Source organism: Tribolium madens, unplaced genomic scaffold (genome assembly GCF_015345945.1).
Source record: "Tribolium madens isolate multiple individuals breed KSU strain unplaced genomic scaffold, Tmad_KSU_1.1 Scaffold_96;HRSCAF=242;Tcas5.2_LG5, whole genome shotgun sequence".
In the NCBI taxonomy this organism is placed as follows: domain Eukaryota; kingdom Metazoa; phylum Arthropoda; class Insecta; order Coleoptera; family Tenebrionidae; genus Tribolium; species Tribolium madens.
In genome coordinates, this window is record NW_025401068.1 from 7,611,718 (window position 1) to 7,674,995 (window position 63,278).

The window sequence follows — 63,278 nt, forward strand, 5'->3', positions numbered from 1 at the left end:
TATGATGTGTTTACTTGAGACTCTGGGGGCTCGCGAAACGGACAAAGAGTCCATGTTCATTAAAAGATAAGCATCATTAGAAGATTGTCCCTGTTTTTTATAATTGATGATTTTTTTGAGTTTTGATAAATAATTATGAGGAAAATGTTTGTCATAATATTTACGAAGGCGCCTCATTTCCGGCTTGGACATTCCTATTTCTATCAAATCACTTTCTGTCGTGAATTTCAACTGGGAAGGATGAGCAATTTTCAAAGTATTTCTAAAAATAACAAACAAATGTTCACTTTGTTCGGGTTTTTATCAAATTAATTGGATAAGTGAATGAGTTTCATTGATGGAACTTACTTGAAACTATTAAAATAATGTTGTAGTTCCGCCTCAACAAGGAACTCATAGAGGCCAGGCCCCTTTTTTATAGAGGCATTGACACCCTCTAAAAGTACAAGTATTAGTTGAAACTAACACACAGGAATTTAATAAGTGAAAAATAAGAATTTATTTAAACAAACATGCGAGAACAAGAAATATTTATAGACAAGATTTGTGCAAAATATAGGAAATAAAAACAATATCATACCCATGTCCACTAAACTAGGGAAAACTGCTTAAAATACACACACACTACAACAATTAACTAGTACACAGTTGAAGAAACCATTTAAAGTGTACCTGGAAGTATTTCCATCTTGAATGCACTATAAATATTTATACAATTAAAATAAATAAATACATTCCAAAGATTTCTATTGCTCAATATTTATCATTCCTCCATTGTGACAGGAGATTGACAACTGACATTGACGGCTTGTAATTTGACACCGGATATTCAGCGTACATAATCTGCAACTCCAATTTATAATTGTGAGTGCATACACTATTATTGGAAATTATTGCAGCAACATGTTTTGTGTTAGTTCAACACGTCAATTTTTACTTATACTTATTTTATTTTTTTATTACTAGATTGTGTTTGAGCATGTCCTCCTATTAGCCGCMATGATTTAACCTTAACCTCACTTTTTTGTTTTAAGATTTTCTCTAAAAACAAGAATATTAAAAATGGTATTCACAACTGCAGTGAATTTTATAAGAAGTCGAGGTCCCGACGAATTTTGGCGTAAACGTAAAATCTTCAAACTAGCTGCTGTAATTATACAATTTCGTTTAAATGTTCTTTGCCTCATTTTTTCTATTTCAGGCTTATATCGGAAGAAGACGTAATTGTTACAGTCTTGCTATTCGTGGCGTTCATCGAGCTTTAGTATACGCAACCAAAGGTAGAAAACTAAAAAAACAGGACTTTTCTAGCGTAATTATTGTTATGGTTGTATAATATCACTGCTCATTTTTCTACAATTTCAGTTGTGGGACACTAGAATTACTGCAGGCTGCGAGCAACATGATATTAATTACGGCGTATTTAAAGAGAGTCTGACGAGGTCTAATATACTTTTGAATAGAAACACTTTGGCAACTTTAGCTTGTTGGGAGCCCTTTACTTTCAAAGCTTTAACAGACATTGCACATAAAAGGGCCTCAGATGATGGCATTACGCCCCCTAATGAAAATAAGGTTCTTTTTGTTCCAAAACGGGGCTCACAGAAGAAAAATTAATTGTGTTTTACAACATTAGAATTGTGTAGCATAGAGAAAATAATAAACTTAAGAAACTCAAACTTATTTTTTATTTTCTAGTAGTTTTATAATTGAAATATTGTTGTATAGGCAACCAATTATAACTGACTAATAATTCTTAAATATTTATTTTAATAAAAATAGGAAACTGTAATAAATACTTTGATCAAGATTCTTGCGGCCTCTGGCAGCTAGTAGTTAAAATATCGTCAGCATATTCTYTTCTTTACCTACTTTTATTGCATTTTGTAAAAAAGGCAATTAGCAGTAGTATTTTCCAATTTTTTGTTTTGTTGAAAACTAGTTTTTGCGCAAACTTTTATGTCTAAAAGGRTTTGTGCCTTTTGGCACATCTTCGTTTTATTTTGCAAACTTAATTAGACTTTATTCTGAAAGTTTTTACGTATTCGGGCGTAACCATATAATGTCTAATGGAAGGACGGAAGACAGAAGCCATAGGGGTGTCATAAAGATTAAGTACAGTGTAGAACAATCATGAAGACATGAAAACAGCGACCGACTATAAACTGTGCGGAAGTTATTCAGGGAGTCTCCTGTAAAATACTGCAGGCAGAAGCTATATTATTTTTGGTTTATAATTTGTAACGTTTTCTTGTCACGAATATACGCTTCGCTAAACATAACTTTTTATTAGACGTTTTTATCTCTCTTTTTGCACTTAGTTGGAACCCAAAATGCAGACTGTATCAATACATTTCCGACATATCAAGCTTCGCCGAAATAGTTTATCWAAATTGTGTTTTCAGATCCAGATTTTAAATATTTTATTTCGCAAAGTGCAACGACCGTCATTATTATTCACGCCGATTCGCGACCTACACGGACTTTCTTGATTCACTTCTGACTCAAATTTCAAGATCTATGACCGAAAAAAATCTCATAAACATATTTGTGTTCATTGTTGTTATAGGGATGAGATATTAGTCACAACTCAAAGGTGCCGATCAAGTAGCGATAAGGAGCTTTTAATGACTATTTTTCCATCGATCACGTTTAATAAAACGTTATCTATTTACACCCATGAACATTCATGACTTTTTTATTAAATTGGAATCGATTTAMAAAAAGCCATTTAATGAAATCGATTGCTTTCTCGTAACTAGAAATAGTAGCATGCTGCTATTGTTAACGGTACCAGTAGTCAAAATTGACCAAAGCTGTACGAAATGAAATACACATTATAATATCGGAATTGTAAAACACTGCTCGTTACACGATAATTATATGCCGATAACTGATGTATTATATTTAAAATAAAAATAAGTGGAATTAAGAATTAACTGTAACAAAAAATTACCTCTCTATAACCCATTAAAAAAATAAATAATTAATTTTTGTGATAAATCTACAATTTCTTTTTGTCACTTTTGAGTCTAAAGTTAAAGATAAGCAACAATCAATAGATCTGACTGACAAATTTAGGACCAAAAGATTGTTTCATAAAAAAATAAAAACTTCTTTACTTTGTATGTTTGGTCAGTTTGGTGAGAGGTACCTAAGTAWAAACTGAAATTTTCATAAACTTTAATTAACCACAATGTTAAGAAAAGACAAAATTTTAAAGTTTATTTTCTATTAATATAAAAATATCACCAGACAACTTTGCTTTTGTTTGTTTTTTTACCCTCGAAAGAGTTATTTGTCATCGATGACATCCGCATCAGCACAACTATAGGTAGAATCGTTTAGAAAGACAGAAACGTTAGAGGGCCGTTTAACAATGGTGCGAGTTGCGGGGGCGGTAAGGCCATGGGGTGGCTTCGTAATCAGCAGACTGTGGAGGCCGCAGGGAGAGGGTGAGGGGTGTTGAACCACGCCGCGACGCTCGGGTTGACCTGCCGCCACGCTTATCACGTTTACATGTGGGCGTCGAATGTTGTCTTCCTATTATGATATCCACCCACGGTAATTAATCTCCGGGGGAGGTATTCAGATGTGTTTGTTTGGTATTCAGGTGTTATTTTGAAGAATAATAATTAAATTGTAAATTAAATTGGATTTTCAGAAACAGATTAAATCTAGTACCTTATGTAATAAGTGACTTTTTCGGGACTGTAATTATAATTAACGTTGGATTTATAATGCGGATGTTATCCATCATTTTTTTATCATTTTTTACCCTGGATAAGGAGATAACAGTTTTACGGTTGGTGATTTGGTGTAATTGATGGAGGCGTACATTTGGATCCTAATTAATTCATTACGAAATTGTTATTTTCTCATTTTGGGTTTAATACTATACTAATATTCTTCTAATCACAAAAAATTGAGTCTAAATAATACTTCTAGTCGAAATAAAATTTAAAAAATCTTTAAGTCAATGTTAATTCCTGGTTAAAAATCAATACCTCCCACGTTGTTGGGCACTCGACTCATTGCACGTTCCAAGATTCGCATAGGTATTATTTTTATCGAGATCAAGGACTCAAAATCCTGTTAGCATGTTTCTCATGCATAGCCAATAGATGTTATTTATATTTATTTTTGTTTATTTATTATTTACAAGGTTATTACTGCCCACCGTGCTAAATACTTATTATTTGTCAATAATGCGTTATTAAAAAACTATTCTTGTATAAAAAATTTGTGTTTTTTTTCATATTAGTGGTAAACCAACGAACGGAAACAATTTTGTCGTTGGAAACCTCCATGTAAACGTGATGGCGGCGAGCTGGCGTCCGGGCGCGCGTGCCGCCAATATATGTGAACCACAGGAAAAGTTGAGCGAGCGGATTTTCAGGACGGTATCACTATTTGAAAAAAATAATTCAAACAGTTATAACAAAAAAACTAAGAAAAAAGTACCATGTAGCGGGTGTTTATTTAAATTTGGCGTCATAGTTGGCAGTCATATGAGTGTGTTGTGAACGGACCACAATTTTTAATACGTCTAGCGAGGTGTCAATTTTCAGATTAATAACTTTCAACACAATGGTTTGTTCACAATCAAACTTTCCTCGATAGGTTAGACGCCAAATTAAAAAAAAACACCCGTTAGATTCTTATTATTTAAGCTAATATTAATTAATTTTTATTAGTGTTTATTTAGTTGTAATTTTAAAGCAACAATAATTATTTATTATACTAGACGATAAAGAAATTGTTTATATACGAGTGGAAAAGTTAAGTTTACGAGTGACAAAGTCACGAGTGGACTTTTTTCACGAGTTAGTTGATAAAAGCACTCTTTAACATTGAGTACAAAATAAAATATTTTTAAGTTATAATTATGGACAATTAAAATTATTACATAAATGAAGGTATCTTTAATAGGCTAAAAATTTTAGAAGAACTTATACTTATTAATAATTTAAGTACACAGTTTACCAAATGAGGTATTACAAGTAAATAAAAAAGTACAAAGATTTTCTTTATTTCTCACCATTTTTCTTTCAAATTTACTCAAAATATTAAGAAGTATGTAATTTTACATTTTATTGAAAAATGTTTATTAATCAATACAATCTTATCTAAATCGGATAATATCTATAAGACCACCTCTGACTAGGTTCTGCTTTTGAACTCGAAGAAATTTAAATAATAATTCTTGTTAAAATACTGTTCTCAGCTAGTCTACACATTTTTTGATCGACTCGCAAGACAATTTTTTTTATTTTAATTAAGCGCCGATTTTATTAATACTTTCTTTCTACATTGACGTGCTTTTCTTTTTGAATCATTACTATAAAGAATGTCAGAAAAGACTTATTTTCAGCACTTCTGCAACCTAAACCATAAGCAGAGAACTAAAAGAATGTGTAAATTATGGTCTGCTTCTAAAATATTACGATTATTTTGCTTATTTACCATTTTTTACCAATCTGTACTCTCTGTATGGTATAGTGAAGCCCCAGAATTATAATTAACTTAAATATTGAAGGAATCACCTTTAGCAATTATTGTTTGTTAATTTCTACAAAAGTTGTAAAAACGTTTCTTAGAAAATCTCGCTGAAAGTCGAGCTTTAGTATTCAGTTCCTGAAAACCACTGAAAACTTTCCTGCTCGCTCGTCTCGCCGATCCAACGTGGTGTGGTACGGCGTTATATATCTCGGAAGCGAGATAGAAAGCGTGAAAGTATAAGAGCGCTAACGCTGGATTCGTAATCTTAAATCGTGTGTGCTTATGACACAAGCACGAAGTCCTGAATCTTGCAGGGTTTTTCCAGTTTTATGGATCGGGTTAATGACGGCACCAAATAAAAGAGGGAGGTGTAAATAAAGAAACGTCGCCGCATCGGTCGAAGATATCTAAATTCGAAACTCGGCGAATCCACCATTTGTCACATTTCCTAAAAGCCTCGACGCGCCTGAATGGCGCAACATTTTCAGACTTGCACTGCAATCGGCATTAACGAGACAAAGGAAAACCGAACGCCGTCCGCGCCTAGAATTGAAGCAATTTATTGCCGGCGTGTCGTGATTCGAACAGAAGGAAAAAAAGACATGATATCGGGGGATTTTTAGACGGGGATTATCAGAGATCTTAATCGGGATCGGATTTACAAAACAATCTTTGAGAATTTTAATTAACGACAACACAGAGACATTTTTAACTTTGGTTATTTACGCAAGCCACTTCAACACAAGGAAACTTTAAATACGTGTTTTGAGAACCAGATTTCGGCAAAATTTCAGTTAGCCGTCAAATGTGAGTGGTATGGGCTTTGATCTGAAGCTTTTCATCAGCTTAACTTAACTCAGAAGCGATTATAACGAATTTTACGCAGTGCTAATTTTAGGAGAATTTTTTCATTTATATTTTTTGGACAGTTTCTCAAAAATCATTGAAATTGAAGAATTTTTTTTTCTACTACAATAAATAATCTAAAAATATAATAAAACATAATTTTCAATATAAAGAACAATTTAAATAATTTAAATTTATTGTTTTACTGTAAAATTAATTAGAAAATACAAATATTCTCAAATAGTATCCACCTATTTTTTACGAATAAGTATAAAAAACTATCAAAAATTTCATAACTAATGGCGTTATTTTGTTTTTACATGTTCTTAATTAGACAATGAAGCCATTATGAATAACGAGCTTTACAGCGATGATTTGTCAGAAGTAACCGCAAAAAGTAATAGTTCATTTTACATTATAGCCTTTTTGTGTCGAATAATACGTACCTATACAAAGCAAAAAGTCGACATAAACAGTTCATTAGCTTTTATTTTTGAGTAAACCACAAACAAACAAACATTGCTCTCATATGCCGATTTATTTTACGTTACATCAAACACGTCCATTTTATTGACAAAAATRAGCACTAGGATACTTCAAAGTAGGATTTATTTACTTGTTTACACAAGTACAAAAGTGGTATGGTATATTTTATCAATTAATTATTAAAATTTGCACTTTTTTGTTTTTGTTTTATTTCGTAACATAAAATGAATAATACAAAATTTTGCTTTGAGCAWCAGAAGAAGAGAAGAGTGCTTCAAGATCTTTAACTTTTGCCATTCATGTGAGAACTTTGCAAACCCATCAGTCGTCTTCAGTATTATGTCTTTGACAAAAACGTTTCCATTCACCGCTTTTCTTCAGATCTCATAATCTCGCCCTCCTTATTTTTGTTTTACGACTGTGCCCACGTCAAACCCTGTTTTTACATTATACAGAGATTTATTCGTACACGTCCCTAATTAATAAATTTGTCAAAGTTTTATGCATACAATCGAAATTATGTCACGAATGGGAACATTTCAAACGTTTGTAATAAAATCCAGTAAATGAACGCAATCTCAAATCCCTTTTTCTACTGGCCTCTTTGATTTACCCTAAACAGTTTTCGGTCCGTTGACTTCTAAAGTCCACCTTTAAAATCAGGAATACTTGACTTTCGGAGTGACTCATGGGCGATGAAAGCCACGACCAAAAGGCGGTTTTAGTTACTGGTGGACTATTGTTATCACCGACTTGGAACACAATTTAAAATAAAGGCAGCCCAAATACGTACTGTATTTTTTGGCGCCCTCAACAATAATTCCAATAAAAAAATATGTTTAAAAAACTAATAACATTTATATTTGAGTTATTTTTCAAACATTAAAACACGGGTGGTCAATTTTATATCAGCCTCACTAAGCGTATTTTATTCATGTTTTAATTATTTAACTTGTTTTTTAGTGAGTGATTGCTTCAACTGTAATAAACACCATTTTCCTCTTCGTTTAATTACTCGTCTGATATCATGATAATTTCCTCCCAAGAATCAATTTCAGCTCGCAATTGCGCGAAAAATTCTCTTCCTTAAATCTCGCCGCTGATAAAAATAATGAAAATGAAGTTCACGTATGTGCCATCTGCCTTCTTTGCCGCTGATGAAATTTATGAATTTTCCGCTAATTTCCCACCCCGCTATTAGACGCCTTACTGATAAAGAATAATAAATAAGCTTCGACGGCAGCGATCACGTGCCAAATATCATTTTTGTATGTGTTAAATATTTGATATCGTAGGCGGTACAGGGGACTCCTAATTGAAATCGAATTTTCTGCTGCATATCTATAAATAGGTCTCGTGTCTCCAGACCGTGCTAAAATAGTAATTAAGGTGTCCCACGCGAATGCCTCCGTATACTGAGCGTTTGATAATTCACCTCCGCCCTTATCTACTAGCAAAAATTCGACTATAATTAAATCGGAGCGGTGTTAATTAGCATCGTCTTGAAGCCGAAGCGCTGACAGTRTAATTAAGAGCGACACTGAAAAATCCGCGCTGAAAGCTCCGGCGATAAACCGCTGAAAATGTGTGACTCCGGGCGTCAAGCTGATCGTCCAGGGTGAAGTCCAGGGAGGGCTCTGCTCTGTCTGACGGAATAGATTTATCAAAAGCTTCGAGTACAGTAGTCATGGTGGCACGAGAGGCGCTAACCGAGACATTTGCCACAGACAGGTGGCCTCCCACGCAATATCGCATCCGTCTTCGTCTACACACAGGGGCGTACTATACGACAGTTCATCGGCGCAAAGATGCATTATAAATTGCGCTACAGTCAGGGCGGAAAACTGACGACAGAGCTAGCCAGCTTTCTGATTATTTATAAAAAAWWTTAATTCAGAACTTTCGCGTCCTCAGTGATAAAATTGAAGCGTTAAAGTTTGCTGCGGGAGGTCGATCATTGCGGCATCAAAACATAACGGAGTTCTTCCCTTAGAATAACAAGTTTTTGCCCTGTTTTAATGATATTTTCATTGGTAAGCTCATATGCACATTGCGAGAAAGCGGCATTGTTACATAAAACGGCAATGTATTCACAAAATTTAAGCACACTTTTCTGGTTTATTCTCCTTTTAAAATGTTTGCCGAAAAAATATAGTTCTTTAAATATGTAAAACTTCTTAAGAAGCAAAAAAAGATTCTAGCAAAAATCTCAACTTAAATCAAATACTGTAAATAACGTTGCTATATGCATCTTTTAAAACAGACGTTTGTTTAAATAATTGTTTCACCTTGAAGTACAAAACTAAGGTTGACACAGATGCGTTTATGTTATTTTGTAAATTTTGAAGAAATTACCGACCAACATTAAAATATAAAGCTAATATACTACCAGTACCGGGTGCGGCATCGTTTACGCCCATTGATAAATCGCGATTTCTAATTTATTAAAACTGGCGATATTTCATATACCTAAGGGTAGGATATACCTAAGGATAGGGTATTATTTAAGAATTTTTCTATTTTTTTTTTGATAATAAATGAGTCCGTAACAGTTTTGTGTGTTTTATGAATACTTTCTGTTAATTTACCTACAAAGTTTTTACACTAAATGAATCTGTACCTGTTAGCGCTTCAAACTTTAATRTCACAATTTCAAATTTTGACTTAGTTCGCCAAATAGTCGCTTTTTTTATTTAAACACAAACCAGACCCGTGATTTATGACAAAATGGTATAATTTGCCATCAACAAAAAAATCATTTACTGGTAGCCGACCGCTTTAAAAGGCCTGTTTGTTGGAATCTTACCCCAATTGCAATTTCCCATTGTCACCTAAATTTATGATGGCACAAGTAGCAGGTCATAAATAAAAATGATTTTCAAAGTTGTGATGGAAAATTGCATTTAATTCAAAATCTAGTTGGTATTTTTTTTCTGATTTTRCAAACAATTGTAGGAAGTAAATCTGCGCAGGTCAGTATAAAAATTAGAATCAAACTTTTTGGGAGAAAATTACTTTTTATTTTTTTTGGGTTTGTTTGTATATGAAAAATTACCAAAAAATTAGAGAATGTACCTTACTAATGCCCAKGTAAGTGTGAAAAAATTCAACAATTTTATTTAATTAGAAGTGGGGATTTTCTTTCTGGGCTTAACGGATGCCGCACCCGATACAGCCTCTTTAATTCGACTGTGGACCTCGTGAAATTCGAATAGCAAGTGCAAATACGACAAAAAGTTATTAAAAAAAAGTTGTTTAGAATCAACATTTAGGCCCTTTTACTAGGTTTCAAAATTATCGGCAAACTATGATTTTTTATTAGTTTATCATTAATTAAAACTCATTCGGAAACATTCAATAAGAATTTGTTACWCAGATATGGCCATATTGCTATACCGATGATTCTCATTTTTTTTTGGATTTGGGAATACGGAAAAAAGCATAAAGTATTATTGGATAACGATTAAATAAATTGATTTCGAAAAATCGTAAATGAGCAACTTATACGAGTAGGTTGCAGATTCTTTGTCAATGTGATTGTCAAGGCGTAAAATTGCGCTTTTGAGTTATTGACATRTTTTGAACGTTTCYGACCACTATAAAGCTTTTTCCGTAAAAATTTTTCTTTGTTTATTTTAAAATATGTAACTAATTAACTAAAATTGCTTCTGTCTCCTGRGGGTTATATTGTTACCCCGATAAATYATTAATATGTATTATTATTAGTGTATCATGTATCGCATTAATGGATTGGATCCCGCTACTGGCCAGTCCAGCCCTGCAGGAGGTTCTGGCGATTGATCCGATTTGCCTATCGATTTGATTTATGCGAAGCTCCGGTCGTGTGTAAACCATCCGAAAATAAGCAAAAATGCGTATGGTGTATCGTCACGTCACGCGAATGGTTCTAACAACCCACGACGAYGACGAAACTTAACAAAAATGAATGTTGAACGCCTCGTGTGGTCGTTGAAATTGATTAGTCTTTTGCGCTGAGAGTCTATGCGGATCCCTCGGGTTAGATAAGGACAACACTCGACCAGAGAATTCCGCCAGCAAGGGCGTCGCTAGCGTGACGCCAGCACCACGTTCGTAACAGAGACGTATTTAGACCACCAGWTCGTTTTCATGCCCCATTTCAAAGCGAAAAATTCACGCTTCATGAGGCAATTAGAAGGARCGTGCGACGAACTTTTTACACAATGTTTACGTGTTGTGAAATTTGGACGGGGTTTAGATCGGGAGCCAAAGTTTTCCTATTTTCTACSAACATTAGTTGGATGAAATGTACGCATTTGRAGATTATTACTACAAAAGTTTAAACAATGCGATTTCGAGATGCTGCAGAAAGAGGAATGYTTGTGTGCGCTTTAGATGGAAATTTAGGGGAAAACTAAGCGAAATTCTTCATGAACACAATATATTGTAAAMCGAATGTRTTCGTCTTCTAACTTTTTTTCAAAAACTATAAAATAATAAAAACAATGACGCGCCCAGTAGAAATCAATATTCTCTATATTATCTCAAATTAGTGTCATAAATATTTTGTTTACAAAAACATTTACACCCATCCTACATGAATAATACTTTCAGTTTTCATTTTTTTTAATTTTAATTGGTATTTTAAAAAGAGAAAAAATATTAGTTTCTGCAATCAAAAATACTGAAAAATACGAAATTGTAACTGCAGTAAAACCTCTAATGTCGACTGTGTTTTTACGAGAAAATAATGCTAAGTAAACCGACGTCAATGCTCGAAGGCATTAGAATAATGCCGGATTTCCTAAAAAGCATGTWCTTCGAAAAAGACAATAKGTGAGCCATGCAATGAATAAAACACGTCTTCATTAATTTTTCCTCACATAATGTAAATATATAACGCGTATTTCGTCCGGTTCTGAGGTCACCTACATACGTGCACCAGGTGATCGTTAACAGTCATATCCTCTTTAAAACGACAATTCAGCAAATATCGSCGTCACGATCGAAACGAAATTTAATTAAATGTGGCACTCGGATAGATTAATTGATTTTTTAAGCTTTATTTAAGCGAAAGCAAAAGCTTTGTCGAATTTTTTGACTGAGATCGAAAGCTTCTTTGTAGAAAAAAAATAAAACAAACTGCAGAAAGGTTCTAAACCGAAATTTTGGCTATGGTCAAGAGGTTAATTTTTAWTTTTTTGACATTTACATCTAAGCTATTGTGCTGTAAAGGTCTTATTGACATTGGCATTGCAGTCCAAGTCCAGCAATTACGCAGTTGTACCATAATTAAGTCAAATTCTGAAACATCCTATGTCTCCAGTCTAAAAAATTATAGACTAACAAAATTAATTCCSCCGCTTTTCCTTGCKCATAGTTCATCCACCATCCATATTAAATAAGCTTCAAAACCAGCTCCGGCCCTGTCCGGTCCTAAAATATTGAATATTGACATGATGGAGTATTTATAGTGTAGGAAAACGTGCAAACTGGCCAGGGCATGTCGACAGTCAAAACAGGCTTTCCACATGGAGATCACGTCTCGATCCGGCCCGAAAAACTAGCCTCAAGACTGAATAAATGAATCTCGTGTGCATATCCGAATTTAAAATACGAGTCTGGGCCGCGGCATATTTAGCGTCAACGTCTACAACGACGACGACGACGATGCCCTCGCCGCCAGCACAGGGAACAGGTTGGCCGGTAAATGAGCAATAATAAAGCTGGGTAGCGTCGCGACGCTGCGGTGTGGACGAGGCGGCGCGTGTCTGACGCGTCTCGTGTCTAACAAGCGACCCACCCGGCGCCCCGCGTCAACCGCAGCACGGTGATTCTCAAACAGTGGCGCTTTTTCGATTTTTTAAAGAAAAAGTGCCCATATGGGCTTCAAACTAGGTGGCTTTGACGCCCCACATACGGCTCATGTGGAAGACTTGCGAAAATTGTGGTTAAAACCGCGGATTTTAGCCATTTCAASCCTGATTTCGAGAGAGAAAGATGGAGTTTTTTTTATAATAAAGAAGAAAATGTGGTRTAAATACCCAGGAGATTATTTTTATTTGTGTAGTTACAGTTTTGAATGGATCAYACGTTTTTATTTTAAATTAGGTGGGTATAATAATGAATGTTTGGACACTGACACGAAGGTGTTGGGAGATAGTAGAAAATCAATATCTAGTTCAGTAAAAAAGTAAAGGATGTGCTTGAAAAATTAATATTCGTAGCAAAGCTTGGATGGAAGGTCTAGTCAAATAAAGGAATTAAAATTACTTGAATTAGTTTTAGTTTAGTTTGAAATAGAAACTTCAAATATTGACCGATCATTTATTTACATTTAAAACGTTCGCAACTACCATAAAAATAAAAAAATGAACAGGATTTTGCAATTTAATAATATTATTTTTTTGTATTTTTAGATGTAAAATAAATATAAATTACTTCTTGTATAATCATATTGATTAATAATACAAGTATTAAACTTTGTTTGTATAACCAATTTTCTATATTATTTTTTTCTTCTTCCTGGATCTTTTTGGTATGGAAACGATGAACAAAAACACGATTAGCCCGTCAAACCAAGTTTTTTAAGTTAACTGCATAAAAATTATAATAGATATATTTGACCTTTTTCAGTTTTAAGTTCGAATGTATTACGTTAGAGGGTTTTCAATTTGGGTACACAGCTAGATGTTTTTTTCCTTAAATTTGAGCTTATCCGAGTTTTTTAGGTTTTCAATTTTAGGATCATATTTTTTACATTCTCAAGTGATTTAGGTTCTTCTTGTGGTAATTTTTACTTGATCTATAAGTACATTAGACACACTGGTTTAACAACAAGGATTTTCAGACTACAACGTCGGGCTGTAAGAGTGATGGCAGGAATTCCCTACCGTGAAGATTGTAAAAACTTTTTTCGGAAATTTAAAATACTAACTTTACCTTCATTGTTTATCTTGAAATGTTTAGAATATGTAATTAAAAATAAAGATCGTTACACCATCTTAAACTCCTTTCATAACTATAACACAAGAACTGAAGACCTTTGTTTTAATAATCTACGATTGACTAAAGCAAGACATGGTATCAATTACTTTTRTATTAAATTCTATAACATACTACCAGTTCACATCAAGCATCTACCACCTAATAATTTCTTTCATSCAGTCAAAAATTACTTAGCTCACAAAAGCTTTTATTCTACTGCGGAATATTTGGAATGTGACTTTACTGAYTTTGAATATTTTAATGTTAAGTAATTCTATTTTGTTTTCTCTTTTGTTCGTTTACATTCATTTATCTTCTGTGTTTTTTTTTGACCTGTGTAAAATACTTGTATTGTTAACACCAATAAACATTATTATTATTATTACTCGACCTGAATCAGGTTTTGACTTTATTTTTGTGAGTGGGTATATAAGGACAAACAAGGGAGTTTGCAAATGAAATAGGACACAAAACGAATAAGCGAAAGACTAATTACCATATTCTTATCACAAAATTATTTATTATACGTATTAACACTTTTCGTCTTCAGATATCTCATTTGTTTCAAGTTAAATCTAACTCAAATCAAAAACATATTCATCTCCACCTCCWYCTCGAATTTTCACCGCCCCTAAACTTAATTTTKCTTTCTTGAAAAGTAAGKTTTTGTTTCGAACATTTTGAGCGTCACTGATCGGATCCGTTGGTGTGATGTGGCGGTGTCGGCACGCGACTAAAGCAGCACCCTTCCCCCGCACTCGATCCTCGCTACCGCACGCGCCACCACCCCCCGATACTGCCACCGCCGCCTGCCAGCTCGCACTCGCCCACTCGTCGGCTCGTGCTGCAGCAGTTTGCCTCGTCCTCTCGCCGTCACACATCGCCTCCGATGCGCCTCTAGTATGACCGCCAAGAGTAAACGAGCCTCCGAACCGCGCCGAGCCAACAAGCCCCTCATGGAGAAGCGCCGTAGGGCGAGGATCAACCAGAGTCTCGCCGCCCTCAAGACCCTCATCCTCGACTCCGCCAAGGCGGACAACACCAAGCACTCCAAGCTGGARAAGGCCGACATCCTCGAGCTCACCGTGCGCCACTTCCAGCGGCACCGAAGCCTCGACGTCAAGGGGGTGAACCAGTACAAGGCCGGCTACGCCGACTGCGTCCGTGAGGTGCAACGCTATTTGGACACGCCGGACGCCCAGACGATGACCATCATCGACGCAGGGGTGCGCCAACGCCTGCTCCGCCAYCTGGACAACTGCGTCGCGGAGGTCGACGTGGATGTGAGGAATGCGGGCTTGCCACCCCCTGAAGAGCGGCTCCAACCCCCGGACTCGACCCTCGAAGAAGTGAACAATAATCAAAATCAGCTCGAGGAAGCTAAGGAAGAAACAGCGGCGAAGAAATATGATGGAAATTTTGTCCTTTTGCTCCCGGAGCATTATCTACAGTTAGCCAACGCTCTAGGAGTGAATTTGAGGCCGAATGAAGGTGGGGCCGATCCTGGGGCTTCCTCGGGGGATGGTTCCGAAAATTCGAAACAGTCGAGTGGAGAAAAACCGCTGGATTTTAGTAAAAGTAACGACAATTGTGATATGTGGAGGCCATGGTGATTTTTCGAGTGGAAATTTTACCGGTTTTTGTTATATTTTAACTGTTGGCGAATTTGACTTCTATCTAGTCATACTTTTCAAAGACTTGAGCTATGTTTGTATTTTATAAAATGCTTTACAATGTTAGAAAAATGTCTGTAAATAAATTGTAAAAAATCGTACTGAATGCGTTAAATTTGAAATTGTAAATTTGTAAATGATTATTTATTGTAGATATTATTTGTAATAAAATAAATGATTTAGAAACAAATGAATTTCTTTGTACATGTGTACACACCCACTTCATTCCCATTTACCTCAAACTCGAAATGATTTTTTTTCAAGATTTCAACCCACCTTGACTAGATACAACTACATAATAAAGCTAGAACTAAAAAATATCAAAGAAGCTCAGTTTATAATCCCCTAATATTTTTATTTTATTTTATGTAAGCATAATTTATCAAAATCTAATATTAAGTAAGAAAATTAAAGTTTGCGACATTTTTCTATTTGTTGCTTTACAAAAACAAGTTGCGAATATTAATCAGAGCTTTTTAAACTTCCTTCTTAAATTCAAGCGTATATAAACCTGACTCAAAATGTCACTTTARCTTTTGTGTAGGTATACACATACCAAGAACTAGACAAAACTTTCTTTTTGTTTCTTGCCGAACAATACTGWATGAATTTTTTTCTCTTTCCAGTTTTTGTAAGCATGTGTGCAATTACTCGTAACCTTTAAATTAAAAAATAATTTATTAGTTGTGGGTTGTTTCGAGTCCGGGTATGATTAAATTACAAATTTGTAGAATCCTCGTGCGGAGAGCCCTCACGACTTAATCAACCCCGAGGACATTCTCCGGTTCGGCATCGTGCCAAATGAAGCAGAAATTTCGTAGGGGCGTTTTACACCCTAAAATTATTTGAGTATTTTTAAAAACACCGATCCGTTAAAGAGATGCGTTTTTTATTTTTTGTTTTGTTTTTCCGTTTTGGCGGTCTAAATTTGACGCGGTTTAATTAAAATCGACCTTAAAAGATTCCGCGCGCGGTATTGCTGGTCGCATGCAATTAAAATAAATAATGGAGCGTCATCTTCTATAATAACTTAAAATTATAAATTGTGCGCGAAAAAAGTTAATATGTTTTGCTTACAGCCGTTTTATTAAAACCGTACTGATTAAAATGTGAGGCGAAATTAAAAAGAGAGAACGGGAAAGTATTATTGTGATATGGTGTGGTATCGACGCGGCGTTTAATGGCGATTTTGAATTATTAAGTGGGTGCATATCGAATATTATCAGCGCGAGTGTTACCCATTTATATTTTAGATATGTTTTATTGACGGTGGATAAAAGCCACGGCAAATAAAGAAACTGGAGGTAGCTAATAGTTACACCAACAAAACAATCACGAAATATCAGTTAATGTAGTTTTGTAATAATGGCCTTATCTAAATTTATCAATTCTTKTTTATATTATTAGGTACAGTTTTCCAAAGTTTTGAGTTTCTACTTGGTGGTAGTATTTTAAAATTGTCATCTACAAAATAAATAAGGAAAAAAATATTTCAGTACATACTTTAAATTACGTAGGTACTGCAGTGCAGAGTAAATAAAATCGTCCACAAAAGTGTTCTTAAATTAAAATCACTAATGATTAAAAAAATATACTGATCAAGAAAATGTTTGCTAGGACATATCCCGTATTAATCACATATTAAAACACATAACATGACCTTATAACATATTAAATTAAAACATATTAAATTAAAAACATATTAAGTTGTTAATAATAAATAAATAAAATAAAATCAACAATATTGGAAATCATTTTTATTACAAATTCAAATACGTCGTTTATTTTAATTAAATGCGAGGTGAATAAAAAACCAAACCAGTGGCAACCCACTATAAAACCATTTTGCTCATAAAGTTATGATCTAAGGATTACAACTATCTACTCCATATTTATTTTTTTAAGAAAAAAATTACATAAATTGCAGTTTCGACAAAAAATGAAATAACTCAAAAACAAAACAAAATTTCGTTCTCAAAATAAATACGATCACATTTTTTACATTACTTTAATTTATATTAATTRTTATTTTCTGGGGGCAAATGATTTAAAAAAAAACCGCTTGGTTCCATACTTTATATTTACCCCTTAAACATATTTATATTTACATATTATGTAAATTTTACTTTTTCATTAGGGACTTGAAAAAATTGTAATACCTAGGGATCATTTACTGAATTGTGTCAATAAAAAAAAACTTTATGCTATAGATTTTTAAAACCCAAAGACACAGATTGTTTTGGGACTTGGATTTATTTACAAACTTGTAAATAATAAGTCATTAATTAGATRGTTAGACATTGTAAACGTTTGATAATGTAGAGAATATCGTTCAGATATAATAAATATGTTAAGAGAGCAATCTATATCACCCTCCAAAGAGTACTAAAGACRGTTTTTATTCATAGTTTTTACTAACGAAAGACTTTCGACATTATTGATGAAAATAATGTATTTGTGAATTAATTTGGCGCCAAAGCTAGCCATTCTTGCCGTGAGCGCCAAATTAAAAAAAACACTCGTTATATTTTTACGCATATGTAATAATGTTCTCATTCACAAAATTTGAATTTTTTGATAAACAAGACCATCTGAATCAAAAAGGTAAGCTTTTGATTCAGATGGCCTTGATGATAAATAAAAGCTTGTGTCCTCTAGTAGGCAATAGCACAAACACGCAAAAAATTTTGATTTCTGTTTTACCGGCAATTATTCTAGAAAATGATCACGGACAAAGTAGAAAGAGACAATTGTATACAAATTGCATAATTAAAAAAAAGATAGATCATAGAGCTTTTCATATTTTTCAAGACTTGAAAACCTCGTGTGCTTTTGATAACCTGCATATCGGTTTCGAGCTGATTCTCGTGTTTGCCGGCAAGTTTCTGGAAGATTCGAAGACTTTACTTCCCTAATTAAACACAAATAATCTTAAAAAATGGTAAGTGTACGCTTAACAATTAAATGTATGTTTAAATTTATCAAAAATACAAGTCTGGAGCTGCCAAACGCTTGATTCCTCTTTTCGACCGTGTGCTCATCAAAAAAGCCGAAGTTGTCACAAAAACCAAAGGCGGAATTGTAATTCCAGAAAAAGCGCAATCCAAAGTTTTAAAAGGCACAGTTGTGGCTGTAGGACCTGGTGCTAGGAATAATGTAAGTTAAAAGATTTGATACTGGATTTTTTTTGATTTGGACCTTTTTTAATAGAATGGTGAAACTGTTCCTTTGACTGTTAAAGTAGGAGACGACGTACTACTTCCAGAATATGGTGGCACTAAAGTAGAACTTGAGGAAAATCAAGAATATCATCTCTTCCGAGAATCAGACATTCTAGCAAAGTTGACGCAGTAAAGTCCCTTTTTTCAATTTTTTTTGTAATTTCGTTACATTCTCTATGAGAAATCTGCCGTAAATTTAAGTTATCAACCTCGATTTTGCTATTTTATGATCTGTGATAACTTAAATTTTACGGACATGTTATTTTCAGCAGAGTTTAAAGGTTACTGTCTGAAAATGTGTTGTTTTTTTGTAGTCACCTAGTTTAGGTTATTTCGTGTATATTTCCAAATATATTTGTATAAAAAATTATTCTTTTTTCATTCAAGTCCAATTTTTGTCCCAATTTTTTATCAATAGCATATAAATGCGCAGTTACGAGAAGTCTATTGTGCGCAGTTATGCAACAAACGTCAATTTTCGAACATAACCTAATAAATTCATTCAAAACATCCAAAATTTCGAAATAAGTCTTCTTTCCAAGTCAAAATGAGTAGAAACATTCGGGATATATCACCCTTTTTGCAAAAAGTTCGTGACTTTTTACTGGGAAGGTCCCATACTTTGGCACTGCGATTCCAAGAGGACATTGCCACAAGATCACCACCATTGCCTAATCTTCCAGACGGGCCTTCACATTGTTTGAGTAATAATTATTATTATACCAGAGATGCACGACGTGAAGTGGCCCCACCTGAAATCGTTGCATCCGGGCAGAAACTAATAGCAAGTGAGGAAACTAGTCCAGCAAAGCCCGTGAAAAGTCGTACTCCAGGGTCAGTGTTTCAGTGGGATTAAAGGGGTAGGAAAATGTAAATAAAAAACGGAAACTTAGTGTAAATTATTTAGTGTTCATTTAAATTTGAAATAAAAATAAAATGTTGACGCAAAAAGTTTTTATTTGTTGAATATACTAAATAGAACTCTTCCCCCTGTCTTTTAACTTGTTTTGATTGTTAAAATTAAAACGCTTTCGTCAAAACCTTTTTTATATTATTATAAACATGGTACTATTTAATTTTGCCAAAAAAAATGAGAAGGTAATTTTATAGGATTTACCTCATATATCAGTTATCATTTTTATTAATATTAAAACTTTAACCCATTAACGCCCAAATAATATTTTTATGGAATTTTTTGATAAAATGTGTTATTTTGTTCACAAAGWGTGTAGTTTTAAAGAAAACAAAAATTTTTAGGAAACAGTTTTGTCACAAAGGGCTGTCCTCTAAATAGGACGTTGGGCAGATGAGTGAATAAAAGTAACACAAATTTGTTACCTAAATGAAAACGGTAAAATCGTGTTAATTAATTTTTTTAGTAAATATTCTAATTAAAAAATATGTTTTCATTGTTTTTTAAATTTTTAATGACTTTCTGATGTTTCGACCGCCTGTACCATCTAGTAAACTACTCTGGTTCCTAATGGTTTTTTTGTATTCTCTGCCGAGTCTTTGCCAGAATTCAAAAAAAAAAAATTGTATCAAAATCTTTGCCACACGCTGCTCAGAATTTGTAACTAAACCTTATCAGTATCGCTGTAATAAATTGTATTAGGACGTCGTCAGTTTTAGAAATGTCAAAAATTTTCTCAAATATTTGGATATAAAAAAATTCGACGTTTTTTTTATCGCATAAAAGTTTTCGTTCTATGTCATGTAATTCCTGATGGCCTACAACTGTAATATCCAAAAGGTCTTGATTTGTTTCGACTGCAAGCCGTTCTGCTAAATCGTTGGCGTCAGATCCTCCAAATTTTCTCCTTTTGTATCCTTTCCGTCAGGGAGACTATGGACCTCAGGAGGCAAAACTACAATTTTCGCTTTGAAATCTTTGGAATTTAGTTATTTTACARCTCCTTCAAATGCTATAAAAGATTTTTTTAACATTTTTGTAAAAAAGCACTAAAAATAAGTTTTTGAAGAAATATTGTGTTTTCGTACCTTTAACGCCCAGCGTCCTATTTAGAGGACACCGGAATTTAATGGCACTTTGCAAAAAACACCAATTATTTTCAGTCCAAGTGTTGAATGCAATCAACACATACACTTATATTTTTCACTAAAATGACAAAAAGAAGTATTTACCTTTTATGATATAATAATATTGGTACAAACTATGAAATATTGCATGCTAATAAAAAAATTACAATATTTACGAATTTGTAATGTGCATCAAATGCTTGTTTGCGACAAACTGAGCGAAAAAAACAAGGGTTTATTATGTCTATTTTTAGACGGGATAAGAGTAAGTTGTTTAATTTACCCTCAAATGGTTGAAAAAAATTCTTAGAAATCTGTCCTCTAAATAGGAAGCTGGGCGTTAATGGGTTAAATGAAAAAAATGTATGAGAATATATGAAATTCTTTCACAGTGATTTTAAAAAGCTTGCTACTGTCATTTATATTTTTAATTTAACGAGTTATATTTCAAATGAAAAAAAAGAAAATTGTGTTGAATAATTGAAAAAAAATATCAAATTACTAAGCCACAAAATCTTAATAAATTTGAATATAAAAATCTATGGTATAAAATGGAATACTTCTGTATTTTCCACAAATCTCCAAATTACGAGTATTAGGTACTACTTATTATTTTTGATAGACTTATTTACTCTTTCACTTCGTGAGGGTCAATAGTATCAGTTTCGTCATTGCAAATGAACGTAAAGACGATAAATTAATTACGAAATGTGAGATCACAAGACTAAAACGAAACAACAAATGCAATCGTGATTAAATTTCATCAACCATTTTTTTACAAAAAATATCCCTATCCTTGCCAAACCCAGATATTTCAGCTCCATTTCCTTTTACTAATAAGAGAAAAATGTTCTTCTTCTTCTCCTAATAGTCCTAGTGCCCTCTTCTGTTATAATATGCACTTGCGAGGTAATTCCATGGAATTCTCATTCTTTTTTATCACTATCAGCTGAATTTCGTATCGATAAACTGGTCTTATATTTCAACAACTTGTAGCAAACAAGAGTGGGGACCGGTTGAAGGTTGCTCATAAATGGATTGTTGAGCCTTGCCGGCCTTTAGTTCATGTTCATTATTTGAAATTCATCTATTGTCTTTTATCAAATCAGTATTTATCATGCAAATTAAAAAGGTTTTGGTTGCCGATGCCGTCGATACGGCTTGTGTTAAACTTCTTGAGAAGCATTCCATACAAGTTGATTGCAAATATAAGCTACCAGTCGACCAACTGATTGCAGAAATTAAGGTAAAGAAGGAATTTTTGTTAAATTTTATGTTTTAAGCTAAAAATACTACAGAAAGACATGATATTTAATTGCACCTTTTTTCACTAGTAATTATAATATTAATTAGTATGTATTGCATTTGATTTGGCTTGCAAATGAGTGTTTTATGCTGTTTTAATTTTTTAAATACTGAAATGAGTAGGTTTAATAGTGCGAAATACTGGAATGGTAACAAACCACTAAAAAAATTAATTTTTCTTTCTGATAGGTTTTTAATTATCATTCATCAAGGTTAGAGAAAAAGAGAAATATTTGCAACAGAAAGTTCAGTTGAAGACTAATAAATATTTAGGTTCATTCAAATTCATGGAAATAAGAGGCATTTACAGACATTTTTTCAACAAATGGATTAAACAAATGTTTTTAAAAATTATTTGAACATCATCAATTTTAATTAAAATTATTTTTTTTGGATTTTCGGAGCTAAATTGGCAGTTTTGTTTTGTGTTTATTTTTTTTAATAAATGAATTTGTTTTTAATTTTCATCGCATAACTCCTACATTTATTGGTAATAAGAAAAAAATTGTTAAACAGCTAACAATTCATTTTTATTTTATTACAATTAAAATACATAATACAAAATAGATTCCTAACTACTTGAAAGCATTTTTGTAAGCATCTCTCGGATGATTTTAGATCATTATCATTGAACACTCTTATATCTTGTTTTTAACTTTAAATCATATTGTACAAACAATGATAAGAGTTAATTGTCCACTTTTCAACTATGATAGAGTAAACATCCCGTAGAGATAAACATATTTTTCATGTATGTAAAAATTAAGCGCTTTTTAATTGAACATAGTAAAATAAAATTATTGATGCACTTTAAATAATCCGCCAACAATAGTTTTAAAAATGACTCGTGGAGCTCGTTCTAACAAAAGCAAATTTATTAAAGTAGTACAAAGTTCAGTTTTAATTATTTGTCGTGACTTTAATAGTTATAATACCATATGATCATTGAAATCAAGATAAATTTAGCCAATACATTTAAATAAAAATCTTCTATAACGTGAATTTACTTTTTCTAATTTTAATCAACAATTGATTAATCAGTGGGAAGTAACACTTGAATATGTTACTTAATTCGGTTTTATTTTTAGAATTACGACGGTCTTATCGTAAGGTCGGACACCAAAGTAACTGCTGATGTAATCGCCGCTGGAAAAAACCTCAAAGTTATTGGACGTGCGGGTGCTGGGGTAGATAACATCGACCTTAATGCCGCCACCGCCAAAAACATTTTAGTTCTCAAGTAATTTTCATATCCCTAATTTATTTAATTTTCTTACAATAAAAAAAATTGTAGCACCCCGGGGGGCAACGCCATAAGTGCTTGCGAATTAACATGTGCTTTAATTACAAACCTCGCTCGAAATGTTACCCCAGCCGCAGCTTCCCTCAAAGCGGGAAGATGGGACCGAAAATTATATGCCGGTCATGAACTTAGTGGCAAAGTTTTGGCCATCTTAGGATTAGGAAGGATTGGACGAGAGGTTGCTCTTAGAATGCAAGCTTGGGGCATGAAGGTAATCAAAAGAATTCTATTAATTTTTCCTAATTTGTTTGTTTAGACCATCGGTTATGATCCCATTGTATCCGTCGAAGATGCCAAAAAATTCAACGTGCAATCAATGACTCTCGAGGAAATTTGGCCACAAGCTGATTATATCACAGTGCACACGCCTCTAATCCCACAAACACGAAGTAATTAACGAGATATGATAATTAATAGAGCTACAGCAGATTTGTTGCAGATTTAATTTGCGAAAAAGTGTTCAAATCGTGCAAAAAAGGCGTCAGAATTGTCAATGTCGCTCGAGGTGGTATTATTCATGAGGCTGATTTGTTAAAAGCTTTAAAGGAGGGTCAGTGCGGTGGGGCCGCACTCGATGTTTTCGAACAGGAACCCCCAACCGATCCTGTCACTTTGGAACTTATCCAACATCCAAAAGTCGTAGCGACACCCCATCTTGGGGCCAGCACTGCCGAAGCCCAAGTCAGAGTGGCTGTTGAGATTGCCGAACAATTTGTTGCACTTACTGGGAAAAGCAAAGAGTATACTACCACACCGGGTGTTGTAAATCACAGCGTTTTAAAAAATATTAAGTAATTGTAATGACTGTTTAATAAAGACAATTTCTACAAAGTTTTTTGTACAAGAGATTATTTTTAACTAAGTCCGTGGGCTCGTTTGATCCCCTCTTCGAGTTCTTCCCTTTGTTTGGCGGCGTTTTTATATGCTTGGAGGGCCAACTCAAGGGCTGCTTTTTTCGTTGAAAATTTCGTAATATATTCCTCAACGGAATTACCCCTAAATTTCTCCCCATGTAGTTGTCCATAAAGTTCAACCAAAGCTTTGGCCTCATCAATATGCTCGCTTTCAATAAGATCAAGTAACAAATTATCAATCATTTTATGCCAAGTGATGAAGAAAGCAAAACTACCGAAATGTCTAGTAGATCTAATATCATCAAATTTGTTATTTTCATTAATGTGTTGGTACGTAACTGAGCAAACTTTTTGATAAAGCTCATCGTTTGGCTCAAACTGCAAGCATGCCCTGTCTAGAATAAAATTATATTCGCCCCTCTTTAACAAATCCTTTAATTTGTCATCCTCAAACATTTTTGGGGGTGTAACTTGTCGCCGCGCTATAGGAAAGTACATTTGATTAATTCTATCCCGCGTCTGCCAATCGGCTTCTTTTAACGTTCCTTCAGGGTCCCTTATAAGAATTATCCTCTCAGAATCGGGGACACCGTAAGATATGTCAGTAAAAATTAAATTTGAGGCTTCTAAACCTTGTAGAGCAGGATCTTGCGACAAGACTCTGTTACGAGGCTTACGTACTTTAACAACTGGTGGTATCTGAATCATTTCATCGACTTTTTGTTTAGCTTCTTCTAGAGCTTCTTGGAGTTGTTCATCAGTCATGAATTTATAAACTGGTTGTTGTAATTGTTTCCCACCCAATTTCCTTTTTCTGTAAACTCTTGCCAAATCCACTCGAGTTAGGGTCTTGAGAAGCGACTGTACTTCTTTCTTGATAAAAAGAGGGCCGGGATCAGGATTCCCATCTAAAATCGTGATAAAATAACCTCAAATTTTGCCTATTACTTTTATAAAAAAAATATAAAAAAATAATACCGTATTGCAAGGGTGTGTGACTTAAGAGGCGAACGCAGACTACATAATTGTTGGTTATTTGTGCCCTTATGTCGGTTTTTAGTGTATTTGAAAGCAATTTTTTTGAAAAATACCGAAATGCGGCCATTCCGGTTAGTTATTGCAGAAACTGATGCAACTGATTGTCACGGCAAACGAATGCTATTCAGATCGAAAATTCTCTTATTGGTCTTACCATATAGAATAAATAAATAAAGTATAATTTATTAAATTTTTATATTATGTTTTCTTTACAGACAGGATAGTACATTTGGAAAACAATTATTTTTTCAAGCACACCTACATCGTTCGAACTGAAAAATTTTCGACACTTTTGCTTTTGCACTTAGAGAGGTTTGTTTGACATCAATCCACAAACATAACCTCTGTTTGTGATCCACATAAAGCCTTGGTTTTTATTATTTTTAGTGTAATTGGATGGTTTCTTAATATAATTGAGCATGTCTTTATATGATGACCTTGATGTGAAGGCCCGCGCGACCGAAAAGGTCTCCGGTTGGTCTTCCGGAATCAAACTTCTTCAGTCCCAACTCCAGCTTAAGAAAGCAACAATAACACAACCAAAACGTGAGCAACAACGTAAAGTGAGTTTAGCTCCAGTGATAGACTTGAAAAGTAAACGAGATGATGACGACATTTACCCAACTTATCAAAAAGTAAAAAATGAGCCAAGTCTACCCACTCTTAGTTCATCAGTGACTTACGGCATTGAGTATGACTGGAACGTTGACGACGAGTATGATCCGTTATGGCCAAACGAATTCGATAAAGTTGTCAAAGAATTACGCGAAAATCGCGAACGTGAAAACGATAAAGAAGAAAAACGGCGAGAAAGAAAAAGAAAGTCGCGCTTTAGCGACCCTGAGGAGCCTCTAGTCATACCCACACCGCAGATAACTCAACCGCCACTCGCGAGTGGATTTGCAGGTTACTGTTTCTATTTTCCCTCACAATGTTATCACATTTGTGAATTTGATTATTGTAGGTAGGTGGGCCGAAGAAGACGAAGAAATGGAGCCTGTCCAAGCCAAACCTCGKGCTTCAGGAGTGGCAATCGCGCCCCCACCGAGTCTCCAGGAAACAGCAGAACCAACCCCCATTTTCCCTAACAAACCCCCGACACCGGCCGCCAACTTTGGGTCCTCTGTTGCCGCCAAAATCATGGCGAAATATGGATTCAAAGAGGGCCAAGGCTTAGGCAAACAGGAGCAAGGCATGGCGAGCGCCCTACAGGTCGAAAAGACTTCAAAACGGGGCGGAAGGATTATCCATGAGAAGGAAATATTAGCTGCGGCGACGGCCTCGCCTCCGGTCCTTGAGGCCCCCACCAATAACCCACAACAAAGCATTACTGAAATCATTAAGAATCCCAGTAAAGTCGTGTTGTTAAAAAACATGGTAGGGCCGGGAGAAGTTGACGACGATTTAGAACCTGAAGTCAAAGATGAATGTAACACAAAATATGGGGAAGTCACAAGTGTCATTATTCATGAAACTCAGGCGGATAACCCTGAGGAGGCTGTGAGGATCTTTGTGGAGTTCAGGAGGATAGAGAGCGCGATAAAGGCAGTGGTGGACTTGAACGGAAGGTTCTTTGGGGGAAGGCAAGTCAAGGCCAGTTTTTATGATACTGAGAAATTTGATAATCTTCAATTAATGGATTAAGTGTTATTGTTATTTTTTTTTATTTACATAATAAATTAATGTATGTAATAAATAATAATAAAATACTTTTCTTGCAAAAATGCACAAAGAGAATCTAAAAAGTAGTTCAATGTCTAGTGAAATATTTTAAAATATCAAAAGGTGAATAATTGCTCTAGTTCTAGCATACTTGCATAATATCTCCTGAAATTCTTTGATAGAAGGAACTTTTTTTGATAAAAAATTATGTTTTTCATCCTTAATTATTCTTATAGTTTGTTTACAATAGAACTGAGATAAAATGTTTTTTTTGAATGGGTCACCACTTTGAAACTGTTCTTACCATATTTTCCCAGTAGAAAAAGTAATGTATTCACCGTATTACACACTTTTGCAACCAAAATAAAAATTCAACCTGTAGTTGGCGCGTGCACTTTCATATGCGTATTAAGAGTATTGCTTTGCGTGAAACTCATCCCACAAATACTGCAAGTATAGGGCCTTTCCCCTGTATGTATCCTTACATGTATTTTTAAAGTTGAAGATTCCCTAAAGGCCTTGCCACAATACATGCAACAGTGATTTCTCTCCCCTGTATGTATCCTTCTGTGCGAGGTCATATGTGACGATGCTTTGAACTTCTTCCCACACAAATCGCACTGGTACGGCCTTTCATCAGTGTGAGTCCTCATATGTATTCTCAACTCTGCCGGAGTCCTAAAACTCTTCTCGCAAACATTACACGTGTGTTTCAACGGTCGTTTTTCGCCCGTGTGGTGTCTGAGATGATTTTTCAACTGGTCTTTGGTGGGATAAGCCTTTCCGCAATCATTACACATGAAGGGACATTCATGAGTGTGTCTCGTCCTTATATGGCTGTCAAGATTAACTTTTTGGGAGAATGACCGGCCACAATCGGGGCAAATAAACGACCTTTCACCCCTGTGGATCTTCTTGTGAGTTTCTAAGGAGCCACTGTAGGGAAAGGATTTCTGACAGACATCGCAAGTGTAAGGTTTGTCTCCAGTGTGAGTTTTCATGTGAATTTGTACTTGGGCGGGAGTGGCAAAAGCCCGAGAGCAAACCTCACAAGAGTAGGGCTTTTCGCCAGTATGAGTCCTAATGTGAATTGTAAGTTTGTTGCGTTCGTAAAATCGCAATCCGCATTCATTGCATTGGTGTTTCTTGTCTTTCGTGTGCCTACGAGAGTGTTTTGTCAAATTGCCGGGCTCTATGAAGCTTTTCCCGCAGATGTTACAAATATGGGGCTTGACTCCACTGTGGATCTTCATATGGCGGCGCAAGGAATGAATCGTTTTGACTTGTTTCTTGCAAATGTCACATTGGAATAGTTGAGGTTTGGATATTGCTTTCAGGTCACTTTGGTAGGTGTCTTCAGCTTCATGTATGTCATAATCTGAGCTTGGGTCATAATTTAAATCATGCAATTTTTTAGCGTGACGTAAAGAGTCGGCTTTGTTTTCATTATTTGTATTGTACTTGATACTTTCACGTTCTTTTTGGATACAACGTAACGTTGCATCGCTTTTAACCACTTGGAGTTTGAAGGAGTACCAACGGTTGACTTCATGGAGGCAGATCTTGCAAAGCAGGTTGGGTAAACCGTCATTTTCTTCAATCTGAAKCAAATTGAGCTAGAGTTTGTGTCACGAATTAGGTCACATACCTCAATTGCTGCTAACTCTTTTAATTTTTCTGACAAACACTCTTCAAATAGGTGTTGCATTTCTTCGTTTTCGTTTAAACAAATACGACAAATTCTATTCACTTGAAGGTTCGACCAATCGTTCATTGTAGTATTTAACAAATTGAGTAAAAATGTGTTGTTTACAAACAAATTATTTGTATTTACAATCTAAAAAACAGGTTAGGTTTATGGACAACCAAATTACAGTTTTCTGTATCGTTATTTTGTTTTTTTTTATTTAACTCAATAAGATTACAATTTATGAAAATATTATAATTATAATGAAATACCTACGATTCAATAAGTAAATGAGTAGGCTATACACTTTCTAAAAGTCGTTTTTTCGGCGTGAGAGGGGCGCAAAGGGACACGCGAGGAAAGGGTCGTTTTATGCTTTTTCGATTATATTCAAAAAACGGCGCATGTTACGAGAAAAATTGTTTTGGACAAAATTAAAGCTTATAAAAGACTTCTCTGAATTGTTGTATGTTAAAGATCTTTAGGGAGATGTTCCCTAACAAGTGTCACACTCTATTTTTTATTTAATTACTATTAATGAATTAACGTAAGGATTATCGTAAAAGCTGAAAGCATTGTGATTGGGCCGTTTAAGGTCGGCCATTATAACAATATAAAAATCATTTTAGATTTTTGGATTCATTCAAAATTTAATGCAAAATGAGATTGGTCCGATTGAAGGCGGCCATTATAAAAACGTGAAAAGCCAATCATTCTCGACTTTAAAAATTAATTGAATGAATAATGAAAATATGGAATATGTAGGTAGCAACTTGCTGGCAAGTTATGAGAAGTAACTTGAGGGGCCTTAGGTAAATTTTATTTATAATTTCTTTAATAAATTTTGTTTAATTTATTTATTCATGGCAATCATTAACCCTCATTAATCTTCTCAAGACTGTCTTGTGGATAACCTTCAAAACAAATTTTGGACATGGGTACGACTTTTTTTAGAATACTCACTGTTTTCGAAGAAAACATGAAACGGCATATTTTTGGTGCCCCCTAAACCCCACTTAGCTTGTATAATCGGAGACTTTTAAAATGTTTATCTTCTAACTAACTCAAATACAAACTTAAGGTTTAAAATTGTTGTTTTTTTGTTAATTTTATTATATAAATGTTGTAAGTAACTGTACATTCTTTGATTTTTTTGTATTTGGGGCATGTACCTACTGTTTAATTAATATAATGTCAGAGATTAGCACAAAGTCACCCACTGTGAGGTTTTTAGAACGTGATATGTAAAGTGTAGATTACAGTAAAGTATAAAAGATGACACTTGTGTAAAAATGTAATGTTTACCTACACKTATGTATTCAATATGAAACGTTTGTGTTTTTATTTTTCGGTGACTTTAATTTTAAATTCTGGACAGAATTTGTGTTTGGGTAAAAAATTGTATTATTTGCTCAGCTTTTAGCACCAGTTTGTCTGTTTATTGTAGCAGAAGAAGATGAAACTAGAATTGTGGGCGGCTTTGAGGCAAACAAATCTGACTACCCTTACGCCGTGTCTCTGCGCGACTCAAACAACCATCACTTTTGTGGAGGCACCCTAATCGACCACGAACACGTGGTAACAGCAGCTCATTGCGTCGCTGGGTTAGACCTTCTCAAAATTTTGTCTAAAATTCTCAAATCGTTTTTCCCCGTTTTTAGCGACCGCTCAAATGTCGTTGTCGTAGGTAGCGACTCTTTAGATAAGGGTGGAACCACCCATAAAGTAATTTCCGCCACGGTGCACCCTGAATATGATCCAAAATTAGTCATAAACGACATAGCGGTCTTAAAAATAGAGCCGGTCACATCGTACAAATTTTCATTTCCGGTCAGAATGCAATCAAATTTATCAGACTATGAAAATCCTTGCTACGTCATGGGTTGGGGCTTGACGGAAGCTGGTGGAAAACTCTCCAATAAATTTAAAGTGGCAGAAGTGCATCCTGTGAGTCCTACACAGTGTGAGAAGGAATGGAAGGAGGCGTACAATCCCAACGTGATTTGTACCACCAGCGATGGAAATTCCGCTTGTCAGGGGGATTCGGGTGGACCGTTAATTTGCGATGAGAAGTTTACCGGAATTGTGTCTTTTGGAAAACCGTGCGCCACCGGAAAGCCAGATGTGTTTACGTCGGTTTATGCCTATAACGAATGGATTGATCAAAACATGTAATGATTTTGTTGTAGTGTTGCTTTCTAGCTTTCTTTAAAGATAAATAAAAACGTAAAAAGCTTTTGATTTGTATTTTTGATACACGTTTTTTGTTTCTTTTAAACCTGGAATGGGATTATTAAAGTCAATGGTTGATATTTGTGTCAAAGTTTATATCGCTGAATAGCTTACCCTGAATGGCTAATAATCGATGTAATCGAGTTTTATTCACAATTTTAAGATTCGATAGCTATCACCGGAAGAATTTTCGAAGCTAGCTTACTAAACACTAATAATTGTGTCGTGGAATGTAGAAAAAAACAATTTGTTTTGAATGTCATATATTTTTTAGCCATTTTTTAATAATTGAGATAAATTGTTTGGTTATAAATACTCACATACGAGAAGTTACAAAGCGTTTCATACACAATTTTTTTTTGACTCAGCTCTTTCAAAACTGACTCACTGAAACTAGGTAAACATTTCTACTGTTTGCTTACTTATGTAACAGGATCTTTATTAAGTCATTAAATACATTGTCAACATCAATAATTCAAATTTCCAATTAAATGTAATCGGGCCATTTCAGCGGATAGATCAACCAGCACAGACTCAATTTTATAATGAAGAAAAAGAGTTGAGTTTTTATGTTAACAACTACAATTCAAAACATTAAGGGTCGGTGTATAGAAGCGTCATTAAGGTAATTCCAATAAAACGTAGTTATAGCAAAAATTTTGCTGAAAACAATAATTGTATGTTCAGAGTTAAAAAATGTCTCTAAATGTATGTTGCATGCTAAAAGTTTAGTTTAATTTGGTTTAATTAATTTCCAGAATTTGTTTTAGATTTTTTTTTAATATTTAGTATTCTGTTTCAGTTGCTTATTTTACATGTCTTGGTTATACATAAAACTAGTAATGAAATTACAAAGAAGAAATTCTTTTGAAATAATTTTTTTGTTTTGAGAGTTATAATGTGTTTTCTTCATTTATTAATTATTGATTACATACTTTCTCAATATTTTGGTTCTTGTTTAATGGAATAAAGTTCAGAAAGCACATACTTAATGCTCTTTTGAAACAAAAAGCTAATTTGAAGCAGAGCTTTGCATGTTGGCTCCCGTCGCTATCATTAATACCACCTGTGTTACTGAGCCTTTTGTGCACGGTCAGTCTATTGTGAATTATATGAAAACAGTTTTTTGATCTTGATCTTGTTTAATATTAATACGGTCTCCATGATTTGGCCGATTACTAATTAACAGTGTGTTACTCGTAATAAAATATTTTAATATAATATTTAATTATGGTTAGCTAGTGTTGATACATGACTTTCACTATTTTCCATTTTTAAAAAAGATTTATGTTGTTTGAAGCATTTGTAATTTAATAGACAGTCCCAATAGAAACATATTTACTACTTGCATATAAATCACGAGAATGTAAATTAAGCCCTCTCGTGCGGCTTATGACAAGTATATCATTATTACCACATATGATGGAAAGCTCACACAGGCCAAATAATATTAACTGATTTCACTGATCGTGAGCTTTGATCCTGGAGGATTAGTTAGTGTTTCAATAATTTATTGAAGATTATCTCCACTAATATCACAGTTTCAACATCTAATAAATAAAATGAATATGAAGGGAAAAAAAAACTGAATAAATTTCTTTATATTATTTAATTATTATAAAATACAGTTTACAGTCTTTTGAAACAAGTAGGAAAATACATACTGCTTAAATTCATTTTAAGTATTTACAAACACAGATAAGTAATATTTTATAACTGAGTCATTATTACTGCAATGCTCAGTTTTAGAATATTACATCACATCAAATTCACAAACTTGTAACATTTTAAAGCTCCTCAACATAAAACTGTTTTCATATACAAACACTTTTATTTCATTTCTGTCTCTTTAACTGTATTTTGAACAGTAGAGACAGGAAGCGCAACCTCATACATCATGTGAACATTCTGAACTGTGGTCATTATTCACAATCGTGACCGTTGTTGCGTTGGCTTTGACGGTGGATCTTGTGGACGCATGCCTCTGAATGCCCACATGCAAACTCAGATGGTTCCGATTTCCCTGCTGCCTCCTCCTGCGGCAAGAGCACAGCAGGATCTCCCTCATGCCCCTAGTCAATAATCCCTGCAGTTAAATATAACGAGAAATTGTCCGACTCACCTTCTGAAGTTTTTTGATAGAAAGGCGTAAAGCAAAGGGTTGACTCCCGAGTTGAAATATGTGGCGAGGAAAGTTAATGGGGTGAAGAGGGCGCTGAAGTTGGTATCCCCGTGATAATTGGATGACCGATATTGCCACATTTTTCTCGCGTGGAAGGGCAAGTTGCACACGGCAAAAGCACAAACGACGATTATGAGCATCTTGATTACGCCTCTGCGAGCCGCAAGGACGTTCTGGCTCGAATTCGCAGGCATATTCGATGAGGAGTTTTGCAAGAGTTTGGCGTCGCCGGCGCCGTTGGCCACCTGAAATGTGATGTATGCAATCTCGACAATGTGTGCGGCAATTTGATCGAGCAAATGGGATAACAGATGTGCGAAAGTGGATATATGTAAGCGATTGGTTAGTAAAAAATTGAAGTTTTTATGAGTTTGAATAAAGCTTTTGGTAAATTTGGTAATGAAGTCCCCTTCTAATAAACAGTTGAGCGAAGTTATTAGGATTTACATTGCGCCGATTAGATCTACATTTGATTGTGTTTTACCCTTTACGTTACTACATAAAGCCCTGTTAGAGCAGATACACATGAGCCAAAAGCGAAATCAATACAAAATCTCTGAACTGTTCATTTTAACTAATTTGAGAACATGTACATGTTCTGTGTCACAAAGGTCAATAAGTGTTATAGAAATAACAAACATTATTATTGTACTGACAAGGAATACATAAAGTGGAGGTCACCACCAAACTAGAAATAGATTTTTACTCAAGGAGAATTGATTTAAAGCAGAAACCGTCTGAAATTTCTTTTTATTATGTCAGGTTAAACACTGAAACTTTAAACCATAAGTAAGGTATGTACGCTTATCTTTTGGATGAAAGAATAAGAGCTTTGTTGTGGTGCAGCGCTTGCCAATTTTTTTAAATCTGAGCTCATGTATCCTTTATTATTTCAAGATAGTGAGTTGACAAACTCATATAATTAGAGTTGATCTGAAATTTTACTTCAATAATTGTTTTCTACATAAAAATAAATAAAAACGTTTGCGGTTTTATGGTTTTCGATTGATTAGGAACAATCTAGTATTATAAGCGGTGCGACTGCACTTCTATAATATTCCCGACGTATAACCCAAATAAATAAACACGAAAAATATTTATTGACCTACAATTTTATTTTATAATAAAATGTAAATGCAAGTTTTAATAATTTTGGATCTAAAATTAGCATTTGCTCCTAAATATACCATTTTCAAAAAAAAATTAGATTGTAAGATACTTCGCAAATATTCTTGGTGTGGAATTTTGAACATTATTTCGTTTAATAGGATAATATGGAATATAGTTCTTTCATTTTATATCAGTTGTAAGATTTTTTTTTCACGTTCTCTCCGGAGATTAGTCCTAAATCTTGGCAAATACGCAAATTGTTCTTTGACCAAAAACTTATTTAAAAAAAAAACAAAGACGTTTGTTTCGTATTTAGTTTGTTAGGTCTATTCCGACATCTGGATCTTAAATTTAGCAAATTAAAGATTTTGGTTTTTGGTTTTGGTCTTGCAGTTTTTAAAATATTGATAAGAAATCAGATATTGAAATTAGATATTCGAAAACAAATAAAACAATAACATCCGCATTCTGCATCCAAACATCTAAAATTCTACAATGGTTGCATATCTTAAATCTCTCAAAGCACATTTTGAGATAATGAAGTGTTTATAGAATTTACCTAGCAATTTTCTCTCCTGTTTTGCAAAGCTTCAAGCAATGCTATTTCAGTACCTATTAATTCAATATTATGAAACTTTGTAAGTTAGTTTTTATAAGTTCGTACTAAATGAAGCTTGTTATAAAATGATTTAGGGAATTCATCAATTTTTAGCGGCATATAAAACACAATTAAAACTAAAAAAACTGGTTTTAAAATTTGTGACTTTTTGATAACTCTAATAAAGCTTGTAATAGATAAGTTAGACTTTATAAATTCACAATGTCAAAGTCAAAGACAAATTTGCATTGCGGATAAAAACTGCACGAGAACTGCAAATATTGTTTTTTAATTGTTTCATATTTGTATAGTTTATTGAAAATCAGACGTACTAAATAAAGCATTTTTTCCGGTGTAAACACTAACGCAAAACCTACCTTTTTATCGCTTCGATATCGACTGGATTGTCGTTGACACAATCCCTGATACTGATTAGAGTTGGTGGAAGCGTTGAGTTGTTTTTTCAATTGTTGAGAGCTATTCCAGAGACAAATTGCAATCCTCGAATAGAGCAACTGCAAAAGATCGAAATATAATTTTTTAGAGTGAAACTAAACACGTTTGCTCATTTGCCACTGATAATAGAGAGGAGTTAAAATTACTTCTTCGACAAGCTACAGAGAACGTGACTTTTGATGTAATAACCCATTTTCGATGTGTTTGAGGAAATAAAAATCATGTTTAAACTGACATATAGATTTCTCTTTCACAAAATGAATTATTTTAATGGAAGAGGGCCAAGATGTAATTTTTTTTTTTAAGAATCATAAAATTAAAATTAAAGAAAGCGTTTTACTACAGGTTGTAAATTATTGTTAGAGAAGTTTTCTCTTTTGGATAGAGTAATAAAAACCCACTTACCGACATAATAATTAGAGGGATGTTGTAAAACAAAACGAAATGAGTCACGTCGAACAATTCCGAATTATACTTCGTCCTGTTCAAGACACACATAGTCTCTGTCATGTTTTTCGTGGGGACTGTTACAGTGTTACCCCAATAAAATTTTGGAGCGCTGTAGAGGATGCATGTAATCCAGACTCCTAAAATGATTAACTACAACAAAATGAAAATGTTAATAGAGTCATTTGAACGGAAACCTTCTTTGCAATACAACCGTTTTATTAATATTTCATAAATACAATTATCCATTGATTCCCTATTCATCGCTCTCAAGAAAAGATAAAATTTACTACAAAATAAATAGTTGAACGAAATTCTTGTAATTTAATTAAAGTTCTTGGTGGAATTAATTTTAATCAGTTGTAATTTCATTTCAAATGAGTGACTTCCATTTTAATTAAAAGAATTTTTTTGCAGTTGTTTCTGCAAAAATGGTGCAAAAAATTAATTAATCGTGTAGCAAACAAAAATATATTTTGACAAATATGATTGATAGATGGATTAATTTCATTGTTATCCTCTCGGATTAGGTTTTATCAAATCGTTCGAAAATAGCCCGTAAAGCATTTAGATTAACATTATTAAATTCTTAGTTGTTTTATTTACTTTTCGAGTGATTACGAATCTCTGATTTCGTAAAATGAGCTTTTAAGCTAAAGTTAGAGCGCCGGTGTTATTCTAAATGATAGTAGATAAAAAAGTTTCAGATATTTTGTAGGTATTTTATTGAATTCGTTACTTTAAATTTACGATGGAATTTGGGTATTTGAGTTAAATTAGAAAATTGCTTTTATTCGAATTTTTGTTGATTCTGCAAACTTAAAATTAGAGCCGGTGGTAAATATTTGCCACTTCAATTAAAACTGTTGATGGAAGATTAATCAATTCAATTAAAATGTTTCTTGCTCTCCACTAATTTTCCTTTCTGGTTTTTTAAAATCTTGCTATGCGAATTATACCTATATTTGAGCTGAAATATCGATCGCTACTTGGGAAACAGGACGTGTTAGGCATTTGCCTCAGATTGAAACTGGCATATTACATGCCATTCTCTCCATTTCAGAAGCAAAATTTAAGAAGAAAATGCTTTAAAACTAGACAACCGTTTATTAAAAAAATTGCAAAAGTCCATTGTTTGTTTTTAATTTTTAAAAGGTACTGAATCTGAAACAATACTGAATATCCTTAATAYATTAGACTGTTTATTCAAATCTGAGAGACCCTGTATTGTTAGTGATTGGAATAAGGAACAGTTCAACGATTTGTGTACATATTTACAGTAAATAATGTTCGGTACGGTACACCTGTAGAATACATCAGCAAAGTGTCTGTATACATAAACTAACGTTGCGAAWACTTTATTTATTTTAAACCTTCATTAAGCGTTGAAAGTTAATTTTATAACATGCAAGGTAATATTTGTTATGAACTCGAAAATTGTTTTGATGTCATATTTATATATTTAGTTTTCGAAGCAGAACTAGTGTTACAATTAAAAGTTTTGGACATTTGCACTATCATTATTTAAAACAATGTGAGCTTAATATCGTGTAATGTGTATTGCAGTGTTTAGAAATAATTAATTGGAAAAAAGTTTGAAATCTGTGGTTTGAACACTGGCTTTAATTCTGCAAAATTGCTACGTGCTCACATGCACCTCCAATATCGACCGAAAACTAATTAAAATCTGCAATAAAGAGTTACTTATTATTAACGAATATATTCGCGAGTAAAAATTTCAAAATAAAGCAAATTGAGAAGTTAGGATCGTACTTGATTTATCCAAGTGTAAATTCGGAGCGACGTTTAACAGCAAAACAGATTCTAAGCTTGTCTGAATTAGTGTTTTCATTTAGTTTGTAAATTGATGATCGAATACACTTTCCAAATTTTTTTTTTATGATGAATATCTTACCCTAAGTCGTCTCGGCGTGAGGATCTGTTTGCAAGTTATGGGGTAAATGATAGCAAAATATCTCTCGATGCAAATGATAACGAGGATAAAAATACTTGCAGTGTTACTAAGTGATTGGATAAACATGTACATCTTGCACAAAAACTCGCCAAGCATCCAGCTGGAACAAAAATATCAGTTACGATTTTGTCTTCGTGGAGGTGCGGAAACGACCAAAAATAAATTTAATTTAAGAGAGCTCAAACTGTAGCAATTTTTTTTTCAGTATGAAAAATTAGATGGTTTGAAGGGATAAATTATGAAATACGATTTAGCACGAGATTGCCCTTTGATTTTCCTTAATTTTGATATAATTGTGTAACACCACTCTTTGATGTTTCTGCGATAAATAAAAGAAAACAGAGATTTAACATTAAAGATTTAAAAATAGATTTATTTTGATGGCTTGTGCCTGAAACCAGTGCAGCTTTTTCAGCTCTCGTGAATTGATCACTGGTAAAAAAGCTTCAAAAGCCGTTTTTCTCTATTTATACAATCTTATCGGCTTAATGTTAAAAATATAAGCTTTCACATCTGTTGACCCTAATATTTTGCAATATCCTGTTTTCTTGTAGGGGAAACTAAAAATATTTACAAAATTACTCTTTTTAACGTCGTTTTTCTTTAGGAAAATGGGTAAATATTCGATCTTACCTGTCGACGAAGTATATAAACAGGTTTTGGTAGACGCAAAAAACAGCCACACAGAAGTCGGCTACAGCCAGATTAGCCAGGAAGAAGTTGGTGATTGATCGAAGTCGTCGACTTAATGTCACGACCAAAATAACCAGCAAATTTCCTGAAATYGGAAAAATGAGAAAATTATTTAATTAGGAAATCATTAGTGTCTTTATAAAGACCCCTCTCAATTAAAATGGAATATTCTAGTCTTTGTTAACAGGTGGCAACAGAAGAAGTAATTATATTAGATCTGAAATAATTTTCAGTAGATCTAAATTTACAATTTTTAATGAGTAGATAAAATGGCCCTCTTACAAAGATTAAGTAGTTTCATTTATTGTATTTTCAGCTCTGCTGCAGTGAAATGTAAGACTATTTCCAGATGGCTTAATAAGGGAATAGAGACTGGAAATGTTCAATTAGTTCTGTTGTGTTTTATTAAGCAAAGCAATTCGACGAGAATATTTTTGTCTCAAAGAAAATTTTATCTAGTTTTTTAAGCGTGGCTTTTTTAAGTAATTGAAATWATTTTTCATCATTTTTAACTGGTTCGTAAATAAAATTCATTCAGCCTTTTGGAGAAAAGTAATTTTGAAAGTTAGTCAATCCAGAAGTTTCTGTTGTGAGTTTCTTTTACAAAATTGTTGGTCATTACTCATTATAAGACATTAAACCTATTTGAAATAAATTATTTCTTCAATTTTTTTAAGCTTAAGACTTTTCGAGCTTGAATAAGACGTACACACCTAATCAAGTTACATTTAGCTGCAATTATTGGTTCCTTGGAAAGTTTGGAAGGGTAGCAGACTTTGAGAATTTTGATTAATTGGCGTCTGTATCGGTACCATGATTTACTTATTACTTATTATACTTATATTACTTATTATTACCTATAAATTCAGACATGCCAGAAGTATCAATTATTAATTTATAACCAAACAATCTAAACACAGTGCGTCTAGACGCTCAATAATCCTTAAAAATTTTTGTAATTGTTGGCATTAATTTATTGACGAAATAGCAGTTGCACTTTGGTTAAGATTTTAAGTTTCAAGTTAAAATGCCTTAGATAATGTATAAACTTTAAACTCAACTTTGGCTATTGATCTTATTTTGGACGTTACTGATACTTCTACAAAGATTGTTTACGAAAACTAAACGAGCAAAACTTTAAACCGAGATTAAACCAGTCAGATTTAATATAATATAACTAACAAAATATTAAAAAAAAAAACAAGTTATGTCTCATAAAGTTTTTATTCTTACATAGTTAATTTCACCAAAACGAATGCGAATTTGGATTTTTCTGTTAGAGTGGGTGACAGCATATTTGCACACAGTGAGCCCCTGGTAAACAAAATTGAATTGTTTAGAGCTTTAATGTTAGTGTACTCAATGTTGCGTTTTCGCAAACATCCAATTTTGTTCCATTATTAATTTCAGACTAATTGAAAGTCTTTACACACCTAAGAAACAGAAGGACTCCCATTRAATGRAACAGCTGTACTCTACGATATTACTGCGAGAAAATCTTATCGAAAGCTTTTTATGACCGTTGAAGCTCATGTTTTATGTGTTTTAGAAACTTGTGCAATTGTTTAGAACATGGCTTTGTCTCGCCGTTTTCCCACTTTTGTTCTTTATTTGTCCAGTCTAAATGACCTACATTTTGAAATTATCTGTCAATCTTGAGCTGAATTTAATTTCAGTGTTCTGAATGCTTGGTGTTTKAATCAGSCGTATATAGTATGCAATAAGTGAGATTCTTTAAAGAGACATTTCATATGTAATCATCTACTATCTAAAACCAATATTCATTTTGACGTTTTCATTATAAAAGGAGTTTAAAGTGTCAGGATGCACAATTCAATAAAGATTTATAATATGTACTTAAAGAGGGCCCTAATTGAACTGTTTGCCATGTAATTTAGAACTTGCAAAAACATTTTTGAAATAATGAACGGTTTCGCTGTTTTATTACTACGATTGGTGAGATACTGGTTCTGTTATGAATGAAATGGTTCTATAAATAATAGTTTCATTGTGTTCATAAAAATTATTACGACTAATGGGTGAATTATTGGCCTTAATATAAAAAAAATATGTTTTTGTCAATTCTGACCATTTTGATACTATTGGAGTACCTATTGATCTTCTTTAAATGACGTCAACGACTTAAAATAATTTAAAGACAAGAATTATCTATTATCTATTTATTTCTGTTAATCTACAAATAATAGAAAAGTTTTTCAAACAAAATATTTTATTTTTAATTTTAATGAATGATGTGTCCAACTAACTAACAAATATTTTTTATAATAGTAGTTGAATTCAAATTAAGTTTTTATAAAGCTTATTTTCTAGAACCTAGCAATCTTTGTAGGAGCTTTTCAAAATGGTTTTACACAATACAAATGATCCTAAAATAATACAAATCCGGTCAACATCGTTGAACTAAATATTATTAATTAACTAAATAAACTTATTGAGCTACTTTCGTTGACCAGCAATGTCTTAAATAGGTATCAAAATATAAAGTTTAGGCAATATCGCGCAACGGTTTTAATATATGTATATTTGGCATGACTGATGTGATCTCTTTTGACATAAATTAGATTGCGCTCGATATCGCAATGTAAACAACACGATATTTATCGCCTCAAATAATCGAATTAAAAATTTCCACTTACCAAAAAAGCACAGACAAAAGACGACAGTGTAGAGCGAGATGAATATAATCCTAATGTAGACTTTATCATAGATATACTCTTCGTATTCCATCCCAAAGTCAGTTCCATTGTGCAGATCTGAATCGTTGGTTGCCTCCAGATAGATGCTAGTTGTTGACATTCCTTCTTGGGTAAAATTATCAACGCCGTCGAACTCATTCATGATCAACCGGATGGAAAACAAAAAAAAGTCGACTTTCGAGTTTATCTTCTAGGCGAGGGATGCAAGCGCTTCATTTCGTTGATTTAGCTACTTCGATTTGTACTTCATTCTGGAAAACGAAACACATTATAGGTGATGTATGTGTCCCTAACACGGAAAGATCAAGGATTCTTTTATGGTTTTCCGGCGATTTCCTATTCAAAAAGAGGAAGATTTGTGCTCATGTTATGGGCACAATTTGGGTTGTTCTAGTAAATTCGTATACATGTTTTACATATAGATTAAATGTAAATTTCTTGACACGAATATATAAACATCTTAATAGCAATAATTTGAGGTGTAAACGCAGCTGGGGCTTCCATTACCACGCATATTTTAATAAAGTTAATCATTTTCTATCACAACACTAAATTTCTTAACTGATTTTTAACTGAAACTGTTCAGCTTAAATTAGATTAGAACCTCTTTATAATAATTCTAATTATCGGTCAAAACAGTTAAAATACGTGTATTGTCCTTGAGGCAATTAAACWTTCGTGTTCTCTTGTCACTTGTTGTTTAACGTTTGTGGTAAATTACAATTAAAGCAYATAAAGCAATGAATACGTGTTGGGATTTTAATGAAAAATTTGTCGGAGGAAAATTAGTAATACAACTGGTGTATGTTTAGGTAATATGTCTACAAAATATCCAACATGGGGCTTGACACGTTTCCCTGTTATAGTGCTTTCATATGGAAATATTTTCGGAGTGACTTCGATACTGTTGTTGGTATTTGCGAACATAGTAAACTTGGCACGTCTCTGGAGACGCAAAGTATAAGAAAAAATGTGTTTACATATTTGAAACATTGACATTTGGTAAATGTATGATTTGACATTGGGAGTACTTTTATGTCAGGTTAAAAGCATGAAATTGGAGCGCTTGTAACTTTCAAAAAACCGAAAAATATGTGACAGAAAACAGAAATTGCAAATCTGTGACTGCTCAAAAATGAAACGGAGAATAAGAAAGCCAAAATCTCTCAATTATTATCAAATCTGAAGTAATTTTGAAGAGCTGATTTCAGGAAATTTAATTAATTAATTTTTTGTGAAGAAAAAATTWAAAAAAATGTTTTTTATGTTGACATTTTTTCTTTCCTATTCTTTCTGCCGTTTATTTTTTCTTTAATAAAATAACCATTAAATACACTCATGATCTTTCTTCATCTTTGAGTACAATAATTATTTACATTAATTATTTTAACAGAAAATGTGTGATTTTTGGATTAAYAGAAGTTTACTTTGACTTTTATTAGACAGACAGATAAGTAATTAATTTTTTACTTAAAACATCATTATGAGAACTGGAAACCCAAGAGTTAATTATATTGTACATGAAGTTTTCAATGTATTTGCTGCTTTGCTATTGTTTTAATACCTATATGACAAAAGTTGGACTTTTATTTTTATGGATAATCCCTTGCATAAAATGAAAAAGCTTTTTAATTTTAGATTCAAATGAATTCTCTGCACACTAATTTGATGTTGAATTTTTTTCTATAAAAGTATTTTAACATTTTAGTAATGAGTTTTAAAGCAGCAGTCTAAAACAATAAAACTCTTGCTTTCTGATTGGTTGAAATCATAACGTGTTTAACTAAAATTATTAATGAGATTTTAGCAGTGATAAGTAAGTATTTCAGAGTCAATGAGYCAAGTGAATTTTGTTTGAAATTGACTTACGTAAAGGAATTTCGATAGCGATAGAAAATTGCTGGTATATTGTCTGTACATAACATATTGTCACTAAAGTGAATTTCCTTTAAAAAAGTTGAAGTTTTGGTGTTGTCGGTTGGCTTAAATTTAAAGGAGATCCATTTATGACAAGGTGATTGATCGCTTTTCAGACAACAAAATTATTATTTCTCCAGACAATGTTCAGGTGGCAAAAGCAATCATTCGCACATTTTTGCTGGATGAAAGCTCACAGCAAACCAACCGAAAATTTCGTTTTAATGTTTAGCTGAAAATATACGAGGGCTCAACGTTGTAGTTTTCATTACAAACTGTAATTTAATTCATTGAATCAATCATTATTTCTTGCGTAGGTATTTCATATCACGTGTGTTCGAAAAGGTTCGATTCACAAAATGTATGGCAGCCTTTTTCACAAACTCCGAATAGTTAGGATTTGTTCGCGTCGTGAGGAAAATTTAAAAAAATAGAATTTTATTAGGTAGGTACGCAAAAAAAATTGTTTTCAAGTTTAGAAAATATTTTATAAAGTTGAAGTAATAGTTTTTCAGAAAAAAATTGTAATTTGAGTTGATTTAATATTACAGAATGTTACAGAATGACTAATAAAATCATTAATCGAATTTTGAGATGAGCTATAATGTTATTGACTCGGAAATTATTATTTTACATTTTACATCACGAAATGGCATTTMAAATTTCAATCATTTTATGCATTCACGGTGGGTGTTACAAGCTATAATACAACTTTTGTTTTATTTTATTTATTCAGATAGCTTAAATTTTCATTAGGAATTTGATATTCGTTTTATTAATTTTGAAAGGTGTAGCTTACGTTATCGATAACCAAAGAAWTATGTTAATTTTTTAATTTATAATTACTGATTGTTAATTAATGATAATAATAATAATAATAATATATTTCAGGTAACTACACATGGGTAGTAAAAGAACCGTGTGTAGAGACCACGTCAACAGATACATTAAAATGACAATTGAAGTAGTACTTAAAATCTACAAATTATGGAAAAATTCTTGAAAATTATATATTGTATTTCCCATTTCTCGATTAAAGTGTCGTTAAGAAAAACAAGTTTAAGTGAAACAAAATTTTTTTTTACAGAAGTCATTATTCATATTTTATACAATTACAATAAAGTGAGAAATAAATTTGTAATTATTATCTGTAATTGTAATTATTAAATGATTATAACTGTCTCCAACAAAGCCATTTTTCCAACGCAATAGTGAAAGTGCAAATCTGAACTAAGAACAAACATAAAAGAGATAAAAAAATCAATTATCAGTGTGAGGTCTGAGGATATTTTTTATTTTATGAAATCTCTTGACGATTCGTGAAACGTGTGCTGAAAAAAATTAATATCTCTGTCCTGAAGTAAAACTTTACAGTTTTCGCTTTGTAAATCTAAAATGCGTTTGAAAAATTGAAACATGACTTTGAGGTGAAATTGGAAATATGTTTGCAGATACAGGTCCAGCGAGGACTTTGCCTGAGTTTCACGGAATTGACTTGGTATTTCCTTATGTTGCCACAAGTTTAATCTTATCTTTTATCTAGCGTTTCATTGCGTGGTTTCTCGGAATTTAAATTGTTTTGTAGGTCTTTAAAAAGTGACACTTTTATTAAAAAGCAGCTGTTATTGAAAGCACTTTATACGGCTTGATACAATCGAAGTATAACCTTAAACTTACTTTCTATATACTCGATGTTTTTTGTTGCCAATGTAAAAATATTTGTTTAATTAAAATTGAAATTTTTGTGTTATTTTAAGCTAGCAGCCAATTGAAAGTCTTTATCCATGTTTATAAAACGAAAGTTTAAACAACTCAGTTTTAGAAAAAACAATTAAAACTGTAATTTGATCTACTTCTTTTCTCAATCTTTGTCTTGTGTGGGCGAAATCAATTTCTCGCATCTTTTAGATATTCGTATGTCGTCGTACCTATGGTAATGTATGTTTGTCTCCAAACAAGCTGATTGAGTTTTTGAGATGAAATCTGAAAATATTAAAACATAAATCACTTCGATTAAACCACGACTGAGAAAGTATTTTTATATTTTATTACCTAGTTTTCGTTTTACGTTATTATTATTATTGCGTGAGGGATTTATAGACTTTTACAATTTGAAATAGGGTGAACTATACGTTTAAATGCCATATTACCGTTTTAAGGCAATTTGAAATTGTTGTTGATTTGTTTGAAGTTAATAAACATTTAATAATAATTAATCACAACAATTGAAAATCAATTTAAATGAATATTGTTTTGATTGAGCAAATGAAATTAGTTTGCTGGTTTGATTACCGAGAATCCGTGTATTTCATGAGATTTATTGTTGTTACGTTCTTGCAAATACTTTATTGCAGCTTGCAGAAGTTTTATTGTCTCTTATAACCTTTACCGTTGACATTAGCATGAATTAGTAGATAAACTAATTACTACAAGGCATGAAATACTAAACTACTTAGTTAAATGTAACAGAACTGGGACATAATTATGGTTAAAAAATCTATTTTTTAGTTTGTGTCTTTATCATGCTTTTTTACATATTTCTTGCATCATTTGACACCCATTTCAAGTTACAGGGCATTTAAGGAATAATGTTAAGATGAAGACTCTAATAAATCATATTTTATCGTATCTGAACATGCACGCTAGACTTTCATGTTCTCAGACGTTTATGTGGCTATAAATTGATCAAAAATTTGTTTATTAACCTGGACACTTGTTACAAAATAGCAATCTTTACAAAAAATGATAAAAGCTAGTATGGGTTTTATGCCACGATTTTCGTGTCTTCCTGGATTATTTTCACGAAATGTGGTAGCTTGTGATAGGATCCAATTGTGAAATGTGTTACTTAAACTGATTGAAACATTATTTATTAAAAAAACTTTGCTAAAAATTACGATAGAAAGAATTAATTGGATGAACACCCACAGAAGCATCTCGAATAAATTGGGAATAATCAGCAAAGTGTTTTAAAGACATTTTGTGTGGGTGATTTAATTTTTAATTAGCTACGTTTGTCAAAGCAGACATAATTTGTTGAAAACAAATATTTCAAATGTAAWAATCTAATGTTTGTTGTTAGAGAATTTTAAATTGATAATTGATAATAGCCGAAGTTAATTTTCGAAACATTTATTGGATTGCTTATTTCAAGCGGAACAAGTTAATTGCCAATCTTGTGAATGGAACTAAAGTTTAAAACTAAGTTGCGAAACGAAAAGCATTGCTGACACCTAAAGTTTTAGTGTAAAACAAAAAAATAAGTGTGTAATCAAACATGCAGAGAGTCTTTTGTATGAAAGTTTATACATAGGTGTAATGTTAAAGGTTTATTAAATAATAATTTTGATTAATAATAAAATATACAAACTATTTTTGCAATATTTTAAATATCAAACATGCAATTAGGTTAACTACTTTTATTTTGCTTACGTTTAAAATTTTCTGTTATTTAAAATCTAATTTTACTAAAACTTTCAAAACTTTCTGTACCAACTCAATTTGGTCTATAAAGCTTTCTCCAACTTTTATGTTCAACATAACTTAAAATAAAAAAAATATATTTTAGCGCATTTTCATTGGCGTACAAACAACATAACTGCTTTTATTGAAAGTAAAACATTAAAATTCAAAAGGTGTAATAGAAAAACAGATAAAAGCTTTGACATGTGTAACAGCTGACTCGGCAAAAAAGCTCAAATAAATTGAATTTTTAAACAAGAAGTAGCAATTAAGGTTTGTCAACTGTCATAAATATGTATTTAAAACATCAATTTTTAAATCTACGTCTGCAAGCACCATACCTAAAAATTACCGCACCGATAGATCTTGTAATTGATTGACAGCAAATAAACAACGGTTTTAAATAGTCATTTTACCTAGAAAAATACTCGATTAGAGAAAAAATTGCTTATACCTGATGTAAATCTATCGGTTGTATTTTTGAATTAGGGAGTTTTTTATAAAACATTATTTCTGTATAATCACGAGTGACGCAAAAAGCTCGAGCTRCATATTTATGAGTGTTTTAATTAAAGTCTTATAGTCTCAGAGACGATCGTAAATGATTACACATTCAGTTACAATGTGATTTATCGCAAGTTTGTTTTTTATTCCTGATTTGTAGTTTAATTTTTCCGGGTTTTAGAATGTGAGGAAACAGTGAATAAATCCTTGGTTATAGTGGTCAGATGGAACTTTTGCTGCACTTTATTACAAATGTGACATGTATTACGTTGTTGCAGGCGAAAATATGGTCATGATTTTAGCGAAAAAGGCCATTTTATCTTTTATGTCTTGTCTCTAATATTAATTAAAAGATTGTTTAAACATTGGTTGGCACTTTTAATCAAAATTAATAAACGCTTCAACTGGTTAAAGTAATTCCTACCAATAAGAGGTAAATACTGCTCCTGAAAAATGAGTCTGCTTTACACTCGAATTCGTTTGGTTTYTTGTTTTTCAAGTAATTTGTTGCTTAAGAGATTAATCGAATTAAGGTTAGCTTAAGACACAATTTTCTCATTTGTTTTCCTGTAAAATAAATGAACGCAAAAACCGAGTAGAACATTATAGCGATTATGCGTCTGTTAGAATAAGAATTTAATTTAATTTATAAAAATACTTGTTTACATTCCTTGTTTGCGAAATAAATGAAAAGTATAAGCATCTTTTCTTAAATTAATCTTATTTGAAAAATCGCAAAATAATTAGATTTAATTAAATGCTTTTTTATTGTTTGCATTTAGAGAAATAAGTTTAATTAGATCTTGTGTTAAATTGAATTATTAACGAGCGTTTAAAGGTCACTCAAATTTAACAGATCTTTGAAATTATGTAGATGATACTTCCTAGTCATTTTCGTTTGCTTACTTGTAACTCTTGAGACTAAAATCGGAAACGTCTAATCCGAGTTGGTTTTATTGTTTTCGTGGTGCAATTCCAGGTGAAATATCTGCGAAGTCGCGGTTTATGTTATGGAATACAAAACATCTACTCTAAAAAAATCTTTTGAAACGTTAGTCAGCCATTTATTCACATTCTAAAAATGAAACAAAAAGTAAATTAACATAAAGTAACATTTAGATATTGAAAATAAAAAATTAAAAATTTAGAGCTTTGTATTATCAAATTAGATCAACAACGTCGTCAAAGACTTAGCAAGTGTATTAGAATAATGAAGAATATTTAAAATTTAATTAATAAAATTTGCAAGCTCAACACCTTCTTACTAAACTCTAGCAGGTGTAAATTTAATGTCTCATTAAATGGCTTTATTATAATAATTCAGAAATTAGCTACCACTAATTATGAGATAACATTAGTTTAGTTCTAAACATTTGCTTCTTGAATATTTTATGTTATCAGGAACTTTATTAAGTTAGAGTCAGTAGGAGCATTTGAAATTTTCCTCTCTAATTTTGAAAGCAGTTTTATCATTTGTTTGTGATAGAGTTTGTAATACGAGTGTTTCTCGATGAAAAGTCGGAGAGTTCCAATCCGTAAGAGCACTTTGTGTCTTGTAGCTTTATTATTACTGTAATTACTTTTTGATGTTTACATTTTCCGGTAAAAAATAGTGCTCTTTATTATTTGCAACAATTGTAAATCTTCTTCTGTGTATTGTTCGGAATCCATTTCTACGACTACGTAGCTAAGAATAATTTATTGGTAGACCGGAATTTCTACTATTGTGGTAAAATAAATCACTCAAATTTCGTACATTTGGAGAAACTTTGGTTTAAAATCTATGTTGTGTAATTCTTTACAGACAGTTCCAGTGTGATTTTAGAGATGGTTTAAGTAATTGGAGATATTTCTAATTTATGTTGATTTTGTACTTCATATATTTTTCAAGAATATCTGTTCATGTACTCGGCATTTTTTAAAATAAAGAGTTTTTATTACGTTTTTGTGTTTTTGCTCGCGCTTTCTTTTATTGCCTTTATCTTTTTAACAAATTATCCGCAGCGGTGGTGATCCAATAGTAAATAAAGTAAATGAAATTCAGGAAATTCTAAATTTTTTTTTATAAATTTAGTTCGATTAACTGAAAAATCGTGTATTTAAAGTTGAAAATTGAATTAACCAACCAGGACCTTTTAAAGTTCAATATTTCAGTTGTAAAAACAAATTTAACCATGCATTAAGTTTGCTGCTTCGCCAACTTTAAACAAAGATTGACACGAAATTAAAATTAAAATTTCTAGAATTTTATTGTGACTCTTTGGTCTAGTATTTTAAGTTGCTTCCTGATTAGATGCGCGTTGTGCATGTATATTGAGTTTATTAATTCATAAATCAGCTCTAATTTATATATAGTGTATAATTTGGCTATATTCACTTGTTCACGCGTGTAATTTATTGAACTGTAATGAGTAATTAAATTAGTGGTTAAAAAGAAAATCAAATGATGATGATTTATGTTCTTTACCAAAAAAAAAAAAAACAGAGTCTATTTTATGTAAATATTTTAAAACTAAGTGGTTTTTAACAAACTTCGTACTAACTACTTTGTGCTTTTTCCACTTCATTTACCAACAGCTTTTGCCTTCGAAGGAGCAAATGGGAGTAACGAGTTTTCATTTTGTGTCGCATCTATTAGAAGAGCTTCCTTATTTTGATAATAGCCAATTATGTATTTTTTTGTTTAAATATATTTTTATTTAATGTTCTGATATTTAGCTTAGGAAAAAAATACAATTTAGAACACATTACACTTACGCAATTTTTTAGAGCTATTTAAACCTGAAATAAACGATAGAGATAATAGGACTTCTGAAACACACGCAAGGCAAATTATTACACTCTATAGTAATTTCAGCTCAAAAAGCTTAACTAAGTTGTTAAGAGGACCGTTCGCTTAATTTTAATTACATGAAAATTATTTATATCAAGCCAAACCTTTAGGTTTTTTTTTAAACATCCGTGCTTTTGTAGAAATGTAGTAAAAATTCCATTTGTCAACCTCACAAAATTTATATTTTGGCAATATGTCACACTTGCGCTAAGTTTTCTCTACGCCTAAAATTCGCTTTTGAATAGGATCATTTTTGTTAGCTTATGCGTTTTCGGGGTTTATTTCTTCGTTTGTAATTCAGCTCACGTTTTTTTTCATATTCGAAATCTAGCAATAAATCTCTATTTGAATAAATTGAATATGTATTTATTAAGATTTCAATTTTCTATTGAACGGATTTTAATTGTCAACTGGAAAGGAAAGAACAAAAGAACCAATTTACTTAATTCAGAATCATTAAAATCAGATCGGAATTACGATTTTCAATCTGCACATTTGAGGTAGAATTCACCCAAAAAGTTAATTAATTATGGAAAATGTATAATAAAAGAAAAACAAAAAATTCATGAATTAACTGACAAGTGTTAGTTTATTTTATTTAAAGTTTATTTTCGTTATTCAATGAGGAAAATACGTCGTATGTTCAGAAAGAAGGGAATTTTGTTTTGATTGGAGTCTTTGTTCTTTAATCTAACGCTAACCCATGCTGGCCATAAAAAGCTAAAGCAAATTCTGAAGCGTGAGCTATTTACAAAACATAAATAACTGTAAAAATGTCTCATCATATTTATATTAAAAAAGAAAATTTCAACCATCAAACCGATAAAAAGTATACAAAAATAACCCTAAAAAATATCAATAGTTAAGGCACGCAAACATTCTTAAACTTTTAGTTGCATTTTCAGCCAGCAGTTAACAAAAAACATTGCAACATTTCCGAATAACGTTCTCTGTTATTACGAGTATGCAACACACGACTTAATGTGATTGCAATTACTCTTAATACAATTATGTCTTGAATTCAGTTCGAAATAATCTATTTATGGCCCGTAGATACGAAGAGCTTTTTAAGCTCGCTGATTATAGGTGTGAGCTTTGTAGAGCAGTTAGATCTTATCGTATGAAGCTGGACCCACAACCATTTGTAAGCTGCAACAGGAAGTTTACCTATACGCTTTTGGCTTTCATCCATTTTTTGTCACACTATTACGGAGTAAGAACGTGAATATTTTATTTACAGTGTTATTAACGTTTTTTAATTCGGAGATAAAAGCGAAAACTACAACTGTAAATAATTTCTAATGTACTAAACGAGGCAATGTGACAGAGGTTTAACTGAGAGAGTTTGAATGAAAGAAGGCTCGTGGTGTCATATGTATAAATGTGTTAAATTTTTGAACTTTACAAATTATATTCTACACAATGCGTCTTCAAGGTAAGCACAACGTTTCGTGAACTACTTAAAGTACTTTTTTTATGAAAGCAAACCAGTTTCAATTCGGACAATTGATTTTAACAAAACTGTGTTTTGCATCGATTTTATCTGGGGTAAACAAACTACGCCAACCAAAATACCTAWCAGATTTTAGTATAAAGTCTGKTTTTCGTTAAACTGAAATTACCAAGTCAATATTGTGGTGAGACAATCGGTAGCACCTTCTTTCCATGGCCAAAAATTTTGTTTCTTTTTGGTRKGTGTTCATAGAAATTTTATTAAATATTATGTTCTTTGTAGATTTGTAGAAAGTTGATTTAATTGATTTAGTGCTGAAGAGAATTTTTAACATTTAATTTTCTCTGAAATTAAAATTTTTAAATTATTTGGTAAATTATATAAATATTTGGAATACATAACCAACATTAAACAAACATTCACACTTTACCGACTAATTTATTCACTTTGCGATCGATTTCAATATTAATCTGAGTCCTAAAATAAACTTGATTATTGAATGTTTTGTAAACTTTACTGGTAATTTCCGAAAAACTAAATTTTTGTTCTAAACAGCAATAGAAAAAATGCATGWATTTTTAATAGGCATGGAATGTAACTGGCATTTTATATGACTTTATACCAGATGTTTTAGATTTTTTATAACCAATCACAACATACGGAATTAATGAAATCCATTCCGATCTCAATTTTTACACCAAATTTGTCAGGAATATTAAATTCTTATTTGAGAGAAGCCAAACGCAATCTAAAATACAGTAAAACGTTGTATGTACCACGGGCATAATAAATTGTCGATTATAATCCTCAGGAGATTAAAAACTCTCCTAGTGTCGGGTTTTAGACATTCCTTCTGGTCATAATCTTCTTATTATGCCCTTGGTACAAATAACTATTAAAAAGCTCTAAAAACTTTTTTATAATTGTTAATTACCACATGTAGAATTTTAAAAACTCTAAACTTTGATAGTAATTTGTTTTAAGGTTTTGCAAGTTTTTAGACATTATATTTTTTATTATATTTTTTTTATTACTCTAAATTAATTATTAGCGTTTAAAATGAGAAAATAATAAAGTACATTGGATTTGATTTAATTTTGACTAAACCCAGATAGGCCTTCAGAGTTGAATTATTTGTGTTCACACGATATAATGCCATTATAAATCACCATAAAAAAGAAACGATGAAAGATTTCACGTATTTGGCTTAAAAAATATTTATAACCTTGCCAACTCGGGAGGTTGTCAAGTTTAGATTCACATTACAGCGTCGCGTTGCCGAAAAAAAATCGCGATTGGGTCGAGTGACAGCTTATAAAAAATGTAATTTAGAAATGTTTATGTTTGCATTTAGTTGAATTTAATTCTACGTACAGAATATCAAAAAGTAGAATAAACAAAACGTTAGTCAACATCGTTTAAATGTAAGTATTTTGGAAATCTATTTCAACTTTTGCCATATATAAGTATGTGTACATTTTTTGATCTGGAACAAACAAACTGAATGTTATAAAGCAGTGTTTTTGCTTCAGTTTGGCAATATTTGTGTTATGTTATATTTACATGTTGGTAATGTGTTATGCTACATTTCCATGTTACATATATCATTATCAATTACATGTCCATGGTAATGATACTAGTTCAGTTTTGTTTATCTTTTAAATGGTCACTTTGTTTAATAAATTATTATGGCTTTTTTATATAATAATTTTTAAATTTGTTTATTAGAAAAAATTGTTTCGTTTATTTAATTAGTTTAACAATCTGCCAAATTAGAGGAAGCATAATTATTTAATATACAATTTCAATAAAAGTGTTTCATTAAAAATTAAGTGCACAAGACGTATAATTATAATAATTGTATAATACAATGTATTTTACAGTTTATCACAGTTGTATTTTTTATACAGTTTAGAAAAATGCTTATTCGGTGATAAAACCCTTTGTTTCAGAAACGAGCAAGTCTATTACCCTTTGTCTACGACACTTGTTAACTTGGAAGTTACTTTTGCGTTTAGCATTTAATTCTACAACCAAGTTTGTATTTTCTGAAAAAAATAACTTTCTTGGTGCTTCCAAGCTTGGTTTTACGCTAATAATAAAATTTGTATAATTTATCTATTAATATTTAGGGCAAATGTTTTCTTTATAATTCTTATGCGGCGAATAAAGTTTGTTAAAATAAATAAGCTCAATCTGCTACCGGTTGTAAAATTTTATAGCCTTGATTTTTTTTGATAAATCATAAATCACTATTATATCAAAATTACATGTTTGCTTAAACATTTGCATATGTAGACATTTCGTGTTTTTTTTTTGTCGAAATCTGTCATGCAAAATCTTATTTGTGTTTGAGCTTGTGACCGCAGTTATTGGGTTGGAATTAATTTATAAAAATTGTTAAAATGGATATGACGTTGAGCGAGTGTTCAATTGGTTTATGATAATTAACTAGATGAAATAGTGCATGAAAAGTTTGGTACGCAGTTATCTGATAAACTGTGTAGACGCAGATTATTTCGATAAACAAATTAGCTTAATACTACTGTTGGTCGTGTAAATATTTTTATAAGAACTGATTTTATCGGGAGATACATCTAATACATCTGGTACAAAATAAAAGCAGCTGTTACAATTTTATTGCAAATACTTTAGGTACATCGTACTGCAATATTGTTTTGTGTTCAGCAAGAATTTCTTCATTTCTAATAAGATATGACTAAACTTGAGTCATTGRCAGGAGAAGAGAATTAATCAATTTAAAGATTTGGAAAATCAGGTGCAAGTTATAGAACGTCTGCCACATTTATAGATTAAATTATTAACAATTATTTCACTAAAGTAAAGATTTTTGCTAAATTTACGTCAGTCTGAAATCTCAACTTTCATTAATAAAAGTTCCAAACTTTTGGTGTCTTTTAAGCTTCTTAACTTTTATCAGTTGTTTGAGTTAAGTTAGTAGTGGATTTCTTTTGTAAAGTCTAAAAAGCTGCAAACAAAAAATATTTCATAACTTTTGTCAAAAATTTGAATGCAGGAAGACATTTCGTCATAACAGAATTTTGTCTTTTCTGTTTGGTAAAAGTTTTTGAAGCAATAATTTTTTTAATGTTGTTAACAGTTAATATTTAACTTAAAAAGTTAGTTGAAAATTAGCGAGAACAAAATTATGAATTTTATAGTGATGCTTAAATCCGAACCTCAGTTTGGACAAAAATGTACTCATTTTTCATCGCTACGGTTTCGAACTAATATTTTATGTAACTAACAACGTAAATTTAAGATGGTCGCAAAAAGTGATCAATTATTTACATTATTTTTTTTTCTGTGAGTATATTAGTGATTTAATAATTTTGAAATTTCTTGTCCGATTTTTTAATGAAACGTTTCGTATGCATTGCACGCAACATAGCTTATGCCAATGTAATACSTAACTAAGGTGAGTATAATTACTAATTTATTTGCATAACAGTGATGCATACCTAATAATTTCGTTATTGCAATTACTATATAAATTTTCAGATTGTTTAACCTTTTAAAAAACCTTTGTTACAACTATGAGATTTGATCAATTAAAAGATGACACTTTTTTAACCTTATTCTAAAGGACAAAAAAGCATAAACACGTGAACCTGTGTAAATTAGTTTATTTTGTCTTCAACTCTCCATAAACTATATAAAGAACGTGGAAGGAGTTGCTATAATGTCTCATATAACTAACGCTTTTACACAAATTAACTGTTTGGAGATTTATAAAGTATACGTATAATAGTTAAAGTGACTCAGTTTGCAAACATACATAAAAGCTGTAGCACATCTCTATTTATAATCAACAGTTAAAAACTAATAAAAAATCAGGTTTTTAATCGATAAAGCAATTCTTAAAAAAAAGTTTTTCTGTGCTCACAAAAGGATACTAATACTAATGTTTATTAAAAGGTTTAAGTTTTGTCTTTTGTTTTATAAAATATTGTTTACAATCTGCTAGACACAACAAAATTTGAATACCTTTCATATACATGCAGGAGACAGCTTTTGTCAAAAGTTGAAAGTAAAACTATTATTGTACGTTAAGCTTATTTAGAATTTGGATCTTGATAGTTTAATTAAGATAACATAAGTTTAGAGAAAGCACATTGAAACATTTTTGAGTCAATTAAAAAAGCTCTGTTTTTTGTTTAGGYAAACAGCTAACCGATTAAATTCTGATTATCTGTGTAAACATATCAACGCCATTCGCTATGAGAGTCGTTATTTTAATCAACCCTTAATAAACATACGTATTTGCTAGCCATAATTTTAAGCGCTCCTAAATGTAAAATACGCACCTCCATCGCGTTGTATGAAAATTTCATTAAAAACGGGAAATGAATCGTAAGCCGCTTGAAATTACTGGTCTCTTCCGCAACAAAATAAATCAGCAAAAAAAGTGGACACTTTCAGTTCACCACAAGAAGTTTTGTTAATTTAGATTTGCTGTTTTTAGTTGACACATTTAGCTTATTTGTCCGGTTAATGAATCTTGTAGAAAAGCTCTACTTCACCTCGATTCATTTGCATCTATAGTAGAAGCAAAAAAAAAATAAAGTGTTGATGGTGAAATAGGGTCCCTTTGTTATTAGGTCTTAAGAAGTTAAATCGAGACGAAAAGACAATTTCCTGTGTGGCGAAACGATTTTTTCATCAGAGGCATTCACTTTGTAAATTCCTCGCAAATATTGCATCTCATATTTTTTGAGTTGTTTACAGGACGAAGAAATGAAATAAGTCAATAGGTTGGAATTGTGTCGTGAATATTATTTTAGAGAGATTATTATTTATTTACTATGTACTAATAAAAGTTAATTTTTTAWACTGTGTACGGCAAATCTATTAATGTTTATTATTTTTGTATGACTATGTAAATTATTTCGACTGTAGCGATGACACCAGAATTTATATAAATCAAACTGAAATATGCATACAAACAGTAGTAAGAATTTTCATTGCATTGAAATAATAACTAACGAAATATTTTTACTTCGAGTAATACGTTTGATGCATGTTTTTATAAACTTGTATAAATATACATTTTTATATATTTTTGGTTCTATTTTTGGTCGAGAGAGGAACTAGTTTGAACGAAAAACTTCCATACTCAATTATAAAAGTTTATTATAAATTTAAAAAGTGTTACGAATAAGTAGGTATATATGCAGATTAAATTTTGACTCGCTTTGTTCATTTATAAATATTACAAATGCAATTAGGGTTTACAAATTTTGTCATAATATGGTTTCAATAATTTTTTATTAAATACATTAATTAAATTTGATAACAACAAATAGCAACTAACTTTTTAGGATAACATGTTTTGTGGAGCAATTTTTCTAATGAAACAGCTTTGCTCCGGAAAATATTACATTCATCACGGTTGTATATGAAACTTTAGTGTTGAAAACCAAATTTTTACAGCTAACTTAATTGCATTAGAATTTTGCTTCTTAAACCTCAATTCAGGCCAGCACAGCGCCAGAGTCCAAATTACATTTTAYAAATCCGACAGGATTTCATTGCAAAGTTTTGGTGAAAATGTAACCCTTTAAAACTGATCACACACTTTTTTTATTGGAAATTGAATTTTTCCACTCTTCCTAGCTATTTATCAGATTGGAAATAAAAAGTAATTCAAAGAAATGCATTTCTCTTGTATAAAAACTTGAGTTCATTTATCACAGAAAGGGTTTAAGTTTTACAAAATTTATTAGTAGATTTTTTATAACAACTATAACATTTTTACTCAGATTTAGGAAAGGTCGTTGAGGGCTTTTAGCGAGTTGTTAAACGAAGTTTTGCCAGTTCAAAGCCTCGTTAAATGCTTGTTTATGAAATAATCTACGCTTGTTTGAGCCAATTAATTGGCAAGTAAAAAAAAGTAAAAAAAAWCTTATAAATGGTTATTCAATTAAATCAAAATGTTTTACATCACAGCGAAACAATAACATTATTAATAGATATCATTGTTTCTATTTGTTTATATGATAAACTAAGTGACGTCCTTTCGCAAGTTGTTTTCTCAACTTTCCTTCAAAGACTTACTTTTTGTACTCCAAGACTTTTTAAGATGAAACCACTTAATAGTGTGGGTGAGCGCAAACTGAATACTGGCAATTTTTTTAAATTTCTGAACGCACAACGAACGCGACTTGATGCACAGGAGGTCTTTAGCCAGCAAGGAGCGACGCGCATACTGATAGAGAATACTGCCGTCGCGGCGACCCTTGATATTGATACTAGATACCCCCACTCGACCAGTAGGGTAAAGTCAGTTTGTCAATTTTGCCTAATTTTGTTTGTTTCGGTCACAAAAGCTAAGAATTATTTTGGAAAGTTTAACTTAGTTTTTGTGTACTTTCGCAAAATTAAAAATTCCGAATGATGAGATATATGAACATAAATGCAAATTATTATTGCCTTTTAGATTAAACTACTTTTAGCTATTTAAATCTAGTGCACAAACTTGTTTCAAATATATAAAATCAATCATTAAACATACACATAATTAAAATGATAAATAATTTTGAATGATGATAAATGATAATAATAGTTATTTACATGAACATAATTTTTTTTTGTGTGTTTCTAAGGTATATACTGGAGTTTTGGAAACATTTTTTTTGTACTATTTTAAGTTTTGTACAGGTATTATTAAAGCAGTAGTTATAAATTTTGTTTCTGGCTGATCTAATTTAATAGGATATTGTCAATTTAAATAATTTGGTTAGTAAAACACAAACAAAGAAAGTAATTGTCGGGACTTGAGAATTTAACCTCTTTATTTCTCATTGTTCTAAAAACTAAATTAAAACTAAAAAAACTGTGCTGATGTTTCTTACAGAAACGCATCTGAAGACAAACGTAATTCATATTTAATGCTCTCGTTAATTTGATGTTTTCTTTAATAAAAAWGCTGTTTCTTTTATGTAACATAAATGAGCTTTGTAAAGTTGAAATTGCATTTTGTTAATTAATTTTAGTTTCAAACAAAAAAAATTGTAAACACGTTGAAGTTTTTAAGTTTATTAAATTGTGTATGGTTGCTAAATTTCCAGCCCAATTAATTTTGTGTCCACTGCATTTTCGCAGTACAATATTAGTGATAAAGTTTGGCTAAGTTAAAATGCAGCAAAGTAAATTTACTGTAGTTTGCAGAAACGACACTCCTGAAGATAAATGAATAAATTTGGATATCTATTTGCATAAGCTGCGAATTTATTGTAATGTTATCTATTCTTTTGATCTGGACTTTTTYGAGATAACGAACTTTATATTTAACTTTGTTTTGCAACATTTAAAACACTTTTTTTGTTTAATTTTTATAAAATTTGTAGTGTTTGTAGTACAAGCTTTAAACATTTAATGATTAGTAAACAACACTTTCCACAGCTGTCAATGTCAAGTGTATGATTAATGATGGAATGAAAAATTGTGAGAAAAGTTGCATGAAGAGATGGATGGTTATTAAAATTTTATGTCAGCAAATAAGTAAAAAAGTGTAACTATCATAGTGTTAGAAAAAGTTAAAACTTCATATTATAATTTATTGAGTTAATTATTAAAACACATTTATTCTCATATTGCCACCATTTTTTTGCAATTAATAAATCAGATAAGTAAAAAAAATATGGCATATTTTTTCAATTAAGGTTTTGAGCAGATTTTAAATTTACATTGAGCCATTTATTAATTAAAATTAAAGGTAAATATTATATAGAAGTCAACATCGATTGAAAAATATTCTACTCACGCCGTGATTTGGAGAAATTTACGGCACACTCCAGAGAAATAAATAACATTTTGGATSTGTAGTTAACAAATACTTCTTTATTTTTAATTTTTGCTACAAAATCATCATTCAAAACTAGCATTGTTGCCTCTCAAACCTTGAAACCACAACAGCTATATTTAAACTAAATTTATAAGATAACATCGCACGCCCAGTTTAACCTCAGATTTATTATTTTATACGTGATCGTAGTTTATTCCCTCTAAGCTTTTTGGTGTTGTTGTAAACAAAGAAAACACATTTTTTTTAAATACGTGTAATAATAGATTTACAACAATCTTTTATAGTTATGTTTTTTATTTTAATATTTTGTTTTGTTGATTTATCTATTGCAGAGTGAAAAATGTTATTATTGCACCCGGCGCCTTCACCAATATTGACAATTTATATAAGCAAAATTTCTCGCCTTATTACGCCTGATTTTACAATATTATAAAGCCTAAATCGTTGATAACATTAATTAAATAAAAAAAATTGAGTTGGAGTTGTAAATATTTTCTTTTAGACATATCTGTTGAGAAGAGTTTTGAACGTGTTGGGAATGACGAATTGAGCAAGAAATGTTACTACAAAAGAAAAACTGAGAAATGCATATGTGACTTGACTTTTAATAATCTTAAATTTTATTGTTTATTGTTTAGTCGTATCGTACGAAAGAAAATACTTGATTGTTTTTATTATTGCGGGTTGATTGCCTTTAAATGATAACTAAAGTTGTCATAAAAGTAAAATGAAATATTTATTATTAATATTACAATTTTTGATAAAAAAATTTAAAAACTTTAATAATGTTTAAAAGATTCGAGTCTAAGTTAAGTTATTTAAAAGCTGTAGTTTCGAATTAAGGTTTAGCGCTGAGTGAAGAATTTTCCTAAAATAAATAATTTAAGGTTTACCGCTGTAAGAAGAATTTTTCTAAAATCAATAATCTTTTGTGTTTGGTTTTTAATTAATTTTTATGTTTATTTTCTCGGAAATTGGAAAAGAAACTAATAAAGGTAAAATTTGTTTGGCGACTCTAATAAGCATAAAGCATCTTTTTAACAGTGAACTGTGAAAACTTTAGTATTTTTGTTTTGATAAGAGAACTCAAAAAGTTTGTAACAAAGATTTATTTAATGTTGCAACAATGGATGAAAAATAAAGTTAGACAAGTCTGTCCAAGTTGATCAAACTGAGACATTGTTTAAATATTTTCTCACAAGTTGGCAACTGTCTCTAACGTACTTAAAGTTTGCCTTAAGATTTAATACAAATTTCTAATCTTTGATAACTTTTTATTACTTATTTGTAAAGATTTTTTCTTTAGTGAAAAAATTCAATAGCCCTGCTTTTATAAACCATTCATTCAAAGAAGTTGAATGATTGTATGTAAAAGTTTTATTCTGCTAGATTATCTACAAATCGTACAGACAGAGAAAAAGTTAAATTATTAAAATTTCCAATTTGCCTTTTTGCGAGCATAAATCTGGCTTTGTTTTTCAAGAGTTATTACATCTTTATTTGCTTTTATTTTTATTGTATTTGTATGTTTTGCGTTCATATCTTACCCTTAACTGWGTTAAAGCAGAAAATTTGTAGTAACGATTTTCCGCGGAATTTTATTCTGAAAGTATAATCGTTTTCGCAACCTTGAACATGGCTATGCTTTTTGAATTTTACGCTGGAATAATTCCAGTCAACTTTTTGAATTAATATCAAAATATTCAGAATAAAAACGAATAMGATCTAGATTGCTCAAATGAGAATATTTAATTGAAATAAAATAAGCTAGRTAATATGTAGTTTTACTCTAATTTTARCTCGCTCGTATTRATTGAGGTAAACTGTTGTTTAAATAAGCAATTGACTGATGACCAGGCTTGAGGTAATTTTCCTTTAATGTTGAGTTCAAAATTTCATCAAGTTCGACTAACCCTATCTACCGGAAATGAGAATTTGCGTCATTATATTCTCTCTCGTAGATTCGAATTATTGATTTAAGTTTATTAATTCAAATTGTGCACAAGATTGTACATTTGCTCTACTTAATTTCTCCGAAACACATTTTTTTTGGGCACTACAAGACGAGTCATTATTCTTTAATTCTCTTGTCCGCATACTTCATCGAGACAAAAATTTTAATTACTTACTTGGTATAACGAATTAGTGGCATAATAACGACAACATCTGGCATTTAACAAATAAATAGTCAAAAAAATTGACTCCTATTATTTTAAAATCGATGATTTTGTGAACAAAGTAATTTCAACAAACGAATAATTTTCTATTCAAAGAGCAACGTAATGGCAATTACTGGCAGAATTTTACTCTTACAAATTTACCTTTAATAGCTCCAGTTTCGTTGAGTAYTCTATGTATATTTTAATAAAAGATATATGTTTTATTTATGCATGCAATGCATGTTTATATTAAYTGTGGAAGAACGCTTTTAAGCAAATGAATAAAATTATGAATTGACCTAGCGCATCCACCGTATTTTAAGATACAATAACTTACAATGGCTTATCCCAGTTATTTTTTACACCTGACATAAAAACTTTTAAKTAAAATTTTGTCACATGTTAAAATTTACACACTAATCCGAGCTCTAGTTTCACAATTTTTAGTGAAAATCTTTTATGGATTTATATCGCACACTTCGTAGAACGGAGGCTTAGCRCTCACTGAGCTAGATAAATAAAATCCTCGGAGAATATCAAGTTAGGGATAAATCTACTAACATCGTCTTTTGGGCCACTTGTGAGGATTTATCTGAAAGGAATTCAATACAGCCAATAAACCCAACATTCGGTCTGATGTAGTCAATTGAGACAAATTGGATCTATATGCATTTAATTGAGTTTGCGGAGCGTTTTACACTTTTTTGTGTCGGTAAACACAAAAGGGTAAAGTCAGTTTTTTGTCTCTAATTTCTCACATGTAAAGTGTTATTTGTGCGCTATGAGTTTTAACACGGCGGTGTCAATAGATAATCGAACTCAGATTTCGATGAGTTTTTATTTTATAGCAAAAATGCTCTTTTTTTAAAGCGTCAAATGTATGAGTAATTATTTAATCAGTGTTGAAAAATGTTGTTTTAGAAGTGGAAGTTTATTGCTGTTTTCTGTAATGACCATCGAGTGCTATTTATCTTGCAAAGATTTGGATAACAAATATATCATGTTCCTAGAGACTATGCCAGCTTTTGGGTCAATCTGCTACAGTAAATTCTAAAGCTTTTGTCAGCTTTAGTCAAGTGTAAAATATGCGGTATATAGATTGTGTTTTTGTCAATAAATATTTATAGACTTTTTGACCCGCTTGATTACGTATCTATTCTAAATGCATTATCGGACAAAGAAAGTTTCAATAATTTTTTGTTTACACTTCCTATATGTTAGAATTTCAATATCATGTTTTAGAAATAAGTTTAATAATGCTTAATTTGATAGGAAGAAATATTTTTTAATAATTTAATTTAATTGATTGCACCGCCAGTGAAACATCTAATGTTATTGTTTCTTAACCGAAAAGTGAAGATTTTTTGCTATTTTTTATTTATATTATTTATTAGTATACAGGGTGTTTCACACAACTTTACGAGGCTTGCGCCTAATGTACGCACCCAAATATACAAAAGTCACAAAACACTAGATACAAAAAATACACATTTAATTATTTAACTTTTGGAAACCCATGACAGTAGTTGTCAAACTAATCACTGTTTCATTAATAATCATAAACTGCAGTTTTTCAGAAACAATTATCATTTGTTCTACCAAGAGATGGCATGAATATGATTCTAGTTTATCTATCTTAATCACTAACTAACAAAAAATGTTGTAATTCTTGAAARGGTGAACAAACTAGAGAAGATTATTCAATTTTTCAAAATTTGTAATCGAGTTCGTATTGGAATATGTATTATTGATTGCATCTTACAGGCACAGGCCTCGTAAAATTATGTGAAACACCCTGTATAATATTTGTTAAAATGTTAAATTTTGTATGATCGATATTTTAATTCTAAAAAGTTAAAAAGAAAAAACGTGTCAAGAATTAATTACATTACATGACACATTATACATATCTTCCCGGCGCATCCACCATTTTGGTATAATTAATTATTCAAATATAATGTAGGTATATCTTTCTCATTATTAAATGTTTACTTCTTCTATATGTTTTTTAGCCAAAGTTATTTGTTTGGTATTGTTAAGTTGTTTTTTATATTTGATGAAAGAATGAAACGTAAAAATAGTTGATTAATTTTTTTTATCACAAAGTAAATATGTTTTAAGTTAGTTTT

The 63,278-nt window shown here is 31.7% G+C and overlaps 11 protein-coding genes across 14 annotated transcripts in view; 7 read left to right on the forward strand and 4 right to left on the reverse strand.

Annotated features, from left to right (window-relative positions):
* Positions 1-780, reverse strand: part of LOC123013664 (activated Cdc42 kinase-like) — a 5,893-nt gene extending 5,113 nt beyond the window's left edge. Inside the window, exons 1-3 of the mRNA XM_044412354.1 lie at positions 673-780; positions 349-436; positions 1-262 (exon numbers count right to left, since the gene is read on the reverse strand). The exon at positions 1-262 is cut by the window's left edge and continues 96 nt beyond it. Coding sequence (XP_044268289.1) covers positions 1-262; positions 349-436; positions 673-688 — 366 coding nt within the window. The 5' untranslated portion in view covers positions 689-780. The remainder of the gene's footprint in view (positions 263-348; positions 437-672) is intronic.
* A 33-nt stretch (positions 781-813) lies between these two features.
* On the forward strand, positions 814-1,679 carry LOC123013679 (50S ribosomal protein L20). 2 transcript variants are annotated; one of them, XM_044412376.1, is made up of 4 exons: positions 814-912; positions 967-1,149; positions 1,202-1,312; positions 1,366-1,679. In XM_044412376.1, exons 2-4 carry the CDS (start codon positions 1,063-1,065, stop codon positions 1,615-1,617), a joined length of 450 nt encoding a protein of 149 aa, XP_044268311.1. In that variant the 5' UTR covers positions 814-912; positions 967-1,062; the 3' UTR covers positions 1,618-1,679. The 2 variants fall into 2 exon arrangements, with proteins under 2 accessions (XP_044268311.1, XP_044268312.1); XM_044412377.1 differs by having other exon boundaries at positions 827-864; positions 1,035-1,149.
* Positions 1,680-14,638: 12,959 nt separating this feature from the next.
* LOC123013676 (transcription factor HES-4-like) lies at positions 14,639-15,576 on the forward strand. Its single transcript, XM_044412374.1, has one exon. The coding sequence runs from the start codon at positions 14,703-14,705 to the stop codon at positions 15,411-15,413; it is 711 nt and encodes a 236-aa protein (XP_044268309.1). The 5' UTR covers positions 14,639-14,702; the 3' UTR covers positions 15,414-15,576.
* Positions 15,577-18,254: 2,678 nt separating this feature from the next.
* LOC123013680 (10 kDa heat shock protein, mitochondrial) lies at positions 18,255-19,064 on the forward strand. The gene is made up of 3 exons (XM_044412380.1): positions 18,255-18,414; positions 18,468-18,629; positions 18,684-19,064. The coding sequence occupies exons 1-3, from the start codon at positions 18,412-18,414 to the stop codon at positions 18,825-18,827; spliced, it is 309 nt and encodes a 102-aa protein (XP_044268315.1). The 5' UTR covers positions 18,255-18,411; the 3' UTR covers positions 18,828-19,064.
* A 78-nt stretch (positions 19,065-19,142) lies between these two features.
* On the forward strand, positions 19,143-19,689 carry LOC123013681 (NADH dehydrogenase [ubiquinone] 1 alpha subcomplex subunit 7-like). The gene has a single exon (XM_044412381.1). The coding sequence runs from the start codon at positions 19,242-19,244 to the stop codon at positions 19,548-19,550; it is 309 nt and encodes a 102-aa protein (XP_044268316.1). The 5' UTR covers positions 19,143-19,241; the 3' UTR covers positions 19,551-19,689.
* A 2,083-nt stretch (positions 19,690-21,772) lies between these two features.
* LOC123013673 (D-3-phosphoglycerate dehydrogenase) lies at positions 21,773-24,173 on the forward strand. The gene is made up of 5 exons (XM_044412370.1): positions 21,773-21,980; positions 23,128-23,279; positions 23,334-23,553; positions 23,599-23,731; positions 23,782-24,173. Exons 1-5 carry the CDS (start codon positions 21,852-21,854, stop codon positions 24,135-24,137), a joined length of 990 nt encoding a protein of 329 aa, XP_044268305.1. The 5' UTR covers positions 21,773-21,851; the 3' UTR covers positions 24,138-24,173.
* Positions 24,135-25,320, reverse strand: LOC123013672 (28S ribosomal protein S22, mitochondrial). Its single transcript, XM_044412369.1, has 2 exons — positions 25,175-25,320; positions 24,135-25,104 (listed from the first exon to the last, which is right to left on the reverse strand). Exons 1-2 carry the CDS (start codon positions 25,299-25,301, stop codon positions 24,197-24,199), a joined length of 1,035 nt encoding a protein of 344 aa, XP_044268304.1. The 5' UTR covers positions 25,302-25,320; the 3' UTR covers positions 24,135-24,196.
* Positions 25,321-25,544: 224 nt separating this feature from the next.
* LOC123013671 (splicing factor 45) lies at positions 25,545-26,973 on the forward strand. The gene is made up of 2 exons (XM_044412368.1): positions 25,545-26,140; positions 26,199-26,973. The coding sequence occupies exons 1-2, from the start codon at positions 25,654-25,656 to the stop codon at positions 26,876-26,878; spliced, it is 1,167 nt and encodes a 388-aa protein (XP_044268303.1). The 5' UTR covers positions 25,545-25,653; the 3' UTR covers positions 26,879-26,973.
* LOC123013669 (zinc finger protein 501-like) lies at positions 26,920-28,956 on the reverse strand. 2 transcript variants are annotated; one of them, XM_044412364.1, is made up of 3 exons: positions 28,860-28,956; positions 28,545-28,733; positions 26,920-28,497 (listed from the first exon to the last, which is right to left on the reverse strand). In XM_044412364.1, the coding sequence occupies exons 2-3, from the start codon at positions 28,668-28,670 to the stop codon at positions 27,268-27,270; spliced, it is 1,356 nt and encodes a 451-aa protein (XP_044268299.1). In that variant the 5' UTR covers positions 28,671-28,733; positions 28,860-28,956; the 3' UTR covers positions 26,920-27,267. The 2 variants fall into 2 exon arrangements, with proteins under 2 accessions (XP_044268299.1, XP_044268300.1); XM_044412365.1 differs by lacking the exon at positions 28,860-28,956 and having other exon boundaries at positions 28,545-28,749.
* Positions 28,957-29,907: 951 nt separating this feature from the next.
* On the forward strand, positions 29,908-30,758 carry LOC123013675 (chymotrypsin-1-like). Of its 2 annotated transcripts, XM_044412373.1 has the most exons (3): positions 29,908-29,974; positions 30,031-30,187; positions 30,245-30,758. In XM_044412373.1, exons 1-3 carry the CDS (start codon positions 29,908-29,910, stop codon positions 30,756-30,758), a joined length of 738 nt encoding a protein of 245 aa, XP_044268308.1. The 2 variants fall into 2 exon arrangements, with proteins under 2 accessions (XP_044268308.1, XP_044268307.1); XM_044412372.1 differs by having other exon boundaries at positions 30,031-30,758.
* A 1,695-nt stretch (positions 30,759-32,453) lies between these two features.
* LOC123013670 (trissin receptor-like) lies at positions 32,454-57,366 on the reverse strand. Its single transcript, XM_044412367.1, has 8 exons — positions 57,241-57,366; positions 40,934-41,244; positions 38,217-38,361; positions 37,524-37,683; positions 35,567-35,761; positions 35,083-35,220; positions 32,938-33,242; positions 32,454-32,887 (listed from the first exon to the last, which is right to left on the reverse strand). The coding sequence occupies exons 2-8, from the start codon at positions 41,133-41,135 to the stop codon at positions 32,704-32,706; spliced, it is 1,329 nt and encodes a 442-aa protein (XP_044268302.1). The 5' UTR covers positions 41,136-41,244; positions 57,241-57,366; the 3' UTR covers positions 32,454-32,703.
* Positions 57,367-63,278: the final 5,912 nt, after the last annotated feature.

Excerpts from the sequence above, each read along its gene's own strand:
- LOC123013679 (XM_044412376.1), top strand. The coding sequence starts at position 1,063 with ATGGTATTCACAACTGCAGTGAATTTTATAAGAAGTCGAGGTCCCGAC. Across the intron at positions 1,150-1,201 it reads AAATCTTCAAACTAGCTGCT|GCTTATATCGGAAGAAGACG; the intron begins GTAATTATACAA and ends TTTCTATTTCAG. Across the intron at positions 1,313-1,365 it reads AAAAACAGGACTTTTCTAGC|TTGTGGGACACTAGAATTAC; the intron begins GTAATTATTGTT and ends CTACAATTTCAG.
- LOC123013680 (XM_044412380.1), top strand. Across the intron at positions 18,630-18,683 it reads GACCTGGTGCTAGGAATAAT|AATGGTGAAACTGTTCCTTT; the intron begins GTAAGTTAAAAG and ends CTTTTTTAATAG.
- LOC123013681 (XM_044412381.1), top strand. The coding sequence starts at position 19,242 with ATGAGTAGAAACATTCGGGATATATCACCCTTTTTGCAAAAAGTTCGT.
- LOC123013673 (XM_044412370.1), top strand. The coding sequence starts at position 21,852 with ATGCAAATTAAAAAGGTTTTGGTTGCCGATGCCGTCGATACGGCTTGT. Across the intron at positions 21,981-23,127 it reads AACTGATTGCAGAAATTAAG|AATTACGACGGTCTTATCGT; the intron begins GTAAAGAAGGAA and ends TTTTATTTTTAG. Across the intron at positions 23,280-23,333 it reads AAAAACATTTTAGTTCTCAA|CACCCCGGGGGGCAACGCCA; the intron begins GTAATTTTCATA and ends AAAAAATTGTAG.
- LOC123013672 (XM_044412369.1), bottom strand. The coding sequence starts at position 25,301 with ATGGCCGCATTTCGGTATTTTTCAAAAAAATTGCTTTCAAATACACTA. Across the intron at positions 25,105-25,174 it reads TCACACACCCTTGCAATACG|ATGGGAATCCTGATCCCGGC; the intron begins GTATTATTTTTT and ends TCACGATTTTAG.
- LOC123013669 (XM_044412364.1), bottom strand. The coding sequence starts at position 28,670 with ATGAACGATTGGTCGAACCTTCAAGTGAATAGAATTTGTCGTATTTGT.
- LOC123013675 (XM_044412372.1), top strand. The coding sequence starts at position 29,908 with ATGAAACGTTTGTGTTTTTATTTTTCGGTGACTTTAATTTTAAATTCT. Across the intron at positions 29,975-30,030 it reads TGGACAGAATTTGTGTTTGG|CAGAAGAAGATGAAACTAGA; the intron begins GTAAAAAATTGT and ends TGTTTATTGTAG.
- LOC123013670 (XM_044412367.1), bottom strand. The coding sequence starts at position 41,135 with ATGAATGAGTTCGACGGCGTTGATAATTTTACCCAAGAAGGAATGTCA. Across the intron at positions 33,243-35,082 it reads GATATCGAAGCGATAAAAAG|GTGGCCAACGGCGCCGGCGA; the intron begins GTAGGTTTTGCG and ends ATCACATTTCAG. Across the intron at positions 32,888-32,937 it reads CTATCAAAAAACTTCAGAAG|GGGCATGAGGGAGATCCTGC; the intron begins GTGAGTCGGACA and ends ATTATTGACTAG.